General features: G+C 39.5%; 1 protein-coding gene across 7 annotated transcripts; it reads right to left on the bottom strand.

The window, feature by feature from the left end:
* Positions 1–20,234: 20,234 nt before the first annotated feature.
* On the bottom strand, positions 20,235–67,328 carry FHL5 (four and a half LIM domains 5). Of its 7 annotated transcripts, XM_008705029.2 has the most exons (7): positions 67,267–67,328; positions 67,117–67,138; positions 38,196–38,366; positions 37,193–37,367; positions 36,055–36,224; positions 31,831–32,017; positions 25,381–27,266 (listed from the first exon to the last, which is right to left on the bottom strand). In XM_008705029.2, exons 3-7 carry the CDS (start codon positions 38,352–38,354, stop codon positions 27,103–27,105), a joined length of 855 nt encoding a protein of 284 aa, XP_008703251.2. In that variant the 5' UTR covers positions 38,355–38,366; positions 67,117–67,138; positions 67,267–67,328; the 3' UTR covers positions 25,381–27,102. The 7 variants fall into 7 exon arrangements, with proteins under 7 accessions (XP_008703254.1, XP_008703251.2, XP_008703250.2 ...); XM_008705032.2 differs by lacking the exon at positions 25,381–27,266 and adding an exon at positions 20,235–20,736 and having other exon boundaries at positions 67,117–67,306; XM_008705028.2 differs by having other exon boundaries at positions 67,117–67,306.
* Between the last annotated feature and the right edge of the window lie 4,761 nt (positions 67,329–72,089).

The raw sequence follows: 72,089 nt of genomic DNA, 5'->3' as shown, positions 1-72,089 counted from the left end.
CTGCAGCTAACAGAGGCACAGGGGTGGGTGGCAGTGCCGACGTCAGGGTCTTTGTCCCGCTGGCTGCTTCCCTCCTGGGCCGACGTCCTGGGCTCCACCTAGGACCACTGCTCCTGCAGGTGCTCACTCGCTCTGTAGCTATAGCTGTGTTTAGTTGTGACAACTGCTCCCGTTCTTTGTCTCCTTAGGCCTGGAGGAGTTGAGAGCTTTTTAATCTCGATGATTCTGGGATCCCATCCCATCTTTTGCTGATTTCTCTTTACCCTGTCCACATGTGTGTCAGTGGCGTCTTCATTAAACCCTTCAACAATACCATTTCAGGGTACCGTTTCCTGTGAAGAGGTGTGTGTGTATGTGCGTGTGTGTGTGTGGTGTGTGTGTGTGAAATGGGGGGTTCCCAGGAGATGCTGTGTGGCAAGAGGGTACATAGGGATTTTGGGGTGGCGGCTGATGACCAACAGGTACAAAAGTATTTCTCATTCAAAAGCTGGCATGACCAAACTGGTGAATCCCACCTGAGTCTCAGTACTGCGTAGAAGATAGATTACATACTTAGCAGAGCAGGAGTTTATACAGGAGAGGGGAGGGCTTCTCTGCCCCCTCACTTGCAGAAAGAGTCCAAACTTAGGGATGGTGCAAATGTCAAAGTACAGGAAGGAAAGTCCAAAAGTGAAAGTGGTACAAACAAAAGCATCGGTCATGTCTGTGTTTGGAGCTGAAGCCTCTGCTGCTATCTCCCTCCCTGTGTACACTGAATGAAAATTTGGTTGCGTAGCCCTTAGACAAGAGCGTATGGATTATTTCTCTATAGAAGTTGAACAAGGAATACTTGGGATTTAGGGCAAATGCAGGAGTGTTAATTGAAAGTCTTCATCAAAGGGTGACTGATCTCCATTCCCTTGTCCCCATCCAGCCCACATTGCGTGAGTCTCCAGACAGGGTATTGGAGAGTTCTTCTCTGGAGAACGGAATGGCTCCAGAAAAAAGTTCTTCACGCATTGAGCTGATCCGACAGGAAGTCCAAGAATTCCCCAGTGAAAATATGGCTCCCACTCAGTCATCCCAAAGTGAAACATGCCGGTTGGCCCAGCTCTTCCATACACAGAAAGCTGCCAATTAGCTTTTTAAACCTTTATGTTTAATAGGTATTAACAACTAAAAATCCCTAGGCATAAGAGTAAAAGCCCCCCAAATGAAAGCGAGGCAAAATAAACATTCGGGAAAAATACCCAGAGGAAAGAGAAACAATGCAGAAGTCAGAATTAACCTCTCCCAAATAAAATGTCATGACTCTAATATTTTAAGATGAGCAAGAATATGTTAACAATTATCCAAAAAGAAAGAAAGAAAGAAAGAAAGAGAGAGAGAGAGAGAGAGAGAAAGAAAGAAAGAAAGAAAGAGAGAAAGAAAGAAAGAAACCCAGGATACTACTTTAAAAATCAGTTCAATCCCATAGATTTTTCAAAAGCCGGGTGCCTGTACTGCTCTAATAAAACATCTGTAAGCACAGAAACAGAAAGATGAGTCTGGAGAAGTAGACAGAAGTCTACTCTTGCCTGTCATAGTTAGCAGTTTGCAGGTTACTGTGATCACAGTGGTGTTTGGGAGATGACTCTCACAGTGGAATGGAGAATAGAGCCGAAGGGGCAAGAATCAATAGCTCTACTGAACAACAAAGAAAGAGGCTTGTATATCACTGGGTGACATAATGAAGATTAAACCAAGGCTCTTGCAGAGAGGCTCAGGTCAAGCCGTGTCAGAGAGAGCTAGAACTGACAGGGCTGCGTTATCGACCACAGGAAGAGAGTGGGCACAGGGAAGAGCTGGTACAACAGGCGGTGGGTCCCTGTCTCTGGAGCCTTTCTGTCTCAGCCTGTCACTCCATGTTTGATCGGGTAAGCTTCCGTAAGGACGCCATGCTTCTCCTTCCTCCTCTGTACGATGGGTATAGTAATGGCAGCCTTCTCACCGCTGTGGTGAACGGGGCATGCGAGAGCCCATATGAGGAACTCAGCAAAGTGCTTAATGCAGACTAAGGGCTGAATCAGTGTTAACTGCTGTCATTACTGGAGTTGATACACCCGTGGAGAGAAGCACCGTAGGAGGCCCAGAGCATGGAGTGGGAAGAACTTAAACTCTCTCCTGGATCATGGGGCTTGAGCTACCCACGTGACTTGTCCAGTTAAGAAGGGTTATAGGAGAGGAGTTGGGCTCACAGAGGAGTCACTGGGGTCCAGGTGGAATCTGAAGCTGTGGGAGAAATTAGTTCTACATCTAAGAGTGAGGAGTGGGGAAGATAGCAGGAACACCAAGATTGAAGGGAAAGGGAGCCTTCAAAGAAACAGAGAATGAGACAGCCGAGATTTGGTCAGAGGACTAGTGGGGAACAGCGGGAAAGAATTTCAGGGAGTGCTTCAGCATTTTTCAGCACAATGAGACTGTTAGACATGTCCTTTGGCTTAACACCTACGGTGCAGATGCCAACCTTGGTGGTCCGAGGGGCAAGGAGCCCGAGGGCAGAGAGCAAAGGTGCTGCAAGCACGAGAAAAGCAAATGGAGGCCCCGGTCGGGGGCTGTTGTCTCTAGAAGCCTGTCTGGGAGTGAGAGAACCGGGAGAGATGTGAGATGTTCACACATGAAAGTAAGATTTTAGAAAGAGAGAGAGAGAGGAAAGCGGAGAAAGACTGCACATGAGTGAATGGGTCTCCGGGGATCTAGTCTCTTCTGATTTTTCTACTTTGCCTTCTTAGATAAGTGAGATTTGTAAATCCCAAAAAGATGAATTATTGTTCATGGCACTTACTTACATAAGAGCTGTTCTAAAGCCCTCCTGGGAGAGTGTTCTTTTCCTGTTATATGTCCTTTCTCTGTATGTTTTCTTAAAATAAATAACAACGTATGCAAAGGAACACTGAGCGGGGCATCAATCCGAAATGGCATCACATGTCTAGGGATTATTCTCTGTGCCCAAACAGAAATAGCTCTTTTCGACAGCTTTTCCTATTAACATGCCACCTCTAGGAAGAATAGGCAAGTACTGTGCCCCACAGTCAGAAAACTGTTTTCTATCTCAACTTCTCCAGAAAGGTAATTGAGTGATTTCGTCTGGCTGGAAAGGAAGGTAGCAGGTGTGTGTGTGTGTGTGTTTCAAAGAGACTTGGGAGTTGAAATAGAACTCTTAATATAATTAAAGAAATATTTTTAAAACTTTCAACGAGAACAATGACAAATAGAATGAAATGTATACGATTTCAGGGTGTGACAAAAGGCATTTCTGCTAACAAGCCGTGGACGCGTGCAGCCTCTGGAAGGAGGCTCCTGCCGCCTTGTTTCACAGCCACTGTAGACAGGAAAAGTACACCCCGGAGAACAGATAAGCTTTTCTGCATCAGCATCTGATTGACCCAGGAAATGCACTGCTGTTAAAATTGAGGACAAGAACTGGATGGTTGTTTTTAAACTATTTTGAATAGGTTTTCAGTGCATATGCTGCTTGACTTGTAAGGAAGAGGTTATTTACATTGATCATTTTGAGAGCTGGTGAAAGCTCGATGAGGAATGGCCTTCGTGATTACCAAGCACATGTCCTTCTAGGCAAAAATGCTGTGATTTGTGTTCCTCACGTGAGTTCTGATTTTTTGCCAGGCAACTGTGCCACACATTTTAAAAGCACTTAAAAATTTTAATAATTAAAATTCTGTGTCATAAATATTAGTAGCACCCAATGTAGCAGAGGATGAATTTGAGACTCAGAAGACTTTCCTACATTTTGAGATTTGGTATGTGAGGTTGAAAGCTATTAGGAGGGAGGCCAGTCTTCCTAGCAGATATTCTGAGGCAAAACAGATAGGAGGGAAATATCCTTATTTAGGGTCCCTAGCCATTTATCAAGAGAGTCCTTATGTCTAAGAAATTTTCGTTTGACCTGAAGAACTCAGCAAATTTCCGCTATTCTGATTGGTTATTTTCAGTCATGTGTTCGTATATGTTACATGACTAAGATCTATTGTTACTTTTCAGGGTTCCTCATTTTATGGACTTGATATACTCCCCAAAAATTGTGGGCCCGTAATTTTTTTCCTCCCTCCCTCCCTTCCTTTCTCTTTCTCTCTCTCTCTTTCTAAATGCCTGCAGCTCAATTTGAAAGGGGTCCTGCTCTAAACACTGGGAAAAGAATAGTTTTATATTATTAAAAAGTATAAATGATGATTTTTCAAAGAAGCACACTTGTCTTTAACTAGCTGCACAGATAGGGATCTGATTGCTTCAAAACCCGTAGCTAAGGTACGGATTCCTTGTAAATTGAGTGCCATGGCGCATGGTGGCCGCTTAGAGATGGAGCCACTCTCCGCGAAGAGGACTGAAGCATTTTGGGCCTGGGATTACTTATAGTCCAGTGGCACACAATCTCATGTCCCCTTCTTGCTAGGGTTAGCTATTCCGTCCATGTTTCCATGGTTCCAGATCTGTTCTAGAATATTTTTGTAAGTTTCCTATAGTCTCCTAAGAAAGTGTTACTATGTGCTCCTTTATTTCTTGCTTGTTATTTTTATGTTATTTTAGACTTCTATAAGAGACGAATAATACAAAGAACTCTGCAGACACTTACCCAGCCATTCCACTTGCTTACACTTTGCCCCACTTGCTCTTTCATTTTCTTTCACTCTTTCTTAATATTTATTTCCATTTTTTTTTTCTGAAACACTTGAGAATAAGTCTTAGACATCATGCCCCATTGTCCTATGACTTCATTGTGTATTTACCAGGAACAAAAGATATTCTCTTATATAACATACATAAATGCAATTATAAAATCAAAAAATCTAACACTGATATATATTACTATTATGCAATCCATGGTCCATATTCAAATTTTATCAACTGCCCCAGTGATGTTCTTTATAGTTTCCCCCCTCCCCCAGTCCAAGGTCCAACTCAGGATCATGCATTGATTTAGTTGTCACGTCTCTTTATTCTGGAGCTATTTCCGTCTGTCTGTCTTCTCTTTTTTTTTTTTTTAAAGAACACAAGTGGTTATTATTATTTCTTAAAGATTTTATTTGTTTGATAGAGAGAAAGAGAGCATGAGAGAGAGAGCACAAGCAGGGGGGAGGGGTAGAGGGAGAAGCAGGCTCCCTGCCAAGCAGGTTGTCTGATGCGGGACTCCATTCCAGGACCCTGAGATCATGACCTGAGCCAAAATCAAGAGTCAGATGTGCAACCAACTGAGCCACCCAGGCGCCCCCTATGTCTGCCTTTCTTTGCCATTCATGATCTTGACATTTTGAAAAGGTACAGGTTGGTTATTTGATGGAATGTCCCTCGGCTTGAATGTGTTTGATATTAACTCACGATTAGACATTAGATCATGTGTCATTAGTGAGAACACAAAGAAATGATGCTGTATCCTTCTTGGTGCTTCACAGCAGGGTAGCACAAGATTCACTTACTCCTGTTATGAGTGATCCTAACTTTCGCCACTCGGTTTAGGTGCTGTTTACCAAGTTTCTTCTCTGTAAAGTAGCAGTTGTTCTGTTTGTAATTAACAAACAACTTGAGGGGCATTCACTGATGATTCTTACCTGAATTATTACTGTGATGTTGCAAGATAGTCATTTTCTAACTCCTTCTATAGCAAGAAACTTTTTTCTCTACCATTATGTATTTATTCGCATATTTATTTATATCAATTTGGACTTGTGGATTTTTATTTTATTCAAAGGGCACGATATTTTATTATCATTATGTGAGGTGGCGGATGTGTTAATTAAGTTGATGGGGGAAACACCTTCACAATTTATATGTATGTCAAATCATCACATACACTTTAGATATCTTACAATTTTATTGGTCAATGATACATCAATAAAGCCAGAAAAATACATCTTAGAGCATGAAATTTGACTCTACTTAATATATACAAAATCAATTATGAATAATTAATGATTTTAAAGACTGGTAGTTTTTGTTTTAATTAGTATGCAACTTCTTAAACAGTCTACTAATACTACTAATATTTCTTTTCTAAAAAAATTAGTATGAAGTTCACCACCATCAGTTGCATGATTTTCTGTTTCAGATTTTAGATTTCAGATTCACATTAGTCAAACCTTCTGTAAGATTTTCCTGCTTTCTCTGCTTGGGCACCCTCTTAACCTCAAAGAACAGAGGTCAGGATTCGATCAAAATATATGTTGTTTATAAAGAGTTGCTCCTAATTATTACTGATTCATTTCTTCTGTGTAGCTTAATCCAGTAAGTATTATTCATTTGGGCTTTTAGTAGGTCTGCTTTGTTTGGGATATCTTCGGGACAGTCTCTCTTTCCAAACCCTACATTGTAGTATTTTCAAACGTGGACCTTAGTTGCCTGTATAGAAATCAACAGACTTATACCAAGTAGAAGTGTGGCATAAACTTAAGTGTGAACCTCCTGATTACCATTGCTTCTCCTGTTGTCATTGAACAAGGGAGGCAGGGAAAGATTTCACTGATTTTGTACCCACAAAACTCCGTACACTTGTTCAAAGACTGAAGAAGAAGTAATCTATTAACTGTGAAACTTCCTGGGGAAAATTTGGAAAGACTTCAAATCCAGATCAGAAGTATGGAAAACATAGGTATAGTGCCTTTTCGACCAGGCCTCTTCGTAGACTTAGGAAAACAGGTGGGGCTATTTGGAGTGAAGGAAGGGCTTTACTAGGGCAGAGGCATTGAAATAAGGCATCCGTTCAGCAGGTTATTTAGGGCTTGAGCTGGTTTTGTGTCTAACCCAAATAAGGCATTCTGTTGGTAGGGAAGTATTTTCCCTAGGATACTCTAAGTCCTTATTATGTCCTGTGGTATTTTTAGAAAAGAGCCTTGACCCTCCGTTAGAGGAAGGCTCACTTGAGTACGCAAGCTGTTATTTTACAAGGTGAAGCCACACTACTGTAGCACTTCACTATAAATACGGTCTTAAGTAGTACGCCCTCTTAATCATATTTAGATACTTATCTTGGAAAAAGATTTCTGTTTATTTGCATTTAACTTGAGGGAAATGCTATTTGTTTAACCATGGCCTCAAGTCAACCGATCTGAGCTGTTGCTGGTGCAGGAAACACAGCACCTACAGTAGGATTGCATTTTTTGGCCAGAATCGCTGCTAGAAAAGTTAAACATCTCTGTGCCGCCTATCGTAGTATAGAGAAAATGAGGTCAGACGACCTCTATCTATGTCCAGATGCTATGGCTTCCATTCTTCCCACATGATTCAAATAGCCTAAAAAATAAGTCCAATTGCAGAAACTGAATGCTGCCCCCCTGGTCTGTGGGGGCATAATGGCCTTCCCATTCAGCCTCGCCGAGCTGGCTGCGGCTCTGGGATTGCCCAGCAGCTCTGCAGCAGAGAGCTTCAGTATGACGATGGCGGGTCCTCCCGAATTCAACGGTGTACTGCTCACACTCCTTTTAATGAGAGGGCCTTTGCCTCTAGACTATTGCTGTTATCCTTCTTTCTTACAAGAATACAAGTATTTACTCATAATCATTTAGTCAGTGAAGTCGGGGACTGTTTTTATATTTTAGACTCATTTTTATGACCAGTTGATGACTAGTTTCAAGTTAAAAGCAAATGTTGATTGATGATAGTATTTATTAAATGCTTGCAAGTACTAACTGCAGCATAAAACGTTTGCAAGCCATGTTTCCTGTCATCTAACAGCTCATTATCTAAGATGACAAGATAGTCAGGTAGTCACCCTCTGCCTTACTTATCCATTAGATCCGAAGGAGGGTGGCAATTAGTCTGTGAGTGAAACAATACCTTCTCTAGACGTTCTTAATTAAGTCAGCTGTTTGAGAACGTTTTGGGGAGGGGTAACTGATTACAAGTGGGCCCAAGGGAAGGTTTGGGGTGATGGAAATGTCCCATGTTGATTGTGCTTATGGCTACAGGAGTGGGTACATTTGTCAAAGCACATCAAACTACATATTCAGAGTGGATGAATTTTAATGTATTTAAATCGTACTTTGCTTCTAGTTTATAAAGCAATCCTAGCTGTTAATGTAAAACCTACCTAACGGATAGAATGTTCTTCAAAGTGTATGAGCAATCAATTCACAGAAATGGAAATACAAATGGAAAGATATATACTACTGTTACACTCCTCTCAAAATAAAGGAAAAACACATTAAAATAACCTGAAATACCATTTTTCACCTGTAAGTTTAGGGGAAATGATTGATAACAAACACATTGTGTAGAAAAATAGATAGTCTCATACTTAACTGGTTGAGGTGTAAATTAGTACATTTCTTTGGACGGTAATTTGACAATAACAAAATTACAAATGCATTTATCTCTTGAACGAGTAATTCCATTTTGGGGGAGCTTATCCAACGGATATAATGGTGTGCATGCAACATAACGTATGTATAACAGATTACTTGTAGAATTGTTAATAATTGCAGATGATGGTTCACACATTCCAAAATAGGGGACTGGCTGAGTGAGTTATGTATGGTTCATCCATGCAGTGAAATACTGTATAGCTGTAAAAATGAGAAAGTCTTTAGAAGTTCTGATACCGATAGCTCTTGATAATTAAGTGAAATGACAAGGAACATTTTCCATTCTATCAATATTTTATATTATATAATTTTCCCTATTCCTTACCCTACGTACAAATAAAAATCCTGGACGTTATATGTGTAAAACAAAGAAACAAAGCCATAAGAAGACTCTGAAAGATGGAGAGAAGGCATGATTGATCAGGTAGGACTCTTAGGACCAAGAGCGCATGGTGGTGAGTGCCCTGGGTTTCCGTGCTACCTCATGTATCCAGACTTCTTGCTGAAGAAGCCGGCAACTTGGAAATGCCAATGGGAGAAGACAAAAATCCCTCAACCAAAGCTTGCCCTCTCCAGCCAAAAGACCAGGAAATGGAAAGACCAGCAGAACAGAAAACTTGCAGAGAATAACTACACTAGCCAAGCACCACAGAAGAACTCGAAGTCTGAGTATGGGGACAAGATTTCCATCCCACTGTTCTTACTTACTCCCCTTCGGTCAGGTGGTGTCAGACAATGTGCACTAAGTAGGGAGAATTAGACTTAAGAAACAAATTAAATTTGTTTTTGAATGACACTGTTAGAAGATGAAAAGATAAGCCTCGATTGGCAGAAAATATTTGCAAAGTACATATCAACAAAGGACTCGTAAGTAAAATATATGAAGAACTCAATACTCAACAGCAAATAAAATCCAACTATAAAACAGGCAAAACATGAAAAGTTATACTGAAGAGGGTATACAGATGGCAAATAAACACATCAAAAATATCTTCAACATCATTAGCTGCCAGGAAAATGCAAATTAAAGCCATACTGAGATGTTACTGCACACCTTTCAAAATGGCTAAAATAAAAACTAGTGACAACACCAAATGCTGGTGAGGATGTGGAGAAACTGGATCACTTATTTATTGCTGGAGGGAATGTCAAATGGTGTAGCCCCTCTGGAAAATAGTTTGATAGTCTCTCATTAAACTAAACATGCAATTACCTTGTGATCCCCGAGTTTTACTCCTGGGAAATTATTCCAGAGAAATACAAACTTATGTTCACACAACAACCTGTACGTGAATGCTTATATTGGTTTTATTTATAATAGGCAAAAGTTAGAAATTTCTCAGTGAGTGAACACTTGAAAAAACCGTGGTATATCTCTACCATGACATAGTACTTAGCAAAAGAAAAAAAAAAGGAATGAACTATGCCATATGCAACAAACTGAAAGAATCTTTAGAGAATTGTGTTGTGTGAAGAAAGCAAGTCCCCAGAGGTTACGTACTACATGATTTCATTTATATAATTTTCTTGAAATGACGCAGTTACAGACGTGAACTGATTTGTGGTTGCCGGGATGGAAGAGGGAGGAGGGACAGTTGGTAGGAAGTGGGTGTGGCTATCCAAAGGGCAGCATAAAGGATCTTTGTGGTGACACACTGTTCTGTATCCAGACTGTATCGAACTTGGTATCCTGATTGTGATATCGTACCATAGTTTTGCAAGATGTTACTATTTGGGGAAACTGGGGAAAGGATACATGAGATCACTCTGCATTATTTCTTCTACCTGCATGAGAATCTACAATTATCTCAAAAGGTGTAATTTTAAAAAGTCAATGTGCAGAATAACATGTCTGATATGCTACTTTATATGTAAAAATTGTGAGAAATAATCTATACTTGTTTTGTTGTAAGTGAATAATGGAGTGCTAGAAAGACCCACTAAGAAACTTAAAAAGTCTGGTCACCAGTGGAGGGAGGGATGAGGGAGAAATGGGGACAAGAATGGAAAGGAGACTTTTCATTTATACTCTTTTAACTTTCCAATTTGTATGTTTCTGTTTTAGGTGATAAACTTTGATAGGTCTATATACATATATATTCTTTTGAACAGACCTGTAATTTTCCATGCAATTAGTTTTCTTTTTTTTAGTTATCTTTATTTAAATTCAGTTAATTAGCATGTGGTATATTGTTAGTTTCAGAGGTGGAGTTCAGTGATTCATCAGTTGCATATAACACCCAGTGCTCATTACATCATGTGCCCTCCTTAATACCCATCACCCAATTGCCCCATCCCCCCACCTCCCTCCCCTCCAGCAACCCTGTTTGTTTCCTATAGTTAAGAGTCTCTTATGGTTTGTCTCCCTCTCTGATTTTGTCTTATTTTATTTTCCCTCCCCTTCGCCTATGATCCTCTGTTTTGTTTCTTAAATTCACATATGAGTGAAATCATATGATAATTATCTTTCTCTGATTGACTTATTTTGCTTAGCATAGTACCCTCTAGTTCCACCCACATCGTTGCAAATAGTGAGATTTCATTTTTTTGATGGTTGAGTAGTATTCCATTGTATATATATACCACATCTTCTTTATCCATTTATCTGTAGATGGACATCTGGGCTCTTACCACAGTTTGGCTATTGTGGACATTGCTGCTATAAATATTGGGATGCCAGTTCCCCTTTGGATAACTACATTTGTATCTTTTGGGTAGATACCTAGTAGTTTAATTGCCGGGTCATAGGGTAGCTCTATTTTTAACTTTATGGGGAACCTCCATATTGTTTTCCAGAGTGGCTGCATCAGCTTGCATTCCCACCAACAGTGTAAGAGGGTTCCCCTTTCTCTGCATCCTTGCCAACATTTGTTGTTTCCTGACTTGTTAATTTTAGCCATTCTGACTGGTGTGAGGTGGTATCTCATTGTGGTTTTGATTTGTATTTCCCTGATGCCGAGTGATGTGGAGCATTTTTTCATTTCTGTTGGCCATTTTTATGTCTCCTTTGGAGAAATGTCTGTTCATGTCTTCTGCCCATTACTTGACTGGATTATTTGTTCTTTGGGTGTTAAGTTTGATAAGTTCCTTATAGATTTTGGATACTAGCCCTTTATCTGATAAGACATTCGCAAATATCTTCTCTCATTCTGTAGGTTGATTTTTGCTTTTGTCGACTTGTTTCCTTTGCTATACAAAAGCTTTTTTATTTAATGTTTGGTAACTGGTTTATAAATATGAGTCAGAAGATTTGCCAAGAGGACAAAGCTAGTTGAATAAAACTCAGTACATGGAGAATGAATTAAACAAAGCTGGAAGTTGAATGGTAATATAGAATGTAGTAAGAAATATGAAAAATAAGCATACACATGAACTCTTATCAAATTTAATTGATCTTTTCCATCCTCTTTTTCTTCATTTGATATTAACTCATCATTCTGGAAACTCTCTCTTGTTGACTCTGCCTGTTGGGTAACTAAACTTCCTAACTCTTGGGTTAGCGTCCATTTCATCTACCTGCTTCATTGACTCACTTTTTTTTCTTTAAGATTTTATTTATTTATTTATTTATTCGTTTGTTTATTTATGAGAGAGAGAGAGCACGCATGTAAGCAGGTGGAGGAGAGGGACAAGCAGACTTTGTGCTGAGCATGGACCCTGATGTGGGGCTCAGTCTTATGACCCTGAGATCATGACCTGAGCTGAAATCAAGAGTCAGCTGCTCAACAGACTGAGCCTCCCAGGCGCCCCTCATTGACTCAGCTTTATCTCTTATTACTGTGTGTGTGTGTGTGTGTGTGTGTGTGTGTGTGTGTGTTGGGTGGAGTGGGAGTAAGGAAGAAGGAGAAATGGCACATCCTACAGTTTAGTCTTTCTCAATTCACTTTCTATCCCCAAAGCCCACACATGTTAAACAGTTACATGCCAGGCACCTTGTAAGTACTTTATGTATTAGTTAACTTAATCCTTGCAACAATGCTATGGAGAAAGTGTTATTATTATCATACCCATTTTATAGATAAAGAAAATAAAGCTAGCTGAGGTATACAACGTTGCCAATGTCACCTAGTGAGTAAGGGATGGAACAAAGATTTAAATGCAGGTGTTTCTGACACCAAAATATATGCTCTTTGCTGCTTCACTTATTCAGCTGAGGAATTATTGCATGAGCTTTAGGAGGACAGAGGTGATGCCTCGATGCACTATATGTAACACATCTCCAGAAGATTTCCTGGGAGAGAGGTGAGAAATGGGTAATACATTGACCAGGGTACAGAAGTCTGTATATGAAGTGCCTGAGTTATCATCAATGCTTGGGTCATTGTGAAAGAAATGCATTCTTTATAGAAAGAATGAAAACCATTTTGTAAAATAATTGAATGTGGGAGAAAAGAACAAAGGGTTTGAGGTTCTGTATGGGAGAGAAAGACATGGTTTTGACTCTTACCAGGGATAACTGGTAGTGAAGTTGCCTTGGTTAATAAAAAGAGAGAAAGAGAGAAAGAAATGCTTCTATTGCCTGATTCTGCTAGATGTGTCAGGATGTTGTCCAGACAGAGAATGAGGAAGAGGACTGGCTACCTGACAGAAGGAGAAAGTTGGTGATGTTAAGTATATCTGGAAGTCATGACTCAGGACGATTAGAATAGCTGAACTTGTTTAGATAGTGTACTTTGAAAGAAAAGGACAGTGCCAGAACAAAGATTAAGAAAACCAGACTGCTAGAGAAAAAGAGGAGGGAAGACAGTGTTGATCATGAATCAGTTCAATGATAAATGGATAAATTTGAAATAGGTCTTTGAAAGAAATTATCAGATACATTTTGGGGAACTGTTTAAGATAGGATGGTTCCCTATGCTAAATATGTCCGTGCATAATTTTCAGTTAATTTTAGGCTGATAGATATATCACTTTCATGTAGCCTGCTATATCTCACTTCTCCTCATGTTTGGCTTTCTGCCACTGAGAGTGCACTCAGGGACCAGAGCCATAACAAAGAGCCAAGTGCAATTCCAACTCTAAAATTGGCCATTAGGGCCCTTTGGGAACCCCGAAGATAGTCTTCAATTGTAAACTGTCGCCTTTCCTTTCTGCACCTTCTCACTTTGTGAGGCCAGAATTTATGCCTGGCTCTCCCAGATAAATGTTGGGTGGCTGCCAGTCCAGACTGGGACAATGGTTTAGAAAAAGCTTCTCATTGATCTCCGGGAATTTGCACACAGCACGGGAGAAATACTCCTCGCCGTGGCCCACACCTCAGATACTTCATGCACTAAGTAACTAACTGCACACAAGAAATCTCTGCCTGGGGAGACAGCCTCCTTGATGGTCCTATGTCTTCAGGAGAGAACGTCTAAGCCCAAAGAGCTGTTGTCAAGTCCTTTCCTTGTTGAGAGTCCTTCCTCCAAAGACAGCTCCCCTCCATTGCACTGTCCAGTTGCAGTAAAAGTCTCTCCACAGCTGAAAAATTATCACCCAATCCACAGTTTGGGGGACGTACAGCAGACTTCTGTGGTTTGTTAAATCACTGTGTTCCAGTAGCTAACACACCATTTGCTACTGACGTTTAACCCAGAAGAAACATTTTTTTTCCTCAAAGAAATGGTTACTAAGGAGATTACAACTATTTAACAAGAATCAAACATAGTCTAAAGTTTAAACAGAGTGATAGGGGAAAATAAGGTAAACTTTGGTGCAGTACTGAAGACTTTTATATTCTTCCTGGTTAAAATGTATCTGACAAAACACTTTCTGAAAATAAAAACTCGATTCCTCAATGCTAACCTACGCTCCTCAGGGCCGGGGCATCTAATAATGAATGGAATCTAGATAAACTGGGTTCTCAAAATGTAATTACTAATTAAATACCATAATGATTATGTTCTCTTAAAAAAAGCCCTTTTCTTTTAGAGAGTGACCCTAAAATTCTTACAGATAAAATAATGTCATGTCTGGGATTTGCTTCAAAATGATCTGTTATGTGAGGTAAAGGGAATAGGTAGAGGTACAGATAAGAGGTTGGCAGAGAGTTAATAATTATTGAATTTGGGTGAGGGGTACATGAGTGTTCATTGCCTCACTCATTCTGCTTTTGTGTATTTTTTCCATCATAAAAAGAAAAAAAATAATACCACATAATGGTCACCCTTAGGGGGCATTTAGTTGTTGTGAACATTTATTCTCCTCAAAGACAGATCATCCGAAAGTTCACAGCAACTGTACATCATACTTACTACTTGCCTCTGTCCCCTAGGTCTTCATTTAGTGAGCAATGTTGACAAAAAGTGTTAATGACTTTTCGAAGAGAAGCTCCAGGGAATTCAGCTTGATAAGCCAAGTGGGGAAGAATCTATTCCACACCCACTTGTGCTTCTAAGGAAGGTCGCCCTGCTGGGTCAGGAGACCTGTTCAATGCCAGGAAAAAAAAAAAAAAGTGAGGTTTTAAAAAAAGAGAATAGAGTACGGACAGAACTCAATTTTTATTAGTCATTATGAGCTCTGGAGTCAAACTTCTGTCAACAGGTGTTTATACGCTTTACTTAATTAGAATTTTCTTGAAAATTCCAGTAAGCGCATTTTAAATGCTCTTATTTTGCAAAATACCAGAGATTACTGAGTTCAGTTACAATCTCATCCAGAAAAACAGCACTCCCAAATATACTGATTTTTTTGGGGGGGGGGGGTTGGCCTTTGCCATAGCACAGTTCCCAGATACAGTATGCTAATTTTCCAAACAGGTCAGCACTTACGGCTTAAATAACAATGTAGGAACCATAATTGTTCGTGCAGGTACAATTTTAGATATGGGTAGAAAAATAGAGATGGATATAGTTTATTCACTAGTCAACTATTTATGAGGGAATTAAAACATGTTATATGCTCAGACTCTAGAACCAGACTGCGTGGTCGGGTCTCATCTTTCCCTCCGCCTGTGTGGCCTTGGGCAAGTTGTGAAACTTTTCTGTGTCTTACTTTCCTCCAGTCTGTCATAGTTTTGGGGATTGACTAAATTAATATTCATGAAGGGCCTAGAACAGAATTAGCTCTTGCACTCATGGAGTATGTTGTTAGACACTAATGCTAGAATTTGATGCTGGAAAAAAGATGAGAATGTTTAGTCCTATCCTCTTATTTTATATGAGGAGGCTTTGAAAAAATACGGAGGCCAGTCTCCACCATCAGAGATTTGGGGTCTGGGGTAGGGCCCTCGGGCAATACTACCGTGTAACAGGAGTGAGAGCTGTGGCCTGAAAGTTACAGAAAACCATCCTACTGGAGGCTTTTCTGCTTAACTTTAATATCTGACATGCAGATGGAACATTCTGTGTGGGATCCCAGCCCTTCCCCAAATGTCTGTGCATCTGTTCGTACCATGTTAAAACAGAGCAACACAAACATATAATTAGCATACTCATACCTAATATTTATTACTGTGAAAGCCTCTGGTTTTTCCCAGCTTAAAAATAGTGGTTTGCTTTAAAATGCCGTATGTGAAAAGGCCAGCCCCGCTAGCAGTAGAGGGGAAAGCATTTGCGTAAATCTGAAACTAAGGAGCTGGGATTAATCCAGCCAAGTTGCTTTGGACAGTAACAATTTCCTGCCATCTAGTGGATAATTCAAAGAATAGACCATGTCTTTATTTTAAGACTCAACATTTTATCACAAAACTATGATTTCCAGGCCTCCTACTGCTGGAAGGGAATGTTTTTGTGTTAACAAAACAATTTGTGTTTTCCACAAATTGTGCCTCAAATCTGTTCTCACAGTTTTATTGATCTGTTGGTTAATTTTTTTAATGTAAAAAAATGCATTAGATCTCATGACTTCTTGTAATGTTGCTTAAAAAAAATTGTGGACACTCAATAGAATAGAAAACCAAAGACAGTCGTCCTCCTTATCCACAGTTTTGCTTGCTGCAGTTTCAGTGACCCAGGGGTCAAGGGCGATCTGGAGGCAGATCTGGATCTCCTTCTGACCTATCAGAAGGTCAATGGTAGCCTAATGACCTGTCATTCACCTCACTTCATCTCAGTCTGTGGGCATTTTATCATCTCACATCATCACGAGAAGAAGGGTGCGTGCGGTACAGTAAGATATTTTGAGAGAGGGACCACACCCGTGTAATTTTTATTACAGTATTATTGTCCCAGTTGCTCTACTGTATTATTAGTTATTGTTGTTAACCTCTTAGTGGGCCTAATTTATAAATTAAACTTTATCATAGGCGTGTATGTATAGAAAAAAACATAGTATATATAGGGTTTGGTATTGTCTGTGGTCTCAGGCATCCCCTGGGAGTCTTGGATGTATCCTTCGCAGATGGGGGGGGGGTGCTACTGTATGCTCAATTTCTAAATGTTTGAATGCTTACAGGCCCGTGGCATAGACAAATGTGTCTATATTTGGCTCTTTTAAAAAATTCTCCTTTTTCCAATGTTGGAGGAGGCAGTAGTGTCAAGGTTAAAAGCATGGGCTCTAAAGTCAAACCTCCTGATTTAAAGTTGGGGATCTTCCTTGTGCTAACTCTGGGAATTTGGAGAACTTAATCTGTTTGTTCCCCAGTTTCCCCATCCAGAAATGATAGTACCTGCCTCGTAGGGCTGCTGGAGGGATTAAATCCACGCAAAGCACTTAGTGTTCTGTGTCATTACTATTTTTACCATTCTTATTTGTTTGCATGTGTACCAGTATTTACTAATTATGAGGAAGAAGTTCAGAATTGGCTTGTACCCAGACTCAGTTCAATTTAAATAATCAACAAACCTTTATTTAGGCTTATTTTATATTCAACATTATGGGGGATACAAAGCTGAATAAGACATTTCCCCATTCTTTTTTTTTTTAAAGATTTTTATTTATTTATATGACAGAGAGAGAGGCAGCGAGAGAGGGAACACAAGCAGGGGGAGTGGGAGAGGGAGAAGCAGGCCTCCCGCTGAGCAGGGAGCCCGATGCAGGGCTCAATCCCAGAACTCTGGGATCATGACCTGAGCCGAAGGCAGACGCTTAATGACTGAGCCACCCAGGTGCCCCTGACATTGCCCCATTCTTGAGTCAATTTATTATAAACAAAGCATGGAGAAGGAAAAGGATGTTTCCAGTGGGGGAAGTTGACTTATGAGCTATACCTTGAATAATAGATAAATTTTAATGGAAATTAAATCATATAAGTGGAGAAGGTAGAGAAGACTCCCTCGGTAGGAGACTATTTTAAGCAAAGGAATCAAGTTGGAAAAAAATCTAGGATTTATTTAATTTAGGAGCAATGAGTAATAAGATCTGGCTAAACCACAAGATTTCTTCATTCTTATTTGAGCACCTGTTTTGCCAGGCTCTGCTCTAGATGGTACATATATACTGGTGAAAAGAATATACAAAGACTCCATCCTCAAGGATGTGTATTCCAGTGTGGAAGAAATACTGGGAGAGAAACCTCAGGAGAGAGAAGGGGGCTAGATTTTGAAGGAATCTTACAGAGAGAGAGCCAACAAGGCTGCCAAGAAAGACAGAGCGTGATTGGTCATTACTTAAGAAATATGTATCTGGTGGAGGAAGTATGAGGGATAGACAAAAGAATGAGGCCATGGAGCCATGGAAACATAGTTCTTTTTAGGAGGCAATTTAAAGAGTCCAGGTGAGGTGTAATGAAGCCTTGTACCATGGAAGTGAAAAGGACAAAAGAGAAAGATATCAACAGGTGGAAGATTGGCACCCCCAGGGAGGGAGCATGTGGAGAATGATGTGAAATGCCGATTCCAGGTTCTCTGCAGAGAGAGGAGGCATAGTGTATCCAGGGTATCATTTGCATAGCTGACAACGTAGATTCTGGAGTCAGGCCCGCCTATGTTGTAATGAGTCAAGGCAGTCATTTAATCTCTGTAAACCTCGGTGTCCTCATCTGTACAAGGGGAATAATTGAAAGTACCGTTTTATCAGACTGTTGTGGAAAACAAAGACAACTCCTTGCACCATACGGGGGATGTGGTGGCACTCCAGCCTGGAGTCTGTATTGAGGGGAGTAAAGAAGTACCGCAGAGTCGCCTACACCTGCCTGCATTTGGCATCGGAGGTATTTGAAGGGGAATTTGCTCTCATCGTGAGATTACTATCATTCACACAAAAAAAGATAATTAGCTGAGAATTTTTCAACAATGATCCCGCGTTAGAAAATGAGCCACAAATCAAAGGATTTTTTTTTTTTTTTGCATTTGGGAATCAAAATCGTTGTGAATTTTGATATTCCGCTCACCAACTGGGAAAGACCTCATTTCAGTATCTGGAAACATATTTCTGATGAGGGATAAAGAGAGATTTCGTGAGAAACCTAAGAATGAGAATTAAACTACAATTTCAATCCCCGGAGTGTTTTATTTCCCCAAATCTCAGGACCCATCTCTGAACATCTGCTGGCCTCAGGACCCTTTTATCCCATCCTTAGAAGCTACACACAAAGCTTAATATAGAAGCATCAGGGAGCAGAAGTGCGCGGACTGGTTCAGGACCAGGCAATATAGATTCAAAAAGGGCCTAGATGTTTATTTTCTGGCATTCCACCCAAAGTAATTCTGTGAACAGTCGGAATCTAAGTCTGGAGGGAATTAATGCACGTTAAGAGAAAGGAAGACACCGAAACAGGAGAAGTGAAACTGTCAAGGACAGGGGAATAATAAGGAGGAACGAGAGCAATGCCGTACCCTGGGAGGACCGGGGCAGCCCACGCATGCTGTTCCCGCGCGATAAGAGAATTGAAGATGCCCAAAGCTACACATACTCAGCAATAGGTTAAAGTAAAATCCTCTGCACATTTGAGAGACACCGAGAGTGCATTTTGCCGTTTAAGCAAAGTAAGCGCAATTACATTTCTAAGTGTCTGTGAGTACATGATACACAACTTGTTGGACAGATTGACTCCCAAGTCGGCAGGCCTGGGATGGTCTGGCTTCACATAAAGCCGTGCGGTGTAGGCAAAATCGACGTTCGACGTCCTCGAGGGAAACCTCAGAAACAGCCCGTTCTTCTGCAGAACACCTGAGAAGTAAGTGTCTCAGGACAACCACGTGAGTGCTGGCCGAGAGGCACACTCTAGAGATCAGTAGTCTCTAGACGGAGGAAACAGTGACATCAACTTGAAAAATTCCAAGCAGACACCTGAAATCACAGTTTCTGATTTTCAGAATTTTTATTTATGTGTGTGTGTGTGTATGTAAGTATATACATATAATTATATGTATAATTACAATATATATAGTTACACATAAATATACACATATATATACATATATGCATATATATACATATATATTCCCTTTTATTTGGACCTTTAGGTTGGTTTCTTGTCGGTTTTACTAACACTGCAATAAACATTCTAGCGTAAAAATATTTGTGTGGGGGCGCCTGGGTGGCACAGGGGTTGAGCGTCTGCCTTCGGCTCAGGGCGTGATCCCGGCATTACAGGATCGAGCCCCACATCGGGCTCCTCTGCTATGAGCCTGCTTCTTCCTCTCCCACTCCCCCTGCTTGTGTTCCCTCTCTCGCTGGCTGTCTCTATCTCTGTCAAATAAATAAATAAAATCTTTAAAAAAAAAATATTTGTGTGGCTCTTCAGTGATTTCCCCAGTGTAAGTTCTTAGGTATTGGAATATTTTGGTCAAAGCTTATGAAAAAAATTTAAAGGCTCTTTTAATATGCATTGCCAAATTGTGCTCCAGAAGTGTTTTTCTCCCCCCAGCAATGTATGAAAGTAATACGACAAATGTACTGAACATAAAAAATATCTCATAAATGTAAGGAAAATATTTAATATCATTACCATGTTAGAGGATCTGTTTCCAAGACTGTTGTCAACATCTACTGATGGGACTGCCTCTGAGCATTTGTGGTTTGTTTTTTTTTTTTGAAATTATTTTATTTTTAAAATAAAAATTGTATATATTTACGGTGTACACCATGATCATTTGTCACACATATACACAGTGAAGTGATTATTACAATCAGATTTTGAAAAAACAAGGAGAAGCCAACAATAGAAAATACCTCCAACAGCAGAGAACGCTGAAGAACAACTGATTGTTGACTTTGGCAACTATGTAATCTTTGGTGGCATCTGAGAGAGCACTTTCCCTTGCTGGGAGGAGACGGATACCATATTGTAATTCTCAAGTACAAAATTTTATGGCAATTTTTTAGTCCATTTAGTTTGTTTCCTGCGAATGACTTGTAGTTTCGGAAATTTTTGATAATACAGGGGAAAAGTTTAAAAATTCTATTTAATTTTCTGTTTTTTCAGGAATGTCAATTTTTATCACCATTCTTTTTTCTCCATTTGTCCTTTATCCATACTTCCTCATTCATTTCCTGTTTGAGGGCTTGGATTGGGGTTCTCAGATAAACAGCTTCATACGTGATGCTGTAGAGACAAACCAGGGATAGGCTGTCATTTGTATAAAGAAAGAATAAGCCTTTGGAATTCAGTGTATGGGCTTCCATAAATATCAAACTTGATTTTTGTTTTTGCGTGTGATGAGAATAGCATTTAATGTCACTGTTTGAGTCATTGAATGGATGTCTGTTGAGCTCATTACTGTTTCTTGTTCAGAGAACCCTTTATGGACATCCACTCCATAAATTTATGACCATTCGTGGGAAAATATTTGACCCAAATACTCTCTGCTCCTCTGTGACATGGATCATAATTCTATCACAGTGAGCTGTTTCCTTTTCAACCACAGAGATATACAAACCAGTCATTCCGGATACCCATAAATCCTGTTATTTCTTTTATAGAGACTCAAATTTGAGCATGAATATTGTTTGTTTTCCTCCTTTCTGGTTCCCAGTTTGTGAAATCTCTTTCCCACCTTCACATTCAATGAGGTAACTGGTTCTAAAGCTGGTCATTCAGGAAAATTCAGAAAGGTCAGAATTCTGAAGAAGAACGTCTCTAATTTTCTCTGGATGGTGCATATTTAGTACCATCTTGGAAGCCATACGGATGTCTTAGTGGATGGACTTATCTCTAATTTCTCTGGGAGGATTAAGTGAAGACTCTTGGTATCCTTGCTCCTTGGTGTCCCTTTGTGATGTTGGCATAAGAAATACAGATACAGTAATTTCTGAAAAGTTGTAAGGTCAAATCTATCTTTTTCACCTGTCCCTAAAAAAGGGTCCTCTTTATAAGACCTTTACAGTTACCCCGAGCTAACTCTTAAAATGTTTCTGGTTGAATAATAGAGATCTAAAGGTCTGACACTTCTTGGAGGAGAGGTTCAGGATAAAATTTCTAGTGACATCCTGACTCTTGTTGAAGAAACACTATTCCAAGGCATAAAGTTTTTTGAGTTACCCGTTCAAATTTCATTATATTTCAAAGCCATGTAATTTTCAAAAATGAACTAGAAATATTTGGTAAGAGATGTTTTTTCCCAATGTTTCTTTGTGGGACACATCTGGACATTAAATGAACTCATAATCTATAACATAATTCTGAAAAGAACCTAACTAATGCTTTTAGTGTGAATTAGCTAGTTTCTTAAAGGCTTGTGTTACAGACACAAAGTTCTCTTTGGATAAAATAAGAGTTTAAAGCCACCGTAATTTTTTTTTGAGATATAATTGGCATATAACCTTATATTAGTTTCAGGTATATAATCTAATGATTTAGTATTTGTATATATTGCAAAACGATCACCTACCAAGTTATCATACTAGTTACAATTTTTTTTCTTGTGATGAGACTCTTTTTTTTTTTTTTTTAAAGATTTTATTTATTTATGTGACAGAGAGACAGCCAGCGAGAGAGGGAACACAGCAGGGGGAGTGGGAGAGGAAGAAGCAGGCTCCCAGCGGAGGAGCCTGATGTGGGACTCGATCCCGGATCGCCAGGATCACGCCCTGAGACGAAGGCAGACGCTTTAACGACTGCGCTACCCAGGCGCCCCTCTTGTGATGAGACTCTTAAGATCTACTCTTAGCAACATTCAAATATGCAATACAGTATTATTAACTATAGTCACCATGCTGTGCATGACATCCCCATGACTTATTTTATAACTGGAATTTTGTACCTTTTGATCCCATTCACCAATTTTACCCTCCTCCACTCCCCATTTCTGGCAACCACCAATCTGTTTTCTGTACCCAAGAGCTTTATTATTTTTTTCTTCTCCAATTTTTTATTTAAATTCCAGTTAGTTAACAATGTAATATTTGTTTCATGTGTAGAATTTAGTGATTCATTACTTACATACAACACCCAATGCTCATCACAAATGTCCTCCTTAATCCCCATCACCTGTTTAACCCATCTGCCTGCCTACCTCTCCTCCAGTAATCCTCCATTTGTTCTTTATAGTTAAGAGTCTGTTTCTTAGTTTGCCTTTCCCCCCCTATGTTCATTTGCTTTGTTTCTTAAATTCCATATGCATGAGTGAAATCAAATAGTATTTGTCTTTCTCTGACTGACTTATTTCACTTAGCATAATACTCTCTAGCTCCATCCATGTCTTTGCAAATGGCAGGATTTCATTCTTTTTTATGGTCAAGTAATATTCCATTATATATATACCTACGCATGCATATGTATATATACATATATATGCATATATATTTACATACATACCACACCTCTTTATGCATTCATTAGTTGATGAACATTTGGGCTCTTTCCATAATTTGGCTATTGTAGATAATGCTGTTATAAACATTGGGTGCCTATGTTTATATCCCTTCGAATCAGTATTTTTGTATCCTTTGTGTACCCATTAACTTTAAAATCTCTAAGAATTCCAGCAATTCCTCCAATATGGAAATAAGAAATTAGCTAAAGACTATCTCAGTCAAAACAGGATAATTAAATTAAAATGGGCCTTTTCTGATAGGATATTTTTAGAATCACAGAAATGATAATTAGAAATAAAATAACTCCTAGTTTAGAATATTTAAAAATTTGATCACTGTAAGAAAGATCACAGATGTGTTTCTCTTAGTTTAACAAGAGAGGCATTACTATTTGGGTCAGACAGAATTCAGTTAACGCTGTTTTTATATTAATACTCTGAAATGGTATCTGAACATATAGTTAATTTGGGTATTGTAAAAATGGATGGGACAAGAAGGTGAAAGTCATCATGCTACCTTATGTAATAGAAGTAGAAACACCACAAAGCTATTCCATACTGGCACAGTTAATGTAAAAAATAAATCTCTAACAACAGTTTGAGGAATTTGTACTATGCACATTTATTCAGCATAAGAAACTTCTGAAAATGATAATTTGTAAAATAAGTAAAAACTATATTATTACAATAGTAAATATCTATCTAAATGTATTTCGGAATAATTTATGTGCTCACTTAAATATATCTAAACATACTGTAACAATCATTTTCTTATTTCAAATATGAATTATTATCAATACAAGTAGATTAAAAAACACCTTCTTTCTTAAACTCAAAAGTGGTGTTACTAACATCAGGCATATGTTTTTAGGTTGATTTTTTGTTTGTGGTTCTATATTTCGCAACAATTTTTAACCAACACCATTCGTGACAGCATTATGCATTTTCACAGTGGTTGGACAGTCTTTCATCCCGATGTATAACTTAGTGTTTCTTTAAAGTTATAGTGACTGTGTAAGTTTTGAATCCGTGGTGGTAACTTGTCATACTTCACTTAACCAGTGAACCTAGATTGTTCCAGTATAATGTGTTTATGATCTTGTTAAGTGAAAATTGAAGCCTTGGGCACCGTATCTGTTATTATGGAAACAGAAATACTTTTCTGCATTTTTCTTTGTCATATTTAATGCTAACATGATAACATAAAATACTTTGAGTTGTTGACTTGTATTCTCATCGATAGCTCTTGGCCCGCATTACACATTGCTCCTTCTTTCTTTTCTGTAGCCACTCACCAAATGTGTTACTGCATTAAGAGACTTAGCCTTTGAAATCCTGCCCTCTTCAGTTCTAGGCCATACGGAATCATTAGCATAATGCTCCACAAACACAGGCATAATGCTTTTCTCCTCGATTTAAGAGCCGTTAGTAACTTTCTAGTGCCTGTTGTATCAGATATAAAGCTTCTGTCCTCAGAGTTAATATTCTGTCTTCCTCTGACCTTTTCTCTTCAGCTATCTCATTTCTTCTTGCTCTTTGGCACAGTCTCTCTGCTACCTCCAAGCTGTCTGGCTGTTATTAGCATACAGGATTGGCTTCTAACTGCTTTCCTGCCTGTGCAGATGTCTCTCCGTGAATCACTGGGTGCCTGCTGCTCCTTGAGGCAGTCTATTCCATCTTTGGATAGGTCAGCTAGAGAGCTTTTCTCTTAACTGACCCCAAATCAATTATAGGATATAGTGCAGGATTTCTACTTGGATCTTCGTGTGTATGGCAGTCTAATGAGGTGTTCTTCGTTGTTTTGCATCTGTTTATTATGTCCACAGTGGCACTGTTTATCAGCTGTAAGGAAGATCCCTGCATTTGGCAATCTCACATTTCCATACCCTGATCTCCCACCACCCCAGAACCACGACAGTTTGAACTCTAACTCTGTGCACGGTACAAAACATATCTGATAATGAAGCTATATTCTAAATATAGCATTATTTATATGTGAAAATATATATAGTTAAGTATACGTATCAAAGGATAACAGAATCTCGATCTCAGAAATGATTCTGTGAATTTTAATTGTACAGATAGAATGCAGGCTTGGTCCTGGGCATACTCACTCCATACACAAGGCAAAATGCTTAAATATTATTAACTCAGAAAACATTACACTTTGCATGTTTTCCTATAATTGGTTAAGTGAGACAGTGTTACATATTGTATATTTATCCAGACCTAGAAGGGCTTGGTTTTCTAAATATATAATGCGCTATCGTGTTCTGGATCATAGAACAATTGGTGTATTTAGTTCTATATGTGCAATTTCAAACAATGCAGGAAAAATATTGGTAGTTTTACCTGCATTTTATGCCGTGAATGTGAAAAATTATTTTGGTGTCGTTACTACAAACAAACAAAAAAACCCAGTTATATCTTTCAAATCGCTTTTGTAACCTGCCCTTTTATTAGCAGCTCTAAATTGTTGGCATCTCCAAATGTCCTTGCTTTTTGAACTATTTCAAAAATTGTGTTTCCATAACAATTTTAATTGCATCTCTGGTGATACTATTTAATCATTGTAATCAGCTGCATCGTATAATTAGATTTCAATCAGAACCTTTAATGCTATGCGGTTTTCTGAGAGAAGACACTTATAAAAATGTTATGTCTGTGAGGGTTTCTTCTCCCGACCTCCCTCTACTCCAGCTATGTGACACTATAACAAGGACAATAATTGACGAGGGAGAAAAGAGGTTGCTTCCATTTGTCCCTCATAATGTGGAAAATATTGCCCAGAAGCAGCTAGGTAGGGTATCATCAGTTGATATCTGGTAGAAAGGAACACATATGGTGATAGACTTTTCACTAAGGCTGTTACTTCTCTTGTGACCAATAAACACTGACTTATTTGTAGAATGGCTGCTCAGGGTTGGGAATGCAGCTCTGGGCCATGCAGGAGATTGGAACTCTTGGGACATGGTTGGCATGGGGTGAGGTGGGTGGCATAGGTGTGATCAACAGTGGGGACGACTCGTCTACAGCCCACATTGCTCTGTCATATTGCTTTGCAGGTCCTGAATTATCAGCAGTGAATTATTCTTTCTCACTTCTTATTATTACTAGATTTCGTTAAAGCCCACTTTTGTGTCTTCCCATTAATCATCTATGTAATTTTAGAAGGCAAAATGCGTGAAGCTCAGAGCTAATTATGCATTCTATTATGCCTTTAGATATCTGGATGAAAGTCATGTTCCATCGCTCAATCCCTTCCCTAAAACTCATTTCCACAAGTGATGACTTAATGATCTATTTACTTTAAAGGTTCGCCTTTGGGGACAATGATTACCCTGGTTAGCTTATTTGAAAGAACCGACTTCTCTTTCATGGAATCTATAAGTATTTAGAAAAATCATTCTGGGCTTTGAAAATGCACTTGACACAACATGTGTTGAAACCTGGGCTTTGACTCTCCCTAGGTAGAGAGGACCCCTTTATACCCACGCAGAGTATGAGAGCCATAGTGTCCAAATTCTCATTTCCATTTCTTAAACAGGGAACCAACCAGCTGCGGAAGCAGTATGGATGAGGGCAAATTGCAGCTTTGTGTTGCAACTCCAAAGTCAGTATGTGTGAATAAAAGAAGGATAAAGTGACAGAATTCTCAAATAGAATGATTACTACTCAGTTTTCCCTGATCCGTTTTGTTGTTCTACCATGAATAGCCAATCTATCGCATTATATATAACTAGGAGCTAGGAATGCGAACACTAGCTTCACGTGTGCCTGTCAACTTACTCTCTTAATTTCCTTTTTTACTCTGCAGTTCTGAAAAACAGTCTTCAGTAATAACATCCGTGACTTCTAGGTATAGGTCAGATGTTTGATTATAATAAGGAGATATTTTCCTATGTTTTTAACAGCAGAGTGCAGTATTTTGCAAGGAGAGATGCCTTTGTGAGTTAGGCTGTATTCATCCTGTTTGACTGTGCTTTTTCTGAGCTCCTATGATACAGTTCAATCAGACTGTATGCAAAAATCCTCCCGCTATAAACTCTATGCTAATATTTGCTAAAACATAAGTCAAAAATACTACTTCAAGCAAGTTCTGGATTTAGTGAGAACAAAAACAAGGCGGATTTCAAGTGAGGAAAGATTGTCTCCCTCTAGATGTCAGTGTCCAATCCAGAGCCACATTTGCGGCAGAAGATTTCCCTGTTCTGGGTCAGGAAGCCTTTCCCCACCAAGGAGACTGAGCACTTCCCACAGTTAAAGCATTCGCTGTGCCACTGGCGGTCTTGAAAGCAGATAAACTTGGCACCTCTGAGACCTGTAAAGGAATTGGGGGAAAAGAATATTCTTTCAGTGAAGAGATTAAGCATTCCACCAGGTATTCTCCTTGGAACTGCAGAGAACAGCAAAGAGCAAGAAGACTATATAGAGACAAGTAACCTGAAAAGGAATGCGGTCTCCCATGCCCTGTGCCCATCTGGGAATGTCACCCTAGGCAAGTTCCTCCGATGAGATCCAGCCTGATTCCCAGCCAACTTTTTCCATAATCTACAAAAGTAGGTAGAATCTTAATATACAAAGCAGGTATTTTTGGAAACAGATAAAGATCACCTAAGATGGGTAAGGAAGTACAGTATAATGCTGTGGGAAGTGGGGAAAGATTCCAAAGTCATAGATATCTAGGTATGAATATCTTCTTTCTCTCTTCATGACCCTGTTTTCTTAGAAGCAAAATTAAGGTACAATAAAATAAATGTATACTTCCTAGCTTGGTGTCTGATGTTTTAGTGACTTTGAGTTCTCTTTCCTCTATTTCTGTGTTTAGTTTTACCTAAGATAAAGTTCCATGGTCATAATGTGGTTTTGGACATGATTTCCAAAAGCTCCCAATAGATTTCATCCAGACCGTCATGTAGCTAGCCTAACATGACGATCTGATTACGTTCCCCAGAGACAACGTCAGCCCAGGCTTGTAGCAAAGATCTGTGAGTCTGATCACTCTGGCCACTGAGGCCATGCTGTGCGGTAATTAGTCTCTAAGAAGCGCCTTGTCAGCCTCCATCACTCCCACCTGGGCTTCACGGGAGCCATAACATTTCTATGAAAGGTAGTAGAATTTGAGTCTTCAGTGAGAATCTCTTTCTATATCCCTAATATGGATCCAGGCTACAGTTTAAGGAATTGATTTTGAAGAGTTGGAAAGGAGAAAAGGTGTAGGGATTGGGAAAGGCTTGGGGATGCCTTGGGTATTTATTTATTTGCCAAGTCTTTTCCAAGTGATCATCGCGCTACGAACTTCCTGTGATTTGCTCATTACTCAAAGAGTGCGGCCAACATAGTTCATGTGTTGATTCACATATAATTTCTAAATATTCCATTTGGGGAACCAAAAATGTGAATAAGCATTCTGTTTCAGATAAACTCTCCTTAAATACAATAATGACTTTTATTTCCATACTAGAAATGTTATTTGATGTCTTTACATGAAATTGACTAGTTTATAAATAAATGCACATCAAATTTCTTTGCCTTCTTTGATTAAATGTATAGCTTGCTTATTTATGATGCTATGATCATTACTTGCTAATAAGAGTAAATCAATAATGAACCAATTAATTCCCTGAATATTATTCAGAACATTAATATGCTGACTGCAAGAATCATGTCCTATATATGCATGAATCATCTCTGTTCATAAAACTAATTATTACACATATTGCATTTGGATGCTCATGAGTCTTCCTTGATTTTATCAGTAAGCCTGTACAAGTGGTAAATATAAAAATAATTCTTCCAGACTTTTACAAAGAAGAGAGAATTAGAAGCATCTGGTAGTAGGAATTTAAGAAAGGCAGACTCAACATGTGAGATGTTTATAAATTGTTTCAATTTAGGATACATTTACTCCCTCGGGTCATGAGGGTCATTTGTAGTAAGAAATCCCTCAAGAAACTGGTCTCTGGCACCTGTTTTATTTGGCTTCATTTATTACTGAAAATTCAGCGGAATAAGAGCTAGCATTTGTTGAGCACTTGAAAATGAGTCAGTCACTATTCTAAGCCCTTCACAGCTACTGCTTCATATAGCTCTCGCCTTACCTTCATGAATAGATACTATCCTCAACTCTACTTTGCAGTCAAAAATTGATGAACAGAGAGGTTCAACCACTTGCCCAAATCAGCCAGCTGGTATGTGGCAGATCTGGGATTCAATCCTAGGCCATCTGGCTTCAGAACCTGTGCTCTTAACTTCCCCAAAATTCAGTCTGAATTTATCTTTTGTAAAGACCATAACCAGGAACATTAGCATTCCTTTCTGAAGAAATAACATTTGGGACTCCTTTTACTCAAAATAAACAGAAATGGCAGAAAGTGAAGATGTGATCCTGTTCAACTCCTCATTTGCAAGTACGGCAAATGAGGACCTCCACGGAGAGTTCTTTACCCATGGTCACACATAGTCAGGGGCAGAGGCAAGGCCAAGGACTTTTACTCCCTAGTCCAGAGCACTTCCTGCTACATCAAGCTGCTTCATTCATTCCAGAAAATTTGAAAGGTTGATCCTCTCTTAGAGGAGAAAAAAATTACAGTTCTCCCTTGAGTTCATTCAAATGAATCAAATTTATTCTAATGAGATTTAAAAAAGTCACACTTGAGACTCATAGATTTAGTTAATATAAAAAAGTATTTTGAAAACACCCTAACATAGGTTCTTAGATTGACACATTGCGTGAATGTGCAACTTTCAAAAGATAAATATATGGCTGCATAAGAATTCCCTGTGGTACATTAATTCAAAGAGCTCAATTTTAAAGAAACACTACAGCAAAGCATCCCTATACACACACACACATATATATGTATATATGTATGTACAGAATCAGATAAAAAAATTGCGAAGTGAGTTGGAAGTTTTTGCAGGCATTTTAGTCTCAGGTGTCTCTCATCAGAGCCAAAAGAAGATTATGAGAATTATCAAAAAGCGGATTATTCTAAATTAAATACATAATCCTCTATTTGGATTACTTTTGGGTCAAATCTGTGGTTCCCAATCATCCGTATTTTACATGCAGGACAATGTGTTTTTTCTGCCTGAACCTGAAAGACCTGGGCTCAGTGATTAACATGAAACAGCCACACAGAAAAAAGTCACTTAGATACAGGAATCTGTGATGGACCAGAATTGAAACTCCTCAAGTTCAGGGCTCACACAGGCTCTTGGCAGGTCAGGATTAGCCATTTGAGTGCCCGGGAAGTTTTTAAACCCATTTTGAATTGTTTAATTTTCTCCTTTCCTCATGGAAGCCCCCCACCCCCTGCTTTTTTTCTGGCTAGTTCAAGAAAAGTCTAGAATAAATCAACCAGAGCATGCATGGTCACACAGCAGATTCCACCAAGGAGATTTATGAGCTCCCAGTACTGATGCATTTCTGGAAGTCCCATTTTCTAATTAAAACTGGTAGCGATGGTGGCTTATTCCCCTGACCGCAGGAACTGCCAGATGTGTAGAGGCAGGGGCGTGGAGTGGTGAAGAGCCCAAGCTTTGGAACCCGATAGTCTGGGATTGGCAGCGGAATTCAGTGCGAGGGCTGGGAAGGTAACAGAGCTGAGGGATGGAGACAAGTTGTGGGGAACAGAGCACTGGGGCAGCTGCTGAGCCTATGACAGAGACCCAGCTGGGGGTTGCGAGGACAGTCTGCTCATCCCGGCAGGCTCTTCGTTTACTTTTGGCTGCAGAGATGGATTCTACACTAGTTGTTTCCAAACATGTGCAGGCCAAACAAAACACACCTGCCAGCCAGCTGTAGCCCTGGACCGGGTGAGACGCGGAAAAACATGGTGCTCTGTGCAGACGAATGGGACCTTGTCTGTTTGTCGGGGTAACTCTCCCTCCCCTCGCAAGTCAGTGAAAACCTGCCAAGCTGGGTTTGCAGTGAAACTCTTTTCTTTCTTTGAAGATGTAAGAAGATTCAACTTTTATTTTGTGTTATATTTGAAGATGGAGGAGGAGGAAAAGGATAAGATAATTTTTAATTCCATGTTACATAAACTGAACTAAAAGAAATGATATATGATCTAAGAATCCCAGGAATGGGGAATAGAAGTACAGTTCTGCCTAAAAGAATAGCTGCTGGGGTTCTCAGGTCATGCCAGCCTCATTTTTTTTTTTTTTTTTTTACTATAGGATTAGCATTTTGGAAGTGTCTCTGAGGGAAATATAATGCATCATTTTACCTTGAAAATCTTTTTAACATGGATCAATTTACCATTTGTGGTATTTTCAAATCACGTCATATGTACTTTGTTCGTTCAGCAGAATGCTATCTTGTTTTATTTCATCTATTCATAATTAAAATGTATTGCAAGTGGATAGAGAGAAAAGAGAATGATACACTTGTTAGAAGCATCTTAAAATGAAGTTTAATTAAATTCCTGACCTATGCCAGCCTAATTATTACAGCTTCAGATTTTTGTATAATACTTGCATCTAATTAAAACCTTTCTATTTTAGGGCCTTTTGCCCTTGTTTGGAATTAAGCAGGATTTTTATTTATAAGTATCCCTTTCTCCCACTCAAATCATTAAATGTCAAGCCTCCTCGTGCAGTTCCTCTCTGACCTCTCAGCTCATCCTGTTCTCCTCTGAACGATTACTTTACTTAAGTCATTACCATTAGGTTTAGTATTAATTACCCTCTACAGAAAATGGATGCCCTAATTATGCTCTCCACTTGCCTTGAGGGGGTCTGTGTAATATTTATATTTATGTGTGGGTACCCCTGTATATCTCAGAAGATTATCATTTTTTTTACTCGCTTTTTCCAAATTAACTATATAGCATCTATATAGCCATCATAGGACCATATTAAACTGAAGAACTCACCAGTAATGGGTTTGGTGCAGGCTGCACACTTTTTGGCATAAAGATGGTTGTAGCAGTCCAAACAGAATGGATAATCGTCTCTGGACATAAACTCCTCTTCACAGAGCTCTTTCCTACAGCCACTGCACAGGAAACACTCCTTATGCCACGGCTGGTCACGGAACGTTATCCCACCTGAAGTTATCACCTGCCCAAGGATCACAAAAAGACAGTGATCATGGAAGCTAGTACGATTTGGACCTATCACGATCCTCTTCTGGGTCCACAAGTGGTATTTGGGCTACTCTATCACCTTGTGCCATGATGTCCTTTCCCTGTGATTTTTTTGAATCGATATGAGAAGCAAAAGACTATAGGGATTAAATAGAACTGGCAAGAAATATCCTCATTTTTCTCCTACAGTGGAATAGAAAAGAAGCAGGACCACCAGGGACTCAGGAAAATGAAAACGAAGTAGACCTTTGATTCCTTGTCTCATCTTTTTCTTTCTTGTTGGGCTTCAAAGATCTGCCATCGGAACTGAGATATTTTCTATGTTTCCATGTCTAACTTTTAAGGATGCTGAAAAAAGCTACTTTCCCCTGAAAGCTTTATTCCAGCAGTAGCAACCCGGAATGGAACTGATAAGCACCATCAACCACTAATCATGATGACGATTTCTGAAGTGAGCTTTCTGTCCTCAGCCCTATGCTGAGGGATGACCCCTTCTTTTGTTCTTAACATCCGGCACAGCCAAGACTATATTATCTTTTCCCCTTTAAGAGATGAGAAATTGCTGCGGGTTAGAATGGTCAGGTCACTCGCCAGGTCACACAGAACTAGCATGCAAACCTACACAGTCTGACTCCTGAGCCTGTGTGCTTAGCCAGTAAAACAATACAGAGGCAAGCTTACTTTTCGGTCATGAGCAGTTGATGCGTCCTTGTCGAATGAATGAACAAACACCAAGGAGAAAAACATTTGGACAGCAATTCCGGCATAATATCTCGCGCCAGTGGGGTGCTGTGGCCACCCCGTGGGTTTTCAGCTTCAGAACTCGAGGTAAGGAGTACAGCTTGTATGTTGAACCTTAATGTGTGATGTGCGAGGGTTTTGTCAGAGATGCGTATTATTCCTCCAGAGCAAGTATTTTTTTCTAAACCAGTTTAATCCATGGGTTGTACTTTTTAACAGGATAAGGCATCTTTATTTAGAATCAGATGGGTAAATATTGGACGACTGTTCCTGGGTAGCAATGTTTAAGTCATAGCGTCTTTCGAACCCATGGCTGTTGAGCTCGTGGAGTAGCTCTGTTCATGTGCTCGCTGAGGCAATTCCTGTAATCTCTGTCTTCACATTAACTGGATATAGACCATGTAGAGCCTCTTCTAAGCCATCTTATTGCTCAAAATTTTTAAAAAATGTAGCCTATGATACACGCTTTTGAAAAGATGATGCTTAAAGATAATTGGAGTCTTACAACAAGTATCTTAAAAATTAAAGATATTTGATAGAAAAGTTATTTTTCCTCAAGGAAAAGATGTATCCTAGTCTAAATAAGTAAGTGGGAAACATAATGGTGTGTGTGAACTAAAGCAATTTAAAATGCCCCCCAGTGGTTCCCAATGCCTCACTGCAGGCGCGGCAGAACTCAAGATTCCTTTGATTTGTTTGGTCACATTATTAGCAGGAGATGCTTAAAAGATTCCAAACTTGATAAATGTATTCACAGCAAAAGAAAACTTGATATATACACCAAAGACTGTTTAATTAGGGAGAAGAAACTCTGGAACATTAAAAATAGTTTGCTTGTGATTATGCTCCTTTTGAAGAGGCAAGCAGGCTAAGATGTAGCCGAATATCTAGGTGTGGTTTTGCCATTGATTGATCCCAGGATTTGGAACAAGCCTCTTTCTCTGGCAAAGAGGAAGCAGTATCAGTTTTGTGCTTAGTACACCATAGCCGATGAATCAGAGAATGCTCTATTTGAACCTCAAGGAATTTGAATTCAAAGCACTTGTAGTTTGAGCTTACTTGTTTTTGGTAGAAAATACTGTTTATTTTATTTTATTTTATTTTATTTTATTTTATTTTATTTTTTTTAGAGAGAGAGAGAGTGAGGGTGGGGGGTGGGTAGAGGGAGAGAGAAAGAATCCCGAGCAGATTCCACACCCAGCAAGGAGCCCGATGTGGGGCTTGATCCCAGGACCCTGAGATCATGACCTGAGCCAAAATCAGGAGCCGGACCCTTAACCAGGCGCCCCAGAAAATAAGTTTTAGTTTCACAAAATAAAATCTATGAAAAAAGTTCCAAGGTGCTGCTTGTCCAGTATTTTTGTCCATTTTGTTTGTTTTATTTGGTCTTTGGTTTGAGTTGAAACATTGTTTCTCTTCAGCTTGGATCATCTTGATCAGAAATATTTATGTCCCGTTTTCCTTAAATGACTTGTGGTTTTAAAAATTAAATAGAAAATGATCTGGCATGTTGTGATCTGTCCATTACCCAATATAAATATTTCACAAAATTTTGGTGACTTCAAGTCATGTCCTAAATATAGGACAAGCTCCTATAACTTGGGAAATGCCAGTGCTTTGTCCTCAAATAGTGCTTAGCATGGATGTACTAGAGAAATTCCCCTCTTGAATCTCTATAGCATTGAAAGAAACTTTATATTGTATGACCAATAAATTAGTTTAAGATAATTCCCACGAGCCTCATTAATATTTCAGCTCAAGACTTTAAGAAACATAATGTGAACATGGCCAACTTAGTTGTCCCACAAAACAGTGAGATAAACCTACCATTTTATTTCCAGTATCTGTTTCTAAAATGCATGTCTTCATGGCGTCTGGGTGGTTCAGTCGGTTGAGCGTCTGCCTCTTGATTTCAGCTCAGGTCATGATCTCAGGGTTGTGGGATGAAACCCTGTGACAGGCTTCATGCCCAGAGTGGAGCCTGCTTAAGTATTCTCCCTCTCCCTCTGCCTCTACCCACCCCCTTGTGTGTACTCTCTCCCCCCCCACCCCCAAATAATAAAATAAAATAATAAAACGTGTGTCATCAACTCTGGCAAATCTTCTGAGCTTCATACATTGCAGGGTCATTGTCTAAGTCAGGGTTTCTGGTAGAGTAATGGAAGTCTCTGGGTCTAAGATGGGTTTATATCATGTTACTATCAATTATAATTTCAGCCATCATTATAGTGTAATCTAATGATTATGACTTAGGAGTTTATTGTTCCCTCTGCAAATGCAGTCTCGTATTTTAAATACATGTAGAAAATTACCATGGGCATGCGCTCCCAAAGAAAGTGGTAGTGAGACTTCTAGCTGTCCAGATGCAATTACACAAATGGTCTTGAGATCTGCCAAAGCAGCCCATAGATCAAAAATGTTTAGACACCACTGCTTTCCTATCACAATTTATAGTGTTATTTTAAGCTCTATGATGCCTCATGGGTCAAGGATTTCTTCAAGTACATCAATATATATTTTATGAAATACAGACAGGTTTTATCAAGGTGATAGAGACAAGTGACTTTTTCACATAAAAGCTTAAAGGCTGAAAAAGAATTGGACAAAGTTTACTTGAAGGCACGACTTTTTTCTTATTGGAAGATATGTTTTGAAGGGGTATCCAAGACAGAAGGCCCTAGATGACACTCTGGAACTGGAAGCGAACCACTTGCTGCCCTTCGTCCTTTTTCTGTCTTTATGTCTGATGAATTTCCCTAATGAGCCTGTCACTTTCTTGAGTCTACTTGTCTGTTCTTCAGAAATATTAAAGCTTCAAGCCAAGAAGACATTTGTGTTGCTGGGACATAATGTGAGAAGTTAAACATCCTGTTTAAATTGGTTCCCTTAGTGACTCTGTGAGACAAATTCATATTTCCCTAAAATGAAATGGATCCAAAACTATTTTCTAAGAAATATCTTGTATTCCACAAGCGATGTGTGCCCCCTGCTAGAATCCATGAAATCTTGTGTAATGGCAGTGAATGGAACTGGACTATCTTGAGCTTTTGGAATGTTACATTCCTGTTCTGGGTGGAAGTTTATGATGGTAAAAATAGGTGGCCGTCTTCGTCGTGACGGGTAGTGTGCTTCTGGACATGCTGGAATTCAAAACTAACGTGAATGGGTGAAGACAGAACATGATAGTATCAGTGCATTCCAAACATCTAGTGAGGTTAAAAAGCAATGGTCTGGAAGGTTCCGCAAGCTTCATCCTCTTTAGATAGTTACCTTCTTACAAAAGCTGCAGTAGTGAGCAAACTCCTTCTCAAAACATGGCACACAATAATTGCCACTCTCTTTGGAAATCAGGGGTTTAGTTCCTATTGGCTGTCGGCAATGCTCACACACAAAGCAGGTTTCATGCCAGTAGTTTCCCTTGAATTCCATTTTGCGGGAACCTGTCCCCCCCAAATAAGAACTTGTTAGTACATATGAAACATCATTTTACTTATTTTAAGTAGAGATATGTCAAATTACTTAAAAAATATATTTTCACATGAAGATGATAAACTTAATCGTCCTTACAGAAAAACAGTGTTTTGTTGGCTTCTAAAACATTTATCTGAAAAGAAGAAGGTAGAGTTCAGCCATGATGATGGTGAGTCGCTCTTCTACTGGAAACTCTTGTGCTGTGTAAGCTACAGTTTTGAGATGTGAAAGTATGACTGGTGGAGACTCTGAAAGGCTGCATGTGGTTTAGATAGATTGGGCCACATAATTATCAGTACTGGGATATTAGGAATGCCCAAGGCACGAACTCTTGAGATTGATGTTGTGCAGTTGTGGTCTTCTAGAAACTCTTTGAATTCATAATAAGAAAACGAGAGAGAATCGTGCGTTATATTGCTGTCCATAGGGATTTAGAAGAGAATCAGAACAGAGAAAGTGCTTACCTGAAAGTATCATGATGTGCATGAATCCCTGACTTGCCTAAGAGGAATAAAGATGAGGAACCCTCAAACCATTTTTTGTCCTGCTACAAAATGATGGTTGGCGCCATTCTCCGATGATGGATTCTGCTTCTCGATGCCATTGTTTATGGAGGACAGGGTGTCTAATGCAGTGTTAGTGTGATTGGTTTAGATTGTATCTTCATTCTATGGCTCAGATTGTGGTCGAAAATGTCTCTATGAATTAACTTCATGAAAATACATTGAACATTGTAATTTACCCCTACAGAATAATTACCCCTACAGAATAATCCTTTTATTTCTAAAATGCACAGAATAAAATCAAGAGAGCACAAGATAGATGTCTTTCTCAAAAGGAGGGCTTTCTTAGCTGCTATACTCTTCCTGTGTTTGGGCGTAGTTCAAAGCGCTGCAGCTTCATTCAGTGAGAGACCGGAGCTCCCCTGTGACCTTACCCGGCATGACGGTCTTCTTGCAGTGGAAGCACTTGGAGGAGCACTCGTTAGAGTAGCACTCTGAGCACAGCAGGCGCTCATCCTTGGCAGCAAAAGGCTTTTCCACCAAAGAGTGATTGCATTTGGCGCAACTGAAGCATCCTTCATGCCAGTGTCGGCCTTTGTAACAAAGATCCTCCAAGACAGTAAATATGAGTTAATTAAATGTGCCAGTGACAAAACAGGTCATTTTATAAGACAAAACTGAACACTCCTGGGACTCTGGTGTCAGTAGTGTGTGCTGGTAGCTTGAGGGGAAGTTGTCATCGATACTATTACCCATGGAGAGGAGACTATCTGGGGCAATTAAGAGCTAGAGCCTGGGATTTTCTTAGTTGGTCACTAAAGACTGATGGAAAATAATTTTTTTTTCTATTTCTTCAGATTTCCTCTTCCTTCCTTTTATAAACTGTAAGAGGAGTTTTTCATGGAATGATTTTTATTTTTAGGTTGTAATATTCTATTATCATTTGAGAACGAACAAAATCTCAACACCACAAAACGAAGACAAAAAAGAAAAAGAAAAAAAAACCCAATAATGTGCATTGTGGGAAGAATGGGCTGTGTGAGCGCACAGTGGACATAGGGGAGATGAGCCTGATTCAAAGTCAGAAAATACAGATTTTTGATCTCTACGCTTCCAATTTTTTATGTATTTATTCATTTATACTCTTGTCATTCCAGAAATAAATCAGCATTTTAGCTCTGTAACTTGGGGGACATAACGTAACCTCTTTAATCTTTAGCATTTTAAACCATCTTCCAAGATCGTTGTGAGGACTAACGTATATGTTCTATTGCGTAGTGTTCGGCGCAGTACCTGGTCGCTGACGGTAACTTGGAAGATGCTTATATCTGGTAGTGGAGCAATACAGCATTAACAGTCAATACCGAAGGAAACGAGGCATTCCAAAGCATTCGTCTGCTGGTTTGCATGCAATAATTCTGTGAATCGAAGACCTACCTTGGAATCTGATTCGATTGGTTCTTTGCACTCCTCACAATAGTTGGAAAAGATACGATCGTAACACGAAACACAATATGGATTGTCATTCTTTAGTACATACTTCTTCCCAAGAAGTGATGCTGTGCAGTATTGACAATCAAATTGAGCCGTTGTCATTGTGGTTCAGTCCTGTGAATAAGAAAATGATTCCTATACACGGAAGCAATATTTTTATAAGATAAATTATAAATCCTTAATGGGAGCCAAACACTTGAGGGAGTTTATATCTTAAGCAAAAACCCACCAATTTAGGGAAATATGCTGTAGTCATGGTGACATTTGGAGTGATTTAGGAAAGGCTACTCTCCCATTTTTGGCAGTTCCTCTGTGTTTTTCTAACAAAATGCAGTAAGCCCGCGGCCAGATTGTGAAAAACATCTTGTATTCATCATCCACTAATCTGAACTTCAATGAAAATATGATATGTGTTGAAAGAGGACGGTCTCACCTCAAGGATATAAATATGAACTGTTGATAGGTCTTTCACTAACTGTCATCACTTACTAACTTGCTGGAGAGTTCTGGAGGCAGAGTTCCTTGGAAATCACAATAGTCTGAAATAGAAGTTAATAATCAAGTACATTGTCATTTTCTAGGCCATTCTTTCATTTCTCAAGTCTTTATTGGGCACCTAAGGAGGGCTCTGCACATCAGTCCTCAGAGCTTCCTGTACTACGTACTCTCTGTTGGGACACCCTCCTTACTTGTGGCTTGAACCTTCCCAAATATGCTGTTGCCTCCCAAATCTGTAGCTAAAGCTACACTTGCCTTCTGGGCCTCTCCTTTTGGATGGTCCACACTAAACTGGCCAAATAAAACCCCTTAGGAGGTAGGACTTAGTCCAAGTGCTAGGTCTTTCTGGTTGCTGTTGAGCAATTGCCCAGATGTAGAAGTACAGTGGAAACCATCAGTGGTAGGAAAGAGCTCTAGGCTTCTTCAGGTTTTAGGACTAAACTGAGATGTTTACAGAACGGTGAATAGCTGCAGCATCTTGCTGAATGAAAAGCTGATATGAAGCATGAAGCCAAGGCAAGGATAAGAAAACCAGTAAAGAGTAGGGGCGCCTGGGTGGCACAGCGGTTAAGCGTCTGCCTTCGGCTCAGGGTGTGATCCCAGCGTTATGGGATCGAGCCCCACATCAGGCTCCTCCACTATGAGCCTGCTTCTTCCTCTCCCACTCCCCCTGCTTGTGTTCCCTCTCTCGCTGGCTGTCTCTATCTCTGTCGAATAAATAAATAAAATCTTTAACAAAAAAAAAAAAAAAGAAAACCAGTAAAGAACAGGACATACGGATTTCAAACGCTTTAATTAGGCATTGAACGGGAGTTTTTCATTATTACCAAAAGCACTATCACTGATTTTCTTGGAAAATGAGATTTGTTATCTCTGGATTTACTGGAATATACTAGGAGCTATGAATATTTTCTAATTCTCTACCTTGGATTTTAAAAAAAATTTTAGCAAAATCAGAAAATCAATTAGTTATTATGATGCTTTTTACAAGGTTTTTAATGCTAGTTTTTATTTGGTACATTCAAATTGTATTCCTATACATTTTTGCCTTCTTTTATTTTAATGATGAGACAGCAGGCTGTCTTGCTGACTATATATTGTCATTAATTCTATACGTAGCAGCTTTGCTAAATTGTTCTCCACTAACAGAGAAAAGACTGAGGGTTTAGAACACATGGGTTTTTTTTCCCAGGAAAGATGAAAATTCATACTAGAAAGTTCCCAATGGAACATGCCAAAATTATCTGCAAGGAACATTGAATTCCCTATTTGATTAATTCCACAGAAATGTCCCTTCCAAGTGAATACAAACACACTCAAAGAGTTGCTGAGGACTTGGAAACAGGAGGGAAATAGATCTGATTCCCTTGAAAGATTTTAAAATGCGAGTTTTATTTACAGTTACAGTGATCATGCGTTTATCTCTTAGTAGTGAAATAAGGTATATATACCTTTAACTTTCATCACTTAGTATGAACGATGCCATTTTCATTCTTAGTACCTATTTGGCGTTAGATGTATATAATAGATCGTGGAGCAGGGCACTCCCAGTCTCCTGCCAGTTTGTGAGGCTTTAGTATCTTATAAAATGAAGAAGCAACTGAAGGGATTACAAACCTGGTAGTATTTCAGCACTTTAAATACAACATTACAATACCTATGTCTCATTTGGTGATCCAGGTCAGAAATCTAAATATCTAAAATCTAAATAACTGAATAAATATTTATTTTATAAATATATACGTATCAATATCAAAATATATATCAATAAATATAAATATTTGTCAAATAAGAGTCCCCATCCTAACCACATAATAAGCCTTGCTCCATAGAAAATTCTTAATAAGATGGACCATATTTTATTATTTTTTAAAAGAAGAATGTTACTTCTTATTTTGTCTCCCCCCCCCCTTAATAGAGAGTTGGGTAGGGTGAGAACAGTCATTTCAACATCTCAAAACCTTGTCATTTTGCATTTTATAGAACTATACAGTGAGAGGAAGCATTGCGTTCTAGGTCAATGTGTATTGAATATCTACTCTGTAATATTTGAACTCCCTGCCCTCCAGAAGTCTGGATTCTCTTAGTTTAACTTCTACCTTGGTAATAGTGAACATAATTTGAGGTAAGAGAACAAACTAAATGTTCACTTTCTTATTCTTGGTTGGGGAAAATACACTGAGAAATTCAGCCCTCATTTTCATGAACTCTCTTATTTACCCACGGGTATGCGAACCCATCCGAACAGAGCTGTTATAACCATACAAGTGATACGTATTCTACCAGAACCCTGGAGTTCTTAGGGAACTAATAGAAAAGAGGGTGAGGTCACAGTATCTGGAGACCTTCCTGGGAAGACTTGAAAGATGTTAAGCTGTTGGAACTCAGGAAGGATGGAAGAAAGTGAGGGAGGGAAGATCGATCTTGATTTGGCAGGAAAGGAAGTGGAAAAAAATGGGAGAATGGTGCGGGATCTCTTCTGAAGTTGGGAAATGGTGAGTCTTGGGAACAGATTTTCAAGACCTTGAAACTAAAGCCTCTTATAGCTATTTGAGCTTTTAATACAAGTAGTTCTAAATGGGGTGGGGGCAGACAAGAGAAGCAAAAGAATTCTCTAATCAAACCACTTTGTACCTAACCTTCTTCTTTTCTAAACATCATTCTGTCCTTTTTCCTCTTCTTTATCCCTAACGTTAATATTTTTAAATACTTGGGGAATAACTCTGTGTCTGGGAGAGGAGATCAAATGGCTTGCTTTGAATCATTTCCTAACAGGCAAAGCTGTAAGAAAGAGGATGAGGACCATGTGAGTCTTATCTCAGGAGCCCCCATCTGAGGGTTACTTTGGCAAAGATATTGGGAAAAATTTATCTTTCAAAGATTTAAAATCCCTTTCTTTCAAAGATTTAAAAAGCAGATCTATAATTATGAACCATAAGGAATCTTAATATTAACAATGTAACCCAATTGGGTAGCATTTAATTTTTTTAGGTATGGGCTCAGAAACGCTAGTATCAATACCAAGTAGACATTCTTGTCAAACTTCTTTTGGGGGGATTATATGTATCAATTAGATATATTCTAGTCACACTTCTTTTGAAGTCATTCTGCAATTATACAATAGTTTAAGTACAGAATTTTTATCATTGCATACTGGGGTTTTAGAAGATTGATTTAGAGATACCCTGATATATCAAAGAACTGATATATCTAAAAATGAATAAATATCTCAGAAATCCAGTGTCGTGACTGGACTTGACTTTCATTTTTCCAGTTCCCTTCTTTATTTTAGATTTCTACTTAAAAGAATGTGAGTTTATTGGCAATAGTTTCCATGGCTGAGAATGCCATTTCTTAGATGTTATTTTTTAAACCAGGAATAATTTTGTGTCAAGTTATATTTTATGGTGAATTATTGATTAGAAGGCTAATGCTGTGGGCAATATATCCACTTATATTTTTACTATGCTGAGCGGAATTAATAGATTCACAAGAAATGTACTTGAGAGAATGTCAAGCAGGAGAGAGGCAGGGACTTGATGCCCATGTCTTTAATATGCTTTTGTTTGCAAGGCATCATACATCATTCATTTATTCATGCAGTCAATCAACATTTAAGGTTTCTTTTTTTGTTGTTTGCAAAGTAATCCGTCAGCAGTTGTAAAGGACATAAAACAGAGTAGATTCAAATCCTCTCCTCAGAGAACTTATAATCTAGTAGGAAGAGTAAGGACATTTTATAAATAAAAGGAAGTGATGAGGGGAAATGAAAGATTGTAAGAATTTAGAGCAGCGGTTCTAAACACAGAGTGCACATTAGAGTTTAAAAATTTCCGAAGTGCACCCCTACCCTAAACCAATTAAATCAGGATTTCTGAGGCGAAGAACGAGAATAAGTATTTTTTCAAGTCCGAGGTGGCTCTCATGTCCAGTGAGGTTTGTCCAATGGTGGTGGAAACCACCAGTTTCGCGGGGGTGGGAGAACGGTGACTTTTAGCTCGGAAAAACGCAGGAACAAGCTGGAGAAGGTGGAGCTCGAATGAGTCATGCAGTAGGTATTATCGGCTGGCTCTCTCCACCTTGGCTTTACCCTCCTCGCTGGAGAGGTCAGGAAGCTAAAAATATTTCCTGGCCCCTCTTCAGCTGGTGTTCAGGAGGCAAATTTGGCTCTGCTAACTCAAACCATGTGTGTAAACTGGATGCTGGGAGGGAAACAGTGTTCCTGCACCGCTGATGCTGGCAGACTGTGTCGGAGACACGTGAGTGGCTTCCACTATTTTGAAATACCCGGACTCAGGTTGTCCGGGGTTCAGTGACTAGGTTTTTGGCTGTGAGAAACAGTTGTAATGGTATCGGTGGCAGCCGCAGCAGGTCTCTGACGTCTGGATACAGAGCAGAAGGGATGTAGAGGTGGGCGAAGAGCAGTTGCTCCTACCCTTGGTATTTTATAATATGAATACTACCAATGGTATCGAACATTCCTGTTCCCTGAGTGCCGAGTACTGTATTAAACACTTGGTGTGGATTATCTCCTTTAGTCCTCACTTGACCCTCTAGGAGGGGCCTATTATTATTATCCCCGGGAATAACATTATCGCCTTAATGAAGAAACCAAAACTTGTGAGGCCAAGAGCACCTGGCTGGTAAAAATGCTAGATCTAGAATTCAATCTAGGCTTGTCAGAAACTGAAACCTAGGATCTTAGCCTGTGCAAAACTCTCTATCCCTGGAGTTGTGGGGAAGGGTATTTAAGATAGAGCAACAGAATTAGGGTAGACATTAATACTTGAATATGTGAGGCAGGCATGGGAAGCAGCAAGTAATTTATTCAAAGTGGCTTGCAAGGCAGAAGAAGGCAAATGTTGGAGGAGAAATTGGAAAGATAGACTGGGCAAGATCATCAATGGTTTAAGTTTCAAGCTGAAGTTGAACGTATTTTTTTCTATAGAAAAGAAAATAACCACTGATGACTGAAAATAGGTGAGTGAGATGTTTTGAGCTGAGACTCATGAAAATTAATTTAAAAATAGTGACAGAAGGGATTGGAGGATGGACATACCACAAGCAGGCAAATCAGTTAGGATTCTGTTTTTCAATCTTCTATTTGTGGGTTTGTTTTTTTTAAGATTTTGTTCATTTATTTGACAGAGAGTGAGAAAGCACAAGTAGGGGGAGCGACAGAGGGAGAGGGAGAAGCAGGATCTCTGCTGAGCAGGGAGCTCAATGTGGGGCTCGATCTCAGAACCCTGGGATCATGACCTGAGCTGAAGGCAGACCTTAACCGATTGCGCCACCCAGGCGCTCCCAATATTCCATTTAATCAACAAATATTACTGTTCTTCCTATGTAAAAAAAGAAAAAAAAAGTGTGCTTTACGTGTTTGATGGGGAATGTGAAGGAATTTTTTTTTTTTTTTAGAGGGAGAGAGGTGGGGGGAAGGGCAGAGGGAGAGGGAGAGACAGAATCCCAAGCAGGATCCATGTCCAGGGCAGAATCCGACACGGGGCTCCATCCCAGGACCCTGAGATCATGACCTGAGCTAAAATCAAGAGTCGGACACTTAACTGAAGCCACCCACGCGCCCTAGGAGAATTCTTATTGAAGAAATAATGGCCTGTCTTCTAAAATTGACAGATTATATCATGCTACAAATTTAAAAAACAAAACAAAACAAACGTGATGAACCTCAACCAGGCAAAAACACACGCTGAGGCATCGCAGGGTGAAACCGCTAAAAACCAAAGGCAAATAACATCTAAAATATAGGGTAAAAATATTAATTTCATTGTAACAACAAATTAAGAAGTTACCTACTTCTCAATAGAAAAACATGGAAGCTAGAAATGAGAAGATAAGGTAAAATTGCTGAGAGAAATCAAAAGCCAACCTAGAAGCCTATACTCAGATAAAACAGCTTTTGACAATGAAGTTGAAAAAAAGACACTTTTCAGACAATCAGAAACTGAATATATCCAGAGCATACCCATATTAAGATAAATGCCCCAAACCGTTTTTCAGGCAAAAAAGCATTGATCTCAGATTGAAACTCAGAGAAGAAGAAAGCAGAGAAAAACAACAAAAATGGTAAATATGGAGGTATATCTAAATAAATATTGACTCTGTGGAAGAACTTTAGCTAAAGAATGAGAAAATTTGGATAAAATGGGAAACTTCTAAGATAAATAAAACATTAAAACTGAACAAGAATATAAAATTTCAACTAATTGGTAACTATCAGAGAAACTGAATTTGTTATTAAAAGCCTATGTACACAGTAAAATGTAAGCCCAAATGAATTTTACCAAGCCTTAAGAAATAGCACCATGCCTAATAAACTATGCCAAATATTATAAACAGGAAGCATGTTAATTTTGAACCCATTAAACTCTGATACCAAAATCTGAAAACATTAGCGAAAAAAATTTATAGGCCAATTACGCTTATAATAAATAATAAATTTTGCAGTACACAGAATCTTTCCTCAAATAATAACTAACTGACTCTAGTGACATGTGAAAATGTTAATCATATCATGGTAGATTGCATTTATTTCAGGAATGCAATTTTGGTTTCAAATTAAAAAGAGAATCACTGTATTTCACCACATTTATCAAATAAAAGAGAAAGCCATATAATTATCTTAGTAGATGCAGAAAAGGCCTTTGATGAAATTTGACTTCAATTCATAATCAAAAACTTAGTAAACTGAGAATAAAAGGAATTTCCTCAGTGTAACTTAGAAAAAATAGCAAACATATTTAATGGCGAATGCTGATAGCTTTTACTCTGAGATCAGAAACAGAAAAAGAATGCCTGAGATCACCACTTCTATTCAGTTTTATGTGAGAAGTCCTGGCCAGTGCACTAAGATGAGAAAAAGAAAAATATCAGAATCGAAAGGGAACAAATAAATTGTCATTATTTGCTGCGGATTGATTTTGCGTGAAGAGAATCCAAAGGATTCTGTAAACAACGAGAATTCGTAAGCGGGTGAATAGAGTTGCTGGATAAAGCATCTACATACAAAAATCAAATTCTTATAACAACAAAGAGAAAATGAAATTTAAAAAATATATCATTTTTGGTACCATTAAAAAACCCTCCCATACCTTGTAATAAATCTAATAAGCATGTGTGAGAACCCTACACTGAACACTTTGATGGAATATAAAGAAAAACTGAGTAAGCGAGTGAAAATAATTGGTCATTGAAAGACACTATTAAAAGAAAAGAAAACGACAAAATAACAGGCTAACAGGTGATATTTGCCACACATATAATGACAAAGGATTAGAATACAGAATATATAAAACACTCCCATGAATCAAGAGGAATTAAAAATAAGCTAATGGAAAAATGGTATAAGCAAATATTTTTCTTTTTTAAATGACAGATTATTTTTTTAGAGATTTTATTTATTTATGTGACAGAGAGACAGCCAGCGAGAGAGGGAACAGAGCAGGGGAGAGGGAGAGGAATAAGCAGGCTCCCAGCGGAGGAGCCCGATGTGGGACTCGATCCCGGAACCCCAGGATCACACGCCCTGAGCCGAAGGCAGACGCTTAATGACTGCGCTACCCAGGTGCCCCTAAATGACAGATTTCTTAAAGGAAGCTCAATCTACTCCATGGAATTGGATTTGATCTGTTTAGCAAACCATAATGAAATACATTTACACTCACAAGTTCAGAAGAAATGAGCAAGTCTGACAATTTCAAATGGTGAGGATAAGGAAGAACAGAAGCTCACACACTGAAAATAAAAGTGAAAGATGGACAGAAAAAATCGCTCCGAAAACCAGTATTTCATAATATTGCAAAGTTGCACATGTACCTTTTGTACGACTCAGCAATTTCACCCATTAAGTGTGTAAATCACAAAATCTTGCAGAGATCATGTGCAAGAATGCTCACAGCAGCATAGTTTATATTGGCCGTGACAGGAAACTGAATAGCTATCAAAGGGAAAATAGATACAAAAGTAGATGGATGGTCATACAGATGAATTGTAGGTAATTCATCCTCATAGATGAACTTCACAGTATTGAGTGAAGCAAGTAGTTTGCAAAAAGTAAATACACTTTTATAAAGTTCAAGAACAGCCCAACTGATTATTAGGAATTATAATAAATAGGTTAACACATTAAAAATACATGTTAATAAGTTAGTTAACATGCTATTAAACATAATAAATATATATTATTCAAGCTATTTAAAAAAGCGTGATGATGATAAATACAAAAATCAAGATGCCATTAAAGAGTATCTAACTTCTGGATTTAGTGGGATATTGAGAGGTTGCAAAGGGGGTTTCAAATATGTAGGATCCAGGCATTTGCCCAAAGGATACAAAAAAATACTGATTCAAAGGGATACATGCACCCCAATGTTTATAGCGAAGTTATCAACAATAGCCAAATTACGGAAAGAGCCCAAATGTCCCTTGACTGATGAATGGATAAAGAGGTTGTGGTTTATATACACAATGGAATATTCCTCAGCCATCAGAAAGAATGAAATCTTGCCTCTTGCAATGACATGGATGGAGTTAGAGTATATTATGCTTTTTTTTTTAAAGATTTTATTTATTTATTCATTCGACAGAGATAGAGACAGCCAGCGAGAGAGGGAACACAAGCAGGGGGAGTGGGAGAGGAAGAAGCAGGCTCACAGCGGAAGAGCCTGATGTGGGGCTCGATCCCAGAACGCTAGGATCACACCCTGAGCCGAAGGCAGACGCTTAACCGCTGTGCCACCCAGGCGCCCCTAGAGTATATTATGCTAAGCAAAATAAATCAGTCAGAGAAAGACAAACATCATATGATTTCACTCATGTGTGGGATTTAAGAAATGAAGCAGGTGAACATAGGGGGACAAAAAAAAAAAGAGGCAAACCATAAAACAGACTCTTAACTGTAGAGAACAAACTGAGGGTTGCTCAGGGGTGGTGGGTGGGGAATGGGTTAAATGGGTGATGGGGATTAAGGAGAACACTTGTGATGAGCACTGGGTGTTATGTGTAAGTGATGAATCACTAAATTCTACTCCTGAAACTAATATTACTACATGTTAACTAACTGCAATTTAAATAAAAACTTGAAACTACAAAAAAATCCACACACATCGATAGGAAATGTTTGATTTCTTAGACTAAATTGCTATTGTACTTTGCATATATATTAGAAATATTCTTTCCTATATGGGAAATGCTTTATTTTTTTTTAAAGATTTCAAAAAATGAGTTGATGATAAATAAGTAGAGTAGTATGTATTAAACAATCCTTTCTTACATTTGTCAGAAGAGAAATAATCCACAAGGGTGTAGCAATATCTAGAGAAAGGTTTTGCCTGCTGATGGTGGTCATGGAAGTTTTTAAACAAGGAAGATCTGGGATGCACGTGGACTGAATAGAAAGGGACCTGAGGGGGGACCATTTTATTTTATTTTATTTTATTTTATTTTATTTTTATTTTTAAAAGATTTTATTTATTTGGGGGGGGGGAATTCTGCACCAGTGGGGGGAGGGGCAGAGGGAGAGGGAGAGGCAGCCTCCCCGCCGAGCAGAGATCCCAGACACAATCCCAGGACCCTGAGATCATGAGCAGAGCCAAAGGCAGATGCTTAACCAACTGAGCCATGCAGGCGCCCCGACGGGGACCATTTTAGATGCAAGAGAGGGGAGAAGTTCTTTTTCTCTCACGCACTCTATCTTTCTTAGTACCAAGGAGGTGTGCAAAGCAAGAACATGGTTACAATATGCATGAGCTTTTTGCATGAACATTGTGGAAATCAAGGACAACCTGTATGTATATTACTCTCCTGTCATGGATTACAAGTTTCAAAAGTGAGAGGGCTTATCCTTCTTATGGTGGAGTTGAAATGTACAAGGATAGAATTTGAGCCTTCTGGCTTCCAGTAACGTTTCTATTGTCGGTGTATTTTTGAGGAAGTTTATTTACTGTGGTAGTTGAATTACCATATATTTTTTATTCTAAACATCAATTACAACTTACATTGTTTTGATAACAGCTTTTTGTTACCTCTGGAGGCAGGTGAAAATGTATAAAATCATCACATTGATTATCATTCTTGAAATTGAGGATATACAATAATGAATGGTATTTAAGATGACTTCTGTCTCTAATACATGATCTGTAAATTTTGCTACATAGATGCAAATAACGCCATAACTACTACTTTTGCACATATGTAAAAGTGCAGTCTCCTTTAATTCAAAGTTTACTGGGATTTCTGGCTTAATTTCCATCCGGTTATTCAAAGCAGCTTCACTCAGTGTATATGAATACATCTGTGCTCCTGTGAGAGTGCTGCACGACTATTTCAATTGCCCATTCAGGCTTTCATTGATTTAATAAAGTAGATTTGTTTCCGCTTTTCTTTAGGGAAAAACTTGGGGAGAAACTAAATCTAAGTGGTGTAAGGAATATTAAAATCCTCTTGGGAAGTGTTAGTACAAAGTGTTTAAGTCTTTGAAATTTGCGGTTGATACGCCAAACTTCAGTGGAAACAGAAACGGGATGAAGAATCTTAATTCAAACGGTACTTAACTGAATTTACCCATTTTGGATTTTAATTTGAATTGTTGCTCTGATGGCCAGTCAGGAGCATTTTGGAAACTTCACTGAGCAAAGTATATTGCTCTATGCTCTGTGGTTATAGAAACCATCTATAGTGCATAGTTAATCACCTAGTCTCCTGAGGCAACTGTTTCCATCATTCTCCTCTCCTCCCTCCCTGCCCACGCCCCTGCATCTGTTTATTGGGCGCCACATCCCATCGATCCCACTTCGGAAGCGTCCCTTAAGTCTTAGGTTGGGCCCTCCTCATATATCCGATGGGTCATGGTGGTTTACATCAACCTGAAGAGATTATTAAAGATTTTTTCTTCTATTGGGTGGAACCGAGCACATTTCTACTACATGACTTTTGTTCTCTAATGATAAGCTCAATTTCCCCTAGGGAGTTCTAGAACGTCCTCCACATGCTCAAGAAGATCATCTCCCCTCAGTGGAAAAAACCTCCAGCAGCTCATTTTTGACTATAAAATGAAGTCTAAACTCCATTAGTTAGCATAAAGACCCTTTGCTACCTCGCTACTTTCCCCCTCTCTCCAGCCCTTTCCAGACCCAGCACTGCCCAACACACCTTCACCCATCTATGCTTTAGCCACTGCCAGCGACTCCCTATCCTTCAAATACACCACATCCTTTTATGCTGTTAAGCCTCCACCTGTGGCTTTTCCTCTGTGTCTAATACCCTTCTTCTTGTCGCGCTGACCTTGTCTGCCTGATGCTTCTCCTCATTCATCAAGGTCCAGTTAAAAATCCTCCTCTCTGTAGCTTTCTCACATCCCTCAGAAAAGAGTTGTTGCACTCATTAGTTCCTACATATGTCTGTTTTCCTTTTGCCACATTTTGTGGTAGTATTTTTGTCCCGTGTGTGTATCTCTCACTTGTGAGCTCCTCAAAGAGTAAGATGTTGTTTGCTTCATTCGTGTGTCTAAGGTCTGAGCAGAGTAGCACCTCAGAGCGTGGTTTATAACTGAGGAAAAAAATGCCTGGGAAATCTCCTGGTCTCTGAGGCCTCGGAGTCCAAGACAAGTACTGATGGAAACATATATGCAAAGAGGATTCTGTCAATAGAATGAAGGATAAAGGCTCAAGTAGAAAAGAGTTAAGAATTTGTATGTTAAATGTCCACTTGAGTAGTGAATTCATTTATATGTTACATCTGTGGCAAATATGTCAAAGGACTGAAAATGAAGGTTAGGGAACAGAAGGTAAAGCCCTAAGGGCCCGTCTGTGGCAAGAACGTTCATTCACTTTTCCTGTGAGGGCAGCTGAAGAAGACAGCTGGAGGGCTCCTCCATTACCAGCTGAGGAAGATCTCAAACAAACAACAGAAGTAGGTGGTTTATCTGCTGATATTATTAAAGGGCTTTTCTCTAAACTAGGGGCACTAATATGCTTCTAGTAACAGTTTTTTTTAAAGATTTCTTTATTTGAGAGAGAGAGCATGCAGGGGGAGGGGCAGAGAGAGAGGAAGAGAGAGAATCCTGAAGCAGACTCCCTGCTGAGCGTGGAGCCTACCGTGAGGCTCCATCCCAGGACGCTGAGATCATGACCTAATCTGAAATCAAGAGTTGGTCGCTTAACCGACTGAGCCACCCAGGCGCCCCCCTTAGCAGTTTTTGAGCTGTTGGATCAAATACCTCAATTGTCTGTTGGAAGTTACACCAGGCTTTTCGGGCCCGTGCGCATAACATTTTGAGACAAACCATATCTTTACCAAGATCACAAGGTCTTCGTCTTCTGAGATCTCTGATGTTAGCCGAAATGCTGTTTGACTGAGTGACTGAATTTGACAAAGTTCAGGGGGGGTTAAATGAGATATATGAAAAAGTAAATTTTCCGAAGTCTGTGTAAACTAGGCCAGATGGGGTAAGTATATGTTCTACAGCACAGGAAATTAAAATGCACATATTTTAAAAATATGAAGGAGTTAGGATAACGTGTAAAGAAGTTCTACTTTTAGGTTTTTCTTTCTTTTCCTGGTTCTGAGGGTTGAGTTGAGCAGACCTGCTGTGTACTGCCTTAGCTGTGTTTGCTAGTAACCGCAGATGGAGCATATCGAGGAGAACTAGGTTAGAAATGAGGAGCTACTGGGGCGCCTGGGTGGCGCAGTCGTTAAGCGTCTGCCTTCGGTTCAGGGCATGATCCCGGCGTTCTGGGATCGAGCCCCACATCAGGCTGCACTGCTGGGAGCCTGCTTCTTCCTCTCCCACTCCCCCTGCTTGTGTTCCCTCTCTTGCTGGCTGTCTCTCTCTGTCAAATAAATAAATAAAATCTTAAAACAAAAAAAAAAAAAAGAAAGAAATGAGGAGCCACAGATCATTCCCCCGTTTGCTTTAGCACTAGCATATAACTCATCCACTGTTGGGGAAACCATTTAACCTCTCTGGCCCTATGTTCCTTAACTATAAATGAGAACAATAATAGCTGCTCCTGATCCCACCCAAGTATCAACTGAGATGTAAGAAAGGGAAAGTCATGGGTAAACCGGCTGTAGGTGTACTTGACTTGATGGAAAATGTGCAATTGTAACTGTAGTTCCCATTTGGAAGAAGGAGGCTATTTTCTTCCCCCCTCAAACACTACTTTTTAAAAACTCAACAAACAATTTTAAAAATAACTAAAGCCATAACTTCAGGCCATCAATCAAAAATAACCTAAAACAAGCATCATAGAATTGTGGTGGAATGTTTGATATTAGTCTCTAGGGACATATTTGCAAACCCAGTTTGTTGGAAGCTGAATGTCTTGTGTGGAGAGGTCAAATACGAATTCTCCTGAGAGCTGATGAACTACTCTCCCATGAAACAAAACAGCTGACTAGAGCTTTCCATCTGGTCAATTTGTTCTATGGATACTAACAAAGGAACAAAAATGCTTTGATGGTTTTCTTGGAGGGATAACATTTAGAATCATTTAATTATAGAAGCTATTACTGAAATGGTGGTAAATATATCATGGTAATATATAACTATTTTATCAAACATTATATTCTTTAAAAATAAAAGAAGTAGAAGTCTTATACAATATGTAGGTTTAATACCATCCTCGAGTTTCCCCCCTCACTGGAGTATAAGAAAATTGTCAAGACCAAAAAAATACTCCTTTTAAGATGAAACTGGATATCTAAATGTCTGTCTATTGAGATCCGAATTTTCTGTTTTTAAATACATCATTAAGTTTGCTTCTACAATTTTGATCACAAAGGAACCACGAGCATTTGAACAGGCATAAGTTGAGTTTTCTCTGCTACTTCCTGCAAAATTGCTGTTATTCCTGTGAAAGGTGTGTTGGAAGAGCAGATCCAGTTCTTAGGTTGACTTAGGGTCTCCTCAAAGTCTTGTTTGAGGTTCTGATTCAGTGCAGGGTTTGGTAAACATAGAGACAGCACTAATAGGGTCAGCACATGGGAGGGGCAGGGTGAATGTTTCTTGTATATGAATCCCCCAGATCAACCCCATTTCCCGCAGATGGAGTCTATGAGGACACTGCAGATCTAATACAAATATTAGAAAGTATTCCACCAGCCTCCTCTGTATGCTTTTTGGAAAATCCAACAAATACTCTATGGAACTTGTCAAGGGTAGTAATTGTATCAGTTTTGTTTTGTTGGTCTTCCTTTCACTTGAAGATCACCTTCATCATTAACTACTGTCAGTGTGTAAACACTGGTAGCTGTTTTCTGAACGCGGAGGAGGGAGCGCCCTTGATTCTTCTATTTAACACTGTTTCTATCTGCTTCCCCTTGCATCTAACGACAACTACAAGCTTCTGAGCAAGAAGCCGATCTGCCATTGTAAGAATTAAGTCTACTGAGGAAGGACTGAATCTGGAACCTTGGCCATCTCTGTAACACTCACTCATCAGCTGATCACCCCCACAGGGCCAGCTGTTTAAGTGTGCGGGATCGCATGACAAATATGCCATGGTCTGGGGAATATACTTCATCAGAGAGAAAATACAATGTCTTTTGTACCTTTTTTCTCTCTCCATTTTTGAGATCGCTATCATGTGTTATAAAGAGATTGTGAATTGATCACTGTAAAGCCAAGATGGCAATTTTATTTTCCCCAACGTTCTAAAATAAACTCTAATTTCCCTGCATAATTAGTAATGAGAAATCTCAATTCTCAATTAGTTCATCTTAAGAGGATGACAAACATGTTCAATTTAAGCAGGTTAGGTTAATAACCATGGATCCGGGCACTGGGCCCAGTGCTCCAGTCATCAGTAGCTGATTCATCTTATCCCTGTATAATCTTGACAAACAAAAAGTACTTTCTATGATTTTCTTTTAAACACATATGTTTTCAAATATAAGAAATAAACCATCTTGGGGCGCCTGGGTGGCACAGCGGTTAAGCGTCTGCCTTCGGCTCAGGGCGTGATCCCGGCGTTATGGGATCGAGCCCCACATCAGGCTCCTCCGCTATGAGCCTGCTTCTTCCTCTCCCACTCCCCCTGCTTGTGTTCCCTCTCTCGCTGGCTGTCTCTATCTCTGTCGAATAAATAAATAAAATCTTAAAAAAAAAAAAAAAAAAAGAAATAAACCATCTGTTTTCTGATAAAACAGCATTAGAAACTATCCAAGAAAAGGAAGAGTGTTCTTTATTTGGAAGGTGGCCAATATAAAATGATAGATGTATTCTTTATCTAATAGATCCCATAAAGTAGTTTTTTAAATCCGTGACTTACCTAAATGACAACTCCAGTTAAACAAATTAGTTAGGAAGAACTTTAGCCATTCAACTAAAAGCAATAAATAAGATTTCATAATCAATCACGTCATTCTTTCCTGAGAATAAGCCAAGTCTAACCATACAATATACGGGCTTTCATATATCCTGGCATTAATGTGCATTATAGCTTCTGTTGGTTTATGATCTTCAAATTCATAAAACACGATGCTGAAAGAAGAGTTCCTTTTTGAACTTTCTGAAAGGAGGACAGCCTGTCAACAAGTTCTATTTCACCTTGGACTTAAAGCTGCTGACATTTCTGAATTTTAAAGTATATAAAGGCACATTTACAAATTATATTATGAATGTTTAATGAATGCCCTTTGTGTTTCTCTTAGATATTGTTTATATTCTACCTTTTATTATAAATGTTCTGGAGGTTTGTTGTATTTCTTATAACCATAATATAAATGCCCTGAGAGCAACACCGTGTCTTACTCCTTCCCGCACTCTACTTGAAACCTAGTGGTGCCCCATACTTATTGGGTGATCTTTAAAAATGTCTTGGATAAAACTTGGTAATTATTAAAGATGGTAATTATTAAAAGATCTCTATGTTATTGAAAGGGATGATGGCTCAAGATCAGGCAAATAAGCTGTAGCACCTCCAGTCTTAGAATCTTCTGCTGGGGGGCATCCTCTGATTCCCCAGTGGCTGGAAGCGCTCTGCAAGCATCTTTTCCTTGATTTCCGGAGTGGTAGCTCCAGATACTCTTTCTTTTCCTTGGAACTAATAGGCCAAATCACAGGATAACAAGGGTCCTATCTCTTTGCAAGTCTACCAGCAGTTTTGCAGATAATTGTAGGCACGGAGTAGGTATTGGTGTCTCTTTGGATCTTTTTAGTCTGTGCTCAAAATTAGTGGTTTCTGCAGCTTTTTGACTCCTACTGAGCCTATTGAGGGCGGGGAGGGGAGGGCTGGACCTTGGATGGGAGGAGCTCTGCCTGGCCCTTCACAGGCCTGGGAAGTCCCAAGCACTTCTGTGAAGCCCAGCAGCCTGTTACTAAGGGCTGGTGCTAAGGCATACACACCCCTTGTCACATGCATGACATTTCTAAGCTATCGCCAAAGTCTTTAATTAATTGATTAATTAATTAATTAATTAAAAAATTTTTAAAAAGTATTTGCGAGAGAGAGAGGGTGAGAGCGAGAGCGAGAGCGAGAGCGAGAGAGAGAGAGAAGCAGACTCCCTGCTGACCAGAGAGCCTGATGCAGAGAGCTCAATCCCAGGACCCTGGGCTCATGACCTGAGCCAAAGGTAGATGCTTAACCGACTGAGCCACCCAGTCGCCCCTATCACCAAATTCTTAGCTTTCAGTTGATTTTTGGGGACAGATAACAGTAACATTTTATAAAACCACTCAGTTATTAGCATCCTAATTTTTGGCATTTTGGCAACACCAAAATACATATATGGCAAAAAGAAAGGACATTTATATTCTGCCTTGCAAAGTAGAATATTGTAAATGATGTCCATAAATGGTGCTTTAGAGTAAATGAGGTAATACATATCAAAATACCTTAAAAACAATCATGCAAGTATATGCAAGTATAAACATTGCTGAGGAGGAAAGTATATAGGAATTAGAGTAATATAAGTGGAAAATGACAAAATTTTAAGAACATTTACAATTTGTTAGCCTAATAGTGTTGTAATATTTGGTATTGATCAAAGCCAGTCTTGGCTTCTTAGCAACTGACATTTCACTTAAAAAATACTTAGAGTCAGGACACCAGGGTGACTCAGTCGTTTAAGCATCCAACTCTCGATTTCAGCTCAGGTCATGATCTCGGGGTCATGATCGCAGGGTCGTGAGTTTGAACCTTGCTTGGCCAGGCTCAGCTTTGGGCGTGGAGCCTGCTTAGGATTCTCTTTCTCCCCCTGCCTCTCTTCCCCCATCTAGGTGCCCCCTCCACTCATGCTCTCACTCTCTTACCCCCCCAAAATAAATAAATAAAAATAAAAAAATAAAAAAACCCAAACTTGGGATCATTCTTGGAGAAACCACAAGACACAGTGTGATGACTAGACAGGAAAGATTTACTTTTCACTATATAGTGAGATTTACTTTTCACGGTCTATATAGCCCTTTGTACCTTTTGCATTTTGTTCCAAATGCATGCGTGGTATATTTTAAAAATTAAAATCTTAACACAAATCAAAAGACTAAATTTGTTCACCTCACTCTCTTGTTTCTAATCATAGAATATAAGAACTAGAAGAGATAGGTGAGTTACAACTCATTTTACAGATATGGAAGCTAAATTCTGAAGATAGTATTCAAGTTACTTTCCAGAAAGATTAGGAAAAATGGACTATATCTTCCAAATAAAACTTTGTAAGCACTTAATAGAAAATACCCACATCGCTAATCAAAATGAATTTTTAAAATATCACACAGTACTTTATTACCACATCTGTCATTTGCATGAATGTTAACAAGCTTCTTTTTAGATTAGATTACTGTGACCTATACAGGACCAAGTTGTTAAATAAACATGAAAGATTTTCTTTAAGATCGGCCAAAATTGGATGCCAGGTTAGTGACCCACTTCAAGAATCTTACATTTACCACTATTTTGGCAATTTTTCCACGATTTGTTTCTCAGCTCTGCTGTGTGTGACCTTGTTTTCTCAAGGAGAAAGAAAAATTTCCACCCTCCAATAAATTAGTTGCACAACCAGTCTTTCCTATAATAGTTTACTAAAAAAAACACCCAAAACCCCCAACAATCAAGCATTAGAACTAGGAGGGGGAGGGGGGAGAGACAGGAAGAGAATTTTGGGAAACTCGGGAAAAGGAATCCCCTCTGGGTACAGTTAGATATTTAGAGATAAAGCCTCTTCGTGCCGTATTTTGATATTTTTCCTTCCCTATAAAAGCATGCTTCTGATCCAATCCCATTTTGACAGAACCGCTAAATCTAGGAGCTGGGCGGGATGTGTTGGAATTCCCACGTTTGTTCCTTTCATCTAACAAGTGAGAAACCCTGAAGTTCGGGCGGTGCCTTGACTGGTTTTTAAAGCTGACCACGTGGCTCGTGGGCTCCGGTTTCCGGCCGCTCATGGAAGCCGCTGGTTGTGGTTTTCATAGAGAGGTGGGCAAAAAGCTGGGCTGCAGGGACGGCTTTGGTTACTGCTGTGATTTGTTCCAAAGGCGAAAAGCACGCAGCCTGTCCTGATTTGTGTCTGGCGCTCGGGGTTTGAATGACTGGCCGGGTGGCGAGCTCGCGTGCGGGGCGGAGGGCTCAAGCCGCGCCGCCGGCTGCAGAGCAAACCAGGACCCTCAACAGCTCACGGGCCCCTGCAACGTTCAAGGCAATTCGGCTTCTACTGGGTTCTTGCTTATTACAGCTATTATGGGTTTACTCTGGAGTTGGGAAGAAAAATCCAAAACCACATTTGGTTTTATTTCCTGGAGCCTCACCTAAAAAAAAAAAAAAAAAAGAAGAGGCAGCGACGTGTGTGTATGTGTGGCTTGTACATTTGTGCGTGTGTGAACACGTGTGGGTATGTGTGCTGTGTGGCGCGTGTGGGGGCGCGTTTGGGTTGGGGATGTGGGGCGGGGGGGGGGTAGAAGTTGATGTTAACTAGTTTTTCCAGTATTTCTGCCTGAAGCAAAATAATCTTCTTCCTACAAGAATGTGATTTAAAAAGGCACAAGGCAGAACTGTACCCTGTACTTCGGTGATGACAGTAAGCAAGAGTTTCAGACTACTCTCTCGACAGTTCAAAATGTGTGACCACTGGAGCGGTTGTAAGGTGATATTTAAAATCAGCTTTAATTTAATTTTTATCTGTTCTCAGTCTTAGAGGTTTAGATAAAGCCGGTTCTTGGTCTCTGTCAAAGGAAAATGACCGCAGTCGGAATGCGCACTGGGCAGTTGTGGTTTATGCCTACACAATGTGTTGGTCCCAGGTTGTTCGTGCTACGTTTGGAGAGAAAGTAAACGGGAAAATCTGTTATCGTTGCCTTGGAAACCAAATGTTCACAGTGTTAGCTGGCAAATACTGGTTACGATTTAGCATTATTTTCGTTTTCACCCAAAGCCTCACTCCGTGTGTGAATTTTTAAGGCACGCCAAGGTGTCACACACACACGGGCAGAGACCTCTCCTGCCTGGTTCAGGGCTGTGTCCCTGGCACCTAAAACAGACCCTGGCTCAACTATGTGTTGAATGAATGCAGGAAGAAAGAAGTCAGATGTTTGGCCGCAGAATCTTAAAGGGTTAGAGCCAAAGAGCCACTTTCCTCCTGTTTTATAAATAGAGGCCAACACAGAGTCTTTGGATGAATTGTGTTTCGATCAGGCTGCTTTCTGTGACCTTCATAATCCAAGCTCGTTAGCAGAGCATTCCAGACCTTTCATAATCTGGCTCTTTCACTTTTAAACCCAACAATAACCAGCAGCTTTCTGAACGGAGTGTACTTTAGTTCTGTGGGTTTCACAGGGAGCTCTGGAACACCAACTCTGGGCCATCCCCAATGCCTGGTGGTGAGGGTAAAACAGGTCTCCCGTGTGAAAAGCTTCCACCCTGGCATGGGAGAAAGACTCAGAAAATTTCTTTACCCATGACCCTTCCACCGGATGAGGAACCTGACTCTTGAGTTCTCACGGCTCTCGGTACTCCTCATACAGAGTTGGCCTTAGCTCTAGTTAGTCATCTTTCCTGCTCAACAGTAAACTTCAGGCGGGACAGATGCGCTGTTCCCACCAGACTCCTGGTGTCGAGCATCATCTCCGCATATGCTGAGTACTGAGTAAATATTGTGGACGGAAGGAATGAGGGCAGAAAGGAGAGACGACATGTGGGAATACTTGGACAAATGCATGGGGCGCTCTGGAAATTTCAGGAAATTTCTAGAAAATTTCAAGTAAAGCTGCTTCTAGAGCTATGTTGTGAAGGTTGAGTAAGGCTAATCTCGGGGAAAAGGTGGGGGAAGGTTCCTAGGCAGTGGGGCGTCCACAGGCTATGGAGGTGGTGAAGTAGCATGTGAGGGGTGTGGATGACAAGCCAGGGAGCAAGATGAGAGCAGCTTGAAGGGGGACAGCATTGCGACCATATTTGGACAGGAGAAAAGTCACTTAGAAACTAAATATTTTTACATGTCAGAGCTTTAAAAACTCAACTATACATTGGTATGAATATATTTAGCCTACTGTTTTGTTCTTGGTCAACTGAAGACCACGTTTTGTTAAAGCCAGTCTCTGACATACACTGTTAACTGAAAATCTCTGACGTGGCATTTCCACAGGTCACCTTGATGACTTAAATGTGTAAGAAACCAGGAATGCTTTTGTGAATTAAAAATCATGAGAGAAAAAAAATCATATGAGAGCTCTCATTTCCTCAGGTTTCTGTACTTGTCATTCAAAGGACTTTCTCTTTGGAAATTATGTGGATAAAGCGCTCCTCCCCGGCTCTCTGATTCTGCTGCACTTGAGGAGTGACTTAACTGATAAGTAACCGGGCAAAGGTTCCTCTCCAGGGTAACCCACTCTCTCCCCATTGCCGGTGGAAATTACCAGTGCATAGGCCTCAGCCCTGCCCCCTCACTGGAGGCAGCCCGCTGCAGCCGCTTAGCGCCCCAAAGGTGCTCTGTTACTGTGGGAGCCCATATGCTTTTCCCGCCCTGGGCTGGAGGGGGCAGTCTCTGGAAAAAAACCTTGTTTTCGGATTCAGCTTTCATAGTAATAAAATTGATAGTAAGTTGATTCACATATGACACCTGTGTCTACTTTGCGGTTGTCTTAGAACTCGAAAAGTAGAGAGACACGATGGAGTGGAGCTTTCAGACCCACACACTGGTTACAATAAAGGTGGTTTTATTCTTCAGTCTGTTTGTCGTGCTGCGTGTCTGTGTATGTGGGGAAGGGGAGGAGAGAGAGACAGTAGTCCATATACCAGCTTTTATTAACCAGGATGTTGAAAATTCGGATTTTCTGGTTATGCTAGCTTTGTGGTTTAAAACTTAAAAAACAAAATGAGGGAATGATTAGCATTATTTTTAAGCTCTTGGCTCGGTCAAAAAACAAACGAAACAATAAATATTCTAATTACCTTGATCAGAATAGCTGTTAATTCTTATATTGAGTGTGTTTGGGAATTTGACTTAACTGTTTTCTCTTTAGGTTATAGTTTATAGGGTTTTTGGATTTCAAGTATCAGTTTCCCAGGTGCAGTTTTGGCAATGGCATACATTTTTTTCTATTAATTTTTTCAGATCATTTGGGGTTTAATTGAATAACGTCATAAGTGAAATACCAGTGTGTGTTTTAATAATGATTTATGGTTGGGGCGCCTGGGTGGCTCAATTGGTTAAGCGTCTGACTTTCGCTCAGGGCTCAGGTCATGATCTCAGGGTCCTGGGATGGAGCCCATGTCAGTTGTGGTCGGGATCCCTGCTAGGGGGCGGCCGGGAGGGTGGTGGTGCCTGCTTCTCTCTCTCCCTTTGAATCTCCTGGTCCCTCCCCTGCCCCCCCCCCATGCACACTCTCTCTCTCTCTTAAATAAATGAATAAAATCTTTTAAAAAATGATTTATGGTTTACAAAGCGCTTTCATGTATATTACCTGAAACAGTGGTTTTTGAACATTTTAGTTTAAGAATTTATTTAGCATCTAATGAAAGCTATTTACCTCTTCTTAAGAATATATACATTTGCATGTATTCACAGAAGCTTCTTAAATCTGGTGAAGCCAGGGTTCTTGGAACCAGGCTTCAGATTAGAGGTTGCCTTCTTGAGCCCAAGGACTAAAATCTAGCCACTGCCTGTGTTTGTATGGCCTGAGACCTAAACATAGCTTTAACATTTTTAAAATGGAAAAAAAAAAAAAAAAACCAAAGAAGAATACAATGTTTTGATATGTGAAATGATAGGAAATTTAAATTTTAGTGTCCATAATTAAAGTTTTATTGGAACATGGCCACACTCTTCCATTTACATACAGTCTGTGGCTGCTTTATTTTTTTTTTAAGATTTTATTTTTATTTTAAGTAATCTCTATATTTACTGTCTGGCCCTTTACAAAGAATGTTTACTGATCCCTGATGTAAAGTTTCAAAGTATATTTTGTGTTTTTTTAGTTCTATTTCTTTGACTGTTAAATTATGCTTAAGTTTGGGATTTGAAAATGACTTCTACACGCTGCTTAAAGGAATATGAAATTATTTACGAAGTGACTTTTAAAATAATACTAGAAATCATTAATATGGTGTTTGGAAAAGTGTTTAATGACATGGCCAAATGGTTCTGCTATTGCTTTAAGTAAAAAAAAAAAAAGAGTATGAAGTGAATGATCAGTGTGATCTCAACCACAGAGATACTATTAAAGAGTAGACAACAAGTTTAGAAGAAAATACACTCAAATTTTAGGCCTCTCGATTGAAGTTATGGATTTTTTAAAACATTTTTACTGTTCGGTACTTTATAAAAATTGTACAATGTATCACTTTGATAATAAGGAAAAATAAAATATTGAACAAAATTAAGAGTACAGTTGTTTAATTAAAAAGCTCTCAAAGATTAGAATCTTCTGTGATAGTATAACTATAAAAATATTCAAGAGAACAAATTAATAGAGTGAATGTAATTATAAGACCAGAAATCGTTTTTAAAAATTAAATCTTACTTCCTTTAGGTAGCATGACAGCCTGGCGTCAGATGCTTTTTTTATTCCTGCATGCAAATTATATCCATGGATCTGCTACGAAGTGTTGATTTTTATGTTAAGACACAATTTTCCACAAAATCGAAGCATTGTTAGTTCTATACTCAGAGGCATTTGGTCAAAACTTCTGATAGAACATTCCTTGTTCATAGGAGACTCAGGAAATGGTCATCAACATATGCAGAGATTCACACTCTAAAGAAAACTGAACAATTTGACCAGTTTTTCTGTAAGTGCTATACTGCCTTGGTCTACTTGCTGATGAATGAGTGAATATATGAATGAATGAATGACCTTTATGTATGACTTTTTGGTTCTGTAAAAAAAAGTTTGTTATCCCGATCAGGACAACTATTAATACTCTTTTAAAACATACTGGCAGTTACATGACCATGTTAATTGAATTGTCTTATGAACAGCTCTAAGGAAAAGAAATCATTAAAGAGAACAGGATCGAGCTGGGAGACAGGAACCCCAGAAGCCTATTCCCCCACCATCGTCAGTGCTACAACTGTGATTGAATTGCAAACAAACCCAGAGAGTGTATTTTTAAATAATGAGAGGGGAGACTCTGATTTATCAAAGTCATCTACTGAAAAATACAACTCAGGCTCCACGTGGTGAATACAGCTCTGGCAAAAAACAAACAAAGGAAGACCTCAAATCTTTGCTCGTAGCAACAGAATTGTAACAGGAGAATTTGAGAAGAAATAAAAATGACTACTGTTACTATTCCTCTAATACAAAATTCTACAAAATAGGTGTTTTTATTCCATCTCTAAGGCAGGGAGGCAAACTCATCTGCCTGAGTTCACAGGGGACTCAACATGGACCAGATTTCAAAGGCTTGACTCTTATCTCTGTATCACACTATTGCCATTTCATTGACTTATTAGCCTTGTTTATTTATTTTATGAATTTAAAACTGTTTTCTCCTTTCCAGTGTGTTAACAGTCCAACCCAGAAGCAGCATTTGGAGGGTTACAGCCAATATTTCCCTTTTCTCAAACCAGATCTTAAAGCTTTCTGTTCCCTGTCTCCATTTCTCATTTTACAGGTCTTTGGAGATGTGTCTATAAAAGGCACTCATTTGCATCCTGCAAAAGAGTGTGTGAGATCTGGGAAAGTCAGCAGTCGTCGTCACAGTCCTTTACTCTAATGGGACAGATAATCTTATAGGAGATACAGATAAACAAATGAGATTAAGATGTGAGACCAGAGGGCACATTGGTAACGTGAGAATACTCAAAGGTGGTATGAAATGTGGACTTGGGTGGAGGGTGGTCTGTAAGTACTTCCTGGAGGATGCATCATCTGAGCTGAGGTCTAAAAGATGAGGGTGACTGAGTTGAGTGAGGTCTGTGTGCGGAGGGCTCTGCCAAAAAGTGCCTATGGAAACGTGACAGAAGAGAGGCATTTCCTCTATTCTTAATTTGCTGAAGGCCATTTGGTGTGAGTGAGCAGGTGTGTGTGTGTGTGCGTGCGCGTGCACATCAGTGCCATAGTAAAAATTGGTTTGGAGAAGAATGGAGAGGCTAAGTTATTATCATTGACTAATGATAATAATAAGTGGCACTTAACACTCTATAGCAGGCACCATAGCCAGTAATTTTAGTATAATATGTTTATTCCTCATAACAAACCTAAGAAAAAGGTATACCATCATGATCTTCGGTTTATAGACAAGGAAAAGGAGACACACAGAGACTAAGTGACTTCTTCAAGTTCCCAGACCAAGTGAGTGACACACCTGGGACTTGAGCTCCAGCCAGTCTAGCACGAGAAGCATGGTCCTTGGATGAGTATTATCAGCTTCACCTGGAAATCTTATTAGATGTGTAAAAACTCAGGCATCAACCCAGACCTACAGAACCAGAATCTGCATTTTAACAAAGACCACGTCCTACCTGAGCACCTTAACGTTTGAAGAGAACTGTTGTAATCCCCTAGACTCTATGGTTTCTCTTTAACCTTGAGAAGGAATCTGGACATTATCTTAAGTCCAGTGGAAATTCAGGGAAAAGTGTGAAGAAAGAGGTTGGCAAAATTAAACGTGGTTTTAGACCAATTGTTTTAGGTCAATTGTTGTGGCTTCAATACAGAGAATGCAATAGAAGAAGACAATTCTGGAGGCAGGGAGACCAGAGAAAGGGCTACTTTCACCGAGTAAAAGAAGATGACAGCCTGAAAGCAGGTGGTGGCGGTGTCAGAGGAGAAGCGTAGGTGAATGCACAAGGCAGCCTTGCCAGACTTGGAGATTCTTTGGGTCTCCAAAGATAGATGAATTGAGGGAGGGGAGGAGTTAGTTCCCCCAAATTTCTGGCTTGAGCAACCGGTTTCATCATGGTGTCATTTACTGTATAAGAGTGTACTTGAGGGAAGTAGGGTGGAGACTAGGAGAGGGAAATGATGAATTTACTTTTAGATTAAATTGTGAGATTTGAACTTTGGGGCAGCCAAGTAGAACTGTTTAGCCAGGACCAAAGAGAGCACTGGAAACCATATAAATGACAGGGAAGCCATATAAATTAATTGGGCATGTTGGAAGGGATCTAGGGAAAGTCCTCGTTGTCCCTGATGTCCCTCCCTTCACCCCCGTTTTACTCACCAGGGCCCAAGCCTGCTCTACGCCTTTCTGTTTTCAGCAGACAGTTGAACATTTAAGTCTATAGCTCAGAAAAGATATCTCAGATCTAGATTTTTGGATTCATTAGCCTATAGAACAGATGATAACTGAAGCGATGACATTGCCCAGGAAGAGAAAAGGAGTCCAGGATACAGGGGAGAAGAAGGGGAGCCTGCAAAACAGACCAAGAAGACTGGTCTTAGTGGGAGAGAACCGTAGGTTTGGTATGGAAGCCCGGGTAGAGAGTGTCTCAAGGTGGAGAAAGTGGAGAAGAGGGTTAAATTGATTTGAGACACTGAGCAGATAATGGAATGTCTGCTGAATTTAACAATACGCTAATAACCTCCATGAGAGCTGGAGAACACTGGTGAGGACGAAAGCCAGACTGCAATAGATTGAGAAGTGGGGCTCGGGAAGTAGAGATTAATGGAGTGTAGACAAACTTTCGGGAGATTGATCTATGAAGCTGAGGGAGAGGGGAACTATAGGAGCTCAGTAACAAAGGAGAGGCATTTCAAGGTGGGAAATTTGAGCATATTTAAGTGCTGATGGAAGAAGCCAATAAAGAAGGGAAGGTTAAAAACGGTGAGCCCTGAAGGGCAGGGTATGAGGTAATGGGCACTGGTTTAGATCTTCTTTTTCAGGTTCCAATCTACTGATAAGTAGATTTGGGAGGATGGTCAGAAAAACAGGAAGACCTCTCTGCAGTCCTCTAGTTCACATTCTGGGGTCTTCAGTGGGTTCATCCTATCACCCTTCCATCCTAAGCCGTGTTCTTCACAAAAGGAACTGTTCTGCTACTTGAATACTCTGCTTTTATTTCCATGACATGCTGTCCAGGACAAGTATGCCATGAATTCACGAAGCACCTGCTTTAAAAATTAACCCTTAAACTAAAATCCTCGCCTTCGCCTTCCCTGTCTTCAGGTGAGGACAGTTTAGAGAGACAGTTTAGGCGTTCTCCCACCCTAAGCCTTTTAAGGATTTGGGGAACCCACTGGCACCAAGGTGTGCCTGAAGCTGAGGTTTCTGGCTGCACAGAAAACAGCAGTTCATAATCAGGACCCCTGAGAATACTCAAGGACAGATTTCGGGAGTCTATCAACCCCAGATGTGTCATTGAAAAATCTATTTGCAACGGGCTTTTTTTTTTTTTTCTTTTCAGAAGAAGGTCCATTGATTCTGTCAGATTTTTAAGAGCATCTGTGGTCTGTGGAGACAGATAAATGCCCAAGCTCATCATTTCCAGGGGATAGAAAGGTAACCAAGAAAAATGATGACAATCAGAGAGGAAAAAGACAATGACAAGAACATGGAAGTACATGTTTGTTTAACTGACATCTGACTCAGACCTCCCCACGTGAACCCAAGGATTTGGTTTTCGATTCTAAAGAAATCATGTTTCCTAGATTGAAAACATAAAAAACAAATCAAAGCTTTTCCAACATGTTCTAGATGAACATTTATTTTCAGTATTACAGTAGAAAGTTACCAGGCTTGCCTAAGGAACCGAAATTAATCCACCTTTATTCAAAATGTTGTTGGCAAGTATAATAAAAAAAAGAAGTGAACTTGTCAGTGAGGTGAGGTGACATTAAAATGCAAATGTGCTGCTCTTGGTTAAGGTAGGACAGGCTCAGAATTGGCAACTAACGATAACATGTGGAAATAAGTGGAGCAGGTGTGGAAAACAGTTTACCTTCCCCATCAAACGATTTGGATCATGGCTTCAGGCATCTATCATAACAAATATGTTAAGAAATGCCTCGTATGATACATGGTTGCAGTGTCTGTGTTAAATATTAATCTATAGCCTTTGCTAATGAAAATGCTAGAATTTACACACGAGGATATTATGGATGTGAAATGACAGCTAAATGACTTGAGGATTTTCTTACATTTTATTTATAAGGATTACACATTTTATTAATGATTCATTTTAGTTTCCACATTTTTGAAACCCGAACTGACCCTGAGGAATTGCATTTGGTTTTCAAATGGCTGACAGACACCAACGGGGGCCTGACTACACTGGTGAGAAAGCGCCAACACATGTGGGAGGCTCGCTTTTGCTGCAGTAACGCAGTTTGCTTCAGGAAGCAGTGCTTTCGATTCCCGTAATAGATTATATATATGTGTGGGCCAGACACACAGACATTTCAGTTCAATCTTCCAAAACCTCACATTAGGAATGGTCTTGAAGCCTGCGTCTGTAAAGTAGGCAGATTTTTCTCGAAAATTGCAGGAATCTCACTAACTCACTTAAAACCTGTAAATGACTTCGAATGGTGCTCTGGATATATAAACCCAGCCATAAAATAACCACAGTAATAAAGTTAGTCATTCAAATAAACTAAGCCAAATAAATCCCCAGAATCCTGCCACCCCCTGTTTACGGCGATGAAGCTATACCCTCATGTATAAAGACAATTTTCGCAACAGAGGCGACAACTGTGGAGAGTTATCTGACCACTCTGTAGCCTCCGCATGCATATTATTGAAATGAGAAGTCTGAAAAGCTCAGCTTATAAAATCTGACAACTGTTGGCTCAACTGGCTTTTGAAGAGTTTCTAAGAAACTTCAAGATACACACTTACTTGCCAAGTAAAAATTTTCTCATAAGCAGTCAACCAGAAAGTTTGTAAGAATCTCTCATACCTAAAAAAAAATTAAAGCCAAAATACCACATAAAAAAACACAAAGGAAACATTACGGAAAAGAAAACAGAACTTACTTTTTCTTAAAGCTGCTTTTTCCTGTGATTTAAAGAGTAAGAAAGGAGAATATATGATGATTATTTTTTTCCTCCAGCACATTCGAATGTCAACTCCAAAAGGAACAGAACGGACCACCAGAGCTAGCTGAGGGTCCCTCCCAACTGCACCTTTTTCAGCCTTGTAGAAGGAAATAAGAGGGTGAGTGGGTTTCCTCCAAGTCTTGTGATGTGCACGTAGCTGACTCCTACTGGGCTGAAAAAGCACTCCCTGTCAATTTGTACTTCAAATTGTGAGTAACAAATTCTCTGCAGGATATCCTTAAAGGGAAATCCTACCAAAATTAGTATTTGGAATATCTGGATAAGCTCCAAAAAGTTTAAAATACAAAGTGTATATACAGACAACTCACATACATACTCAAGAAATTTCCACTGCTTAGACTAAATTAAGGGCATTTTTAATTTTTAAAAATTTGCAAAAGGACGATGTATTTTCTTTTTCCTTGATTAATCTGTTTTTTGTTTTTTTGAATTTTGTTTTGTTTTCTTGTTTCCTGATGACTCTCTGAACCTATCTTTTAGGTTAGAAATGGTTGCGCTACAGAGCTTTTCTGTTGAACTATCTGGAAAGAGATGAGGCCCCATGTTCTTACCTGCAAAATTTTTGGTGGCTTGAGAGGTAAACCCTGGGTAGTGGCCTCTATCACTGCCTTCTTGGGAAGTTTGAGAACTTTGAGCCTTGGATTGGACTAGAATAACTCCAGGTAGTTACCTGCTTCCTGAACCTCACTGTGGCCTCACCATTCCCTGCTTTTGCCTATGGCCTATGAGCTGGCAACAATTGTTACGTCACGGCATGGCTGCGTGACTTCATTTAAACAGAGACTTGTCTGGTCTTCTGAAATCTGTGATTAAGAAAATGAAAGGTGGATTGGGGCGCCTGAGTGGCTCGGTCGGTTAAGCATCTGCCTTCGGCTCAGGTCATGATCCCAGGATCCTGGGATCGAGTCCCACATTGGGCTCCTTGCTCAGCGGGAGCCTGCTTCTCCCCCTACCTCTTCCTGCGACCTACCCTGCTGCGTGTGAGTGTGCGCTCTCTCTCTCCCTCTCTCTCTCAAATAAATCTTAAAAAAAAAAAAAAAAAAAGTGGATAGTGATTTCGAGAGCTGGATCTAAAGAAATGTTTGAACATTGCACTAATCCAGAACAGGAATTTTTTGTGGGTCAATGTGATCCATAAAGCAAATGAATCTCTACTTGAGGCTGTTTCTTTGTTTTATAAGGTGGGGTGAGAGACGAAATGTTCTGCCTTAACCCCATCTAGTCCCAGGTAAAAACTGTTCTTGTTCTAAGTGCTAAAGGAATTATGTACTAATATTTTCTGAGACTGAACTCAGGTATGTGCTATAAAAAAACTGGAGTTAGGGAAATGCAAAGCCAGTCAGCTGTGTGCATTGCTAGTCCCCTGAATCTGGTGATTAAGATATGAAAATGAAAACATGGTGTGCGGCGACAACAAATCGATTCAGTGAAAGGACACAAGGACATTCAACTAGTAATAGATTTTAACCCTCGTGATATTACTGTTAGGTATTGTTTTTATCCTTTTCTAGGTGAGAAAGTGGAGTCTTGGAGATAAAAAACTGCGTATGTTCCCATCTAATTATGGGGCCGTCCCCCTCTTTGTTTATTCCTATGCATCCTGAGAGGGTAATCTACGGTCACTGATAACTTCTGGTCCTCCGGCTTCCTCCTCACAGAGTTGCCATAGGTCTTCCCCCTGAACCACTCTGCCCAAAAAGCTTCATTAAGTTCATCAAAGGTCTTAATTAGCACTTTAAAGGGAGCGGTCTTTAACCTTACCTGAGATTTCTCATCTCTGGCCATGTCTATTTCTTTTTGAAATCTGCCCTTGGTTTCACTAAGTTACACGCTCCTGATTCCTCCTCGTTCTTACCATCCTCAGCCTCCTCTCCCCTTATTCATCTCACCCTCCTAGAGCTTCCTCCTCGTTCGGCAGGCTTCTCTGCACACTGTCCATGGCGCTCCCTATGGAAACATTAGCAATTACCCGACTCCCAAACCCGTATTCTCCATTGTCATCACTCTCTAGGGCTCCAGACCTGTCTCCTGTTGTCTGTTGGCCGTCTCTGTCTACCGGTCCCCAGGCACCTCCGACTGAAAGGTCCCTAAGAAACCACCTCATCATCTCCCCACTCCAAACCTGCTCGTCTGCGGGAGTTCCTCTCGGGGCATGACACAATCCTCCAAGCCGTCATCTTTGACTGTCCTCCCTCATTCTCCACCAGCCCCATCATTCGTCCCCTTCCCCAAGTTCTGCTGCTTCTACTTTGTTAAATCTTCCTCAGATTTGTCATCGCCCCTGCATTCTGGTCCTCACATTTCTCACTTGGATTACTGTCTCAGTCCTAAAATGATTGGTATCTGCTTCAGTCTGGTCCCCTTCTGTCATTTCTCTACATCGCTATAAAACAATATTTTAAAATATCAGTGTATCAAATTATAAAATACCTGCTTCTTACAGAAAACCTGGAACAAAAATTGAAAAAAGAAAATTTAAAATGACTTGCAATCTAAGAGACAGTCACAACCCAAATCTTAGCCCTAATCTCTTTAGAATATTTTGTATGCATGCATAGAACTATACAAGGAAATGTTTATGTAAATGTATTTATGCAAACGTTTATACAGAATAATTAGAAAACCAAGACCACATTATATATAGTTCTGCATCCTTTTTTACTTAATATACTATGAATGATTTTCCAAATCAAACATTTTTAAAGTGGTTGTGAATAAAGGCTACAATATAATGAAATATTAAATGTATTATGGAATAGTGTTCTTCTCTCCGATTTGTTTTCTTCAACACCAGAACTCACCCTGAGCGTTTATAGTGTATGAATCACAAGGACTTAGATTTCAGTAAGAAAGGGAGAAGGAGAAGAATACAGAACACTCATTTTAAATTCATTTACATTTACTAGGTACTATTTAAACAACTATGTATTCTATACTTACCATGTGTCCTGGTAATTCCTTCAAGGAATTATCCAATCTGTAAGTCTACCTATAGAATCAAGTTAAAGGTACATTTTAGGTGAGTAGACAAGCTCAGTAGGAAAGCAATTTGATCAAGTGCTTTTTCTTCTTCACATTGAACGGCAAGAAACATAAGAGAAAACCATTGAGACCTTTGTCTTAGCTTGACTAGTCAGAGAAAGGTGTTTTTTTTTTTTTTTGGTGGACTAGCATCTGAATAAGCAAGAGTATTTCAGAGCCAAGGAGACCACCTCCTTTCTGTGTAAGACAGGTTGTCCATGCTCGTCTTTGACAACAGGCTGGGAAAAAGACTGCTACACGTTAAGTCACATTTTACTTTTCAGATAGGAGAGACACTGATTTCACAAATAATATAAAGGATTTTGGTAAGTTGTCAAACGGCCTTTCAGAATGGGTGGCCTTTTAAAACTCAAATCTAATTACCTTATTTTCCTGGTTAATCTTGAAAAGGCTCCCCTTGTTTTGAGGAAAACGGCTTAACTTTTTCGTCTAGTGTACATAATAATGTCAGGATCTCTCTCTGGTCTCTCCAGCATCATCTTACCCTACTTCTCCAGACCATTTTTCGTATTTCTCATACTTAGGGTTTCTCAGATGTCTCATTATTTCATATTAGTTCACGTCTTAGTACTTCCAGATCTCCTCTTCTCTCCCAGAAATGCCTGCCTGCTTTCCCTTCTCCTATTTTCCCAAGGCTAGTCCTACTTTTCTTTCAGGACTCAGTTCAGAAGGTCACAGTTCAGAAGCCTGTTTAGTTCCCTCCAGCTGCGCAAGACAGTTGACTTTCATTTCCTCCCCCACAGCAGCCTCTCCTTACTTCCCTCAAAATGCCATATAAACTGTAGTTGTTGATTCTTGCCATCTCCTTGAAAACAAGGTGTATTTTTAAGATTCACAGTTGTACTTCTAGTAACGTAGCAGTCATACAGGATCCAGGAGATTGTTGAGCCAAGGATTTAAATTCACCATGTCTCCCCTTTCTGCCATCACACCACGACATAATCCCTTCCTTCCTGCTCTTGAAACACACATCAAGGTTAAGTCTTACTACTAATCACTGAAGGGAAATAGCAGTACAGATAGAGGTAAGGCTGGTAAAACAGATAATGAAACACAACACTGGGAACTTATAAAAATTTAATACATATTCAAAGTAATTATTCCTTCTTGTTTGGTGATATAAATGAAATAAACACTGTGTTTCTGAAAGCCTGAAAGTCAAGGTTTCTTTTTTCGATGTTTTGAAATAAGTCTCTCTCGGGTTCTATTTATTTTTTTGTTTAGTGTGGTCTTCAAGGTAGAACAACTTGTGTGAATCCTTAGGCCATTTTAATGGCCACTTTAATAGTGGTCCCAGATTTCTGTGGAAAATGTATATATCTGAGGAGTTTATGTGTGTTTCTTTCATCTCCCAAACACTGGGGTAAAGGCTTCATTGGTATTAGTCAAGGAAAGCAAATCTTTCATTGACCCCACTGTCTACCCAACTCACATGTTAGTCCTTGATAGAAATAAAGTCCCATTTGGCCCTGGGTCAAGTAGCATTTCTGGGGAAGGAATGAACTGTTCCTTCTCAGTCTATAGGCTGCACTATCACTGTTGCACTTTGGTGCTTTATGGTCTAAAACATAATCTCTAAAAAGTTCAGGAAGGTTCTATATTCAGGTTAAGCAACTTCACTTATTATTCTGATTCAGTATTAATGTCTTTTCTGAAAATTCACTGTGATTTTGATAAGATATGCCACTGTTCACTGAATCCTTCTGATGGCCAGGGGTGGGTTTCCCTTGACTCTTCAGAAACACATGGTCTGGAGACGGAAACATGAACACGTTATTCAAATATCTCTATCGTATCTGCAACAGTAGGAAGTAGCAGATACGAGAGTACAGCTGCACATTTGCTGA

This window comes from Ursus maritimus, unplaced genomic scaffold, assembly GCF_017311325.1.
Source record: "Ursus maritimus isolate PB19 unplaced genomic scaffold, ASM1731132v1 scaffold_13, whole genome shotgun sequence".
Lineage (NCBI taxonomy): Eukaryota > Metazoa > Chordata > Mammalia > Carnivora > Ursidae > Ursus > Ursus maritimus.
This window is presented reverse-complemented; position numbering and strand designations above follow the sequence as displayed.

Bases quoted from the DNA above. Each gene is read 5' to 3' on its own strand.
- FHL5 (XM_008705029.2), bottom strand. From the start codon at position 38,354: ATGACAACGGCTCAATTTGATTGTCAATACTGCACAGCATCACTTCTT. The intron at 37,368-38,195 runs GTAGGTCTTCGA...ACTGTCTTGGAG, and splicing joins CAATCGAATCAGATTCCAAG to GATCTTTGTTACAAAGGCCG. The intron at 36,225-37,192 runs GTAAGGTCACAG...TGGGGGGGACAG, and splicing joins CAAGAAGACCGTCATGCCGG to GTTCCCGCAAAATGGAATTC.